The following is a 54,782-nucleotide window of genomic DNA, read 5'->3' as shown; positions in this document are numbered from 1 at the left end:
GAACATTAATATCTCTAAATGCGTATAAGTAAAAATTATCACAAATTCTTATTTACAAGGGTTGTACAATAAATATTGTACACCGGAGTAAAAGTTAACTCAAAATGTGTAAAAGTTAAGCTTATATATGTAAAAGTTATCTATTTTTTAGTGATAAATTTTTTCATTTTAATAAAACTTATTTTTTCAAAATCACTAATAATGTAATAAAATTAATCATTGAATGTTTATCTATCAACTTTTTTTTACTACTATAAAAGTTAATCAAAACTAAGTTAAAGTTACAAAAAAATTGGTAAAAGTTATCTTGGTGTACAATAAATTTATTGTACACCTTATGCGCGCAAGACCTTTTGAAAAATTATAAAAAAGTTGATATTTGGAATCCTTGCATTAATACGAATTTAACAAGATCTCACTTGACTATGTTTTTTCTTACATAACGGTGAAGAAATGATTATCAAAGTTTATTGATGAATAGTGCGCAAATGAGAAACGATGCATCTATTGTGGAACGGAGGAAGTATGTCAGTATTAAAAAACACAAATAATTTGTATTGATACTTCTTAGCAATGTATTGGTATATCAATATCATACGGAGTACTAATTTAGTATGAATACCAAATTAATGGGTTCTAATTACAAGCCACTTGTGTCCATATGGACACAAGCCACTTGGTGCCAAGACTTCCTAGGGGAGAGGTGCAGATAAAAAAAGTGGAGCGCTAAAAGCCGCCCCATATTACTCAAAATCGCCCTACTATTTTACCCATATTTATTTAATCATCATTTACCCTCTTACCTTTCCACCCCAAATCGGACCACCACCGCCACCGCCGCCGCAGACGACAAAATAGTAATGTTTACATGGTCGAGTCTACCGGTGGAACGTCAAATTCAAAAGAGTTTTTTTTTTTTGTCCGGAATTTTTTTTTAGAAACTTATGCATTTTTAGCTTGTACCATGGTATAGGCTTAGGAATTTTAAAGCTTGTACCATGGTATAGGCTTAGGAATTTCAAAGCTTGTACCATGGTATAGGCTTATGAAATTTAAGTTTGTACCATGGAATAGACTTATGAGTTTTTAGCTTCCACCATGATATAGATTTATGCAGTGTAAGCTCGTAACATGGACAGAGCTTAAAATTCATAAATCTACCCATGGTACGAGCTTAAATTGCATAATTTTATACGATGGTCGAAGCTAAAACCTCATAAGTATATACCATGGTACAAGCTTAAAATTCATAAGCATGTACCATGGTACAAGCTAAAAATGCATATGTTTCTAAAAAGAATTTCGGGAAAAAAAATCGACGTTACACGGTAAACTCGGCCATGTAAACATTATTACGCATTTTTCGCCGACGACGTGGTGGCGATGGTGGTGCTGGCGGTCGGTGGTGGACGGATGTGGGAAGGTAAGAGGATAAATGAGGATGGTAAATATTGAATGAGGGGGTAAATAAAGGAGTGTATATAGGTAAAACAGTGGGGCGGTAAATAGTAAGCCCCATTAAAAATCATATCCTATCTTATATTTTCTTGCTTCCTCCAACTTGTAATACTCACAACGTTTGGACCTTTTACACTATTCACATATTGTACTTTGATTATTATTGGTTATCTATAAGTAAGATAAAATATAAACATATAAGATCTTGTTAGATTCGTCTCAACGTGTCCTTCCAAAATATCAAACTTTTGTAATTTTTGCTTAAAGAGAATTAGAGATGTTAATGATCAAAGTTGTGCATTGACATACGTAAAAAGTGACAAACGTTGCGAGTATTAAAAATCGGAGGAAGTGTATAATAATAAAAATGTCAGTGGCTTATGTGAGTCCTCCAAATCTCCAATAGAGAAATTCTATACACTCTCGCCAAAACCATTAAAATAATTGTAATCCCTTCAAACTCTAATCTTCAAAATTTAAATACGTCGTACTCCTCTAAGCCAGTTATTGGGATAATGGTTCCACATCGTCCCTAAAATCTAACGTCTACCATCTGCCCTTTCTCTCTCCTACTCCCGTAGAATTTCTGTCTCCTCCCAAATTTATGAAAATATTTCTTGCTCGAAGTTTCTCCTTTTTTATTGATAGTGGACGGCGTAAGAATGGAGTTGAGTGAAGGAGTAAGTGAGAGTTATTCGCCACCTTGGAGTTATTCGCCATCGTCCCACACATCTCATTAGAAAAGTACACACCAAGTGCGATCTACATAATCTATGCTCAACAAATTTATTTTTAAGTTCGGATCTAAACAATTTATTTAAAACAGAAGTATTAATTTTGGAGGATCGTAAAAAATGTTTCTACATGTTATGAAGGGTTAAAGTTAAACGTACATCATGAAAAAATAACCTTCTAGATCATATCCTTAACTATTTTTTGGTATTGTTACATTCTATTATTAGTCCTTGTGTTTATCATAAATTATCAATATATAATAAAATGAAACCATTTTACAATTTCTAATATATCCCTTTGATAATGGGAACAACAAATATTTTGTTAGTTCCCATAAAAGTAAAGAATTTCCATAAAATCTCAGTTAAAGTTGAAAAAAAAAACATATCCAATGTCTTGATTTCGTGATAAAGAAAATGATTTCATAAAATCTTAGTTAAAAGTTCAAAATTGATTTTTAGCTCTTGTCGGGATTCAAACACAGGTACACACAATTCGGATAGAAATTCAAGCAGTGTCGTGACCATTATGACAAGCGTATATCAACATATCATACGAAGTACTTTGCAAAGAATTTTTTGTAATATTTTTTTAATTGAGCTTTATTTTATGTAAGCATGATTTTGCTAAAGGTGAAATGATTCTACATAATCATCGTCAAATTAAGCTAATAAATTTTTTTTCTCGAATAGATTAGAAGCTCAAGAAAAATATTTTTTCTATCTTGGTGGAGGATCATAACTTTGTGCTACAAAAGATGCAAACAACTTAGATTATTAACACACCCATGGGAATATTAGGAGTTACACATATTTTTTGGACAATTACACGCCAAAGACAGTCTATATAATTTATGCACAACATATTAATTTTCGAATTACGTAGTATATATTTTTGGAGATGTTAAAAAAATATTTCCACATTATTATAAAGTGTTAAACATAACATCGTGAAAAATTATCTTCGAGATCGATAACTATTTTCTGGGATCTCCTATATTAGCACTTTTTGTGAAACTAATCTTATTATCAACACTTGTGTAATCATAAAAATATATTTATTATAATATATAACTAGTTTATATTTCCAATATATGATTTCTTTGGTAATGAGGATAATAAATAATCTAATAGTTCCTATAATAATAACGAATTGTCATAAAATCATAGTTAGAGTAAAAAAATTTATCTAATTTTTCTTTATTTCCTTAAAACTGAAATGCTCTTATAAACTCATATTTAAAGGTTGAGAAAATGCTTTAGATCTTATTAAGAATCGAACACGGATGCACGCAAATAATTTGGAAACTTAAGCAATGTTGCAGGGACCATTAATTATGAGAAGGGGAGATATCGATCATCAGATCATCTTTTGCAACAAAAGTTCATTTAATCTATGTAGGTTGGGTATGATTTTATTTAGCTATTGGTTTCCTTAAAATTTAATTGATCCCCTAAACTCATATTCAAAGTTTAAAAAAAATTTGGTTTGCAAATAGATTTAAAAGTTGAAACCGCAATTTGGATTATATACTCGGGTGCACTATGCTCACTTGCACCCCAGTGACATTCATTGAATACCCAATGGCAATCAATTTAATATTTTGATAAAAAAATTTAATAAATCCAAAGAACATTTTATTATTTGTTACTTGGATTTAAACTATATGTTCATTTACTATATGGTCTTTGCATATGAACGATATGTTCTTAGAATTTGAATTATATATTCATCTAAAATCAGGGTGCACAATTTCCTGGTATCGTTAAGTTCTACTCTGAACCTTTGTGTAATTATAAAAAAAAATTGTATTTTAAAAATAAAATCAATTTGATGTTTCTAAAAACCAACTCACTTTTGATAACGGGGACAATTAATTACTTGATAGTCCCTATAAAGACAACAAGTTGCCAAAAAATCATATTTTAAAAGTTAAAAGAACATCCAATATTTTGATATTTTCATGACAAAAGGATCCTCTAAAATTATGTGTCACAATTAAAAAAAGTTTTGGTAACTTTATTGAATATTTTTAAAACTTTGGATATTATTTTAATGGATTAGCTACTATTTTACAGTATCATTTTAATTCTTAGAATATCACAAAATGAAATAAAACCATACACAATCTAAATAGATTTAATCAATTTTAGTTGCAAATGTTGATGTGCTGATACCCCTTTGCCATAATGGTCATTCCTATATATGCTATTTGAGCTTCTAATCATTTACGCGCACCCGTGTTCAAATCCTAACAAACAACAAAACGGTGTTTTTTTTACTTCAACGATGAATTTATGGGATAATTTTAGTTTTTGGAGGGAAACACATGCAATTTTTTAATTAGGAGTACTTTGACTATGAAGCTATGGGATCAATCAATTACGGAGTACTTTGACAACGTATTAATTTTCTAAGTTACAAACAATTTATTTACAACATATTGATTTTTGTATATCGTAAAAAAGATTTTCAACATATTATAAAGAGTTAAGCATACGTCACAAAAAAATCAACTTTGAGAACCAATTTTATGGTATCTTTATATTTTATTTTTAGCCCTTATGAAATCATAAAAATATATTTACATACAGCCAATTTTTCATTTCAATATATTCCACTTATAATATATAGGGACAAAACATATTCTAATAGTCCTCATAAAAGTAACGAGTTGTCATAAAATCATAGTAAAAGTTGAAAAAAAAATCTAATTGTTTGATTTCTTTATAACTGATATGATCTCATAAAATCTTACTTAAAAGTTATCTTTTTTTTTTTTTTTTCCTTTTTGCCTCTTGTAAGGATTGGAATACCGTGTTAGGTTATGATACATATGACAAAACATAAATCATGCGGAAAAACCTTAATGCCAGGAAACATATTATTTACACATAATCATTTAGCATAATTTAGGTGCATACACTTTGTAGCGTGCCCTCCCTAGCTGCGCCCGAACCAAACAAGAACAAGTCTTTAGGACTCCAAGTGTCGTCCCTCCGTAGATAGTCCACAACACGTCCGGATCCGCCTTAAGCTTGACCAACTAGAATCGCCCTTAAGGTTCTAAGAATTTCGGCTAAATAGGTTGCAAGTGTTTGGCTGATTTTTGCTTCAAAATCTTACCTTTGAATACTTCAATGTTGTATATAAATTTTGACCCTAGCCCCCTATTTATAGAGTTATGGAAAAGGACTTATAATCCTATTAGAATACTAATTTAGTTTAATTAGAATCCTGCTAGGACTCTATCAAATAAACTTTATCTATTAGGATTAGAATTTAATCATATGTCGAATCTCGATAGCTTTAGGATTCGTATAGCACGCACACGAGCATCGCACGAGCACCGTACACCCACGTGCAGGCCTCGCGACCCACGCTGAGCGCACAGCGCCTCGGCCCAGCTCGCTGCCTGTGATCCGCGCGCGCGCCCAAGGCCTTGGCTGGGCCTGGCCTTGCGCTGGGCCTGGTCGAGGCTTGGCGTGTGGTTTGTTGCGTGTGGCTTGCTGGGCGACGGCCTGGCTTCGTGTTGGGCCTTCGTCTAGCGAGCCTCGTCCGATGCTAATTCGTACGATACGCTTCCGATTAAATTCCCGATTCCGGAATTCATTTCCGATACGAACAATATTTAATATTTCCGATTCCGGAATTAATTTCCGTTTCGAACAAATATTTAATATTTCTGTTTCCGGAATTATTTTCCGATTTCGATAATATTTCCGATTCTGACAATATTTCCTTTTCCGGCAATATTTCCGATTCCGGCAATATTTCCATTTCCAATAATATTTTCCGATACGTACCATGTTTCCGTTTCCGGCAACATCTACGACTTGGATAATATTTATATTTCCGATACGATCCATATTTCCGTTTCCGGCAATATCATCGTTTCCGGAGTATTCATTTCTTGCCTTTGACGATCTCAGCTCCCACTGAAACCAAGATCCGTCGATTCCGAATATCCATAGATGGAGTATTTAATGCCATTAAATACTTGATCCGTTTACGTACTATTTGTGTGACCCTACGGGTTCAGTCAAGAGTAAGCTGTGGATTAATATCATTAATTCCACTTGAACTGAAGCGGCCTCTAGCTAGGCATTCAGCTCACTTGATCTCACTGAATTATTAACTTGTCAGTTAATACTGAACCGCATTTATTAGACTTATCATTAAATGCATACTTGGACCAAGGGCATTATTTCCTTCAGTCTCCCACTTGTCCTTAGGGACAAGTGTGCATTTCCTAATTCCTTTGTCGCTTGATGCTTGCTCTTGAACATAAGGTAAGAGTTGTCATCCTTATTACGTCCAGAGGTGTTTCTCGGTTTCAGAGTTCAACTGATCAAATAAACAGATAATCATAGCCTATGATTCATCTGAGCACGACCATGCATTTTACAGTTTCTAGCTCTCCGAGTGGCCTTGTACAACTTTCAGCATCTCATCCCGATTTATGGGAGGACAATCCCAATCTTGCGATCTTGAGATTAGACTTCGTTTGATAGGTGATTACCTGAGCGTTGCCTTTATAGCCTCCTTTTACGGTGCGACGGTTGGTCAACGTCAAAGTAAGCAGTTCTCAAACAAGCAATCTCAAATCACTCAGGTATTGAGGATTTAGTGTCTAATAATTTTAATGAAATTTACTTATGACAGATTTTCATCTCTTACAGTAAAGTTTCATAGGTCTGTCCGATACTAGTCTTCCCAAAGTAAGTATCTATGAAAATGATTACGACATTGCCATGTCCACATAGTTCAAGAAACAGAACTACTAGTCATCTTGCATTCTAGTCGTCTAACGTTTTCTATGCGTCAATCTTTATAGAAAACTCCGACCAGGGACCATTTTCAACTTTTGACATTCAAGTTCACTTGATAGACATTTCTTAGTCACAGGACTGGTCCTGACAGTCTATCTTGAATATTTTGTCAAATTGAAGGGACTCATCATTTAATAAACCACAAATTAAATGGAATATGAAAATGCATTTCATATATGATAAATGTTCAACCCCAATGTTTTACAACCATGGGCCTCAAACCCATCTTTAAAACAGTTCATGGAATTCAAAGCTATGCCTGATTTCCAGTGCTACAATGTGAGTGTTGCTTCTCACTTGTTGCATAGGTTTAGTTATCATGGTTTGCCAATCTTAATATCCTTTTCATCGAATGTCTTTTCGAGATAGGATGATAAGATCTTTTGAGTGTGTTTAGTTTGTGATCTATTCTTTCTAGCTACAAGAGTGGTTCTACGCATTTTTCAATGAAGAACCATCAAGTCAGCAGACATGTGATCTACCCAAGTTCAATGAAGAACTCTTTAACATAAACAACCCTGTTTAATTGCTTCTTAGGCAATAAGTACTTTTACTTCAACTGTATAGGTTGCTAGTGATGCTTTGTTTGGATTTACTTATCCAAGCAGTTCACAGATATGTGGAAGACTTTCCAGCTGTATCTTAGAACATAGAAATTAATATTTTAATTTCCCACGCAACAACTCATGGTCTCTAATCCATGTTGCCATTTCAAAACACGATGCTCTATAGCTCGTCCTTGCCAATGGTTAACACCAAAGGGATCTTGCTTGATCCTTTACAAGTGTTTATGCGTGTAGCATCAATATTTGGCATATCTTTAGTTCCTTGAATCAAGAACTATTCCTATGTACTTTTTCAAGTACCATAAGTATTCTTAATCTCAATCTAGTTGATCTTCACTTAGATCAATAGAGATTGGTATATGTTCGTCATGCCTAAAGCCATACGATACGTTTTTGGCGATCCTCATATTATATCATACATGATAAATTCTTTTGCAGAATAATTCCCAATTGAATTATGTTCATGTAAATTTAGCTTATCTAGTTTCAGTCGATACTAAATCCAGCTAAATTCTTTGACATATAATATAGGTGAAGAATGTCATTAGATTCTTTGATGTTTAACTTAGTAAATGCTTATACATAGTTCAAAAATTCATTATTTAGATTTATTCATATGGGTCGAATGTCTCCAATGGAGTCTTCCGTGTTTGATTTAGTAAATGCCATTACTTAATCCAAAACAATATTATAAGATATTTGTGAATGGATCTTAATACCTAGTATGCACTAAGTTTCGCCTTGGTCCGTCATTGATGAATAATTTCAAATCTAAGTCATTAGCATTTGAATGTTATTTTACAATAGAGAGATATGTGTGTGATACACATAGGACTAATTAAGTTTTTTTATGTACTCCCACTAAACTTCTTATATATCTATAAGAATCATGTACATTTTATGAAACTAAAGTACTTATTAGCTGCACTAAAGTACAGTTTTAATTCCCAATTTGCTTGCTTAAATCTGTACTTAGATTTCATAAGCTAGCTTTCCTTTCAAGCATTATTTGGATCCACAAATCCTATGACATGCCATGTACATAGTTTTCTTCCAACATTTGATTGAGGAATACGTTTTGTCATCCAATTGCCATATGTACCAATATGCAATCATTGCTTGAATTATAGACTTAAGCATTACAATTTTGCATGAGGTTTCAACACAATCCACACCGTGAATTTTCTTGTAACCTTTAGCAACTAATCTAGCTTTGTGTGTGAACACAACTTCATATTTGATGGTTTTTATCCTTAAAACAAACTTGCAACCAATAGGTGTGAAACTATTCTTGCAAATCAACAAAATTTCAATTTTGTCATCAAAACATTGAGTATGTTTTATGGCCTCTAACCATTTAAAACATTTGAGTCTATATATGGCCTCTAACCATTTTAGGGAATCTAGGTTTCGTCATAGCTTTCTTACAAGTCACAAACTCATTAATCTATATGACAATAGTTTGACTGCAAGTTGTAGGTTTCTTCACTATCTAATAGAAGAATCGCATAGCTTCAGTGACCTGAACTCCATGTTTCTTCACTATCTAATAGAAGAATCTCATAGTTTCAGTGACTTGAACTCTATGCCTACTTGGGTATAGAACATCAAACAATAGAATATCAATAGCCACTTGAAAGTCCTTTGAATATTCTGTTCTCATTGAAGCACTTGTAAAGTCTTCTAAGAGATGTCTATTCTTTAAAGCCACTTCTAAAGTCCTTAAAGAATACGTGTTCGGATTTTCTAAAGAACTTCGAAAAGCCTCCGGAATGTCCGTTTATGTTTGTTGTTCGCCTCGAAGACTTTCGAGGTCTATTTTCTCCCACTTGTCATTTTGGAAACGAATCTCCAAAAGGACATTATTTCGAGCAAACAAACATTATGTTCTCAAAAATTCGTGGTAGAAACAATACCCTTGTGTCTCATTTGAATAAACGGTTTTTTCATGAAATGCCCCTGAGGTTTTCAATAATGCACCAAATACCCTCGCGTCTTTCGAATCACATAATATACCCCTATTTTTTCGTATTGTTCATGAAATGCACTTGCAGTTAACGGACGTTAGTCCTCCGTTAGCTATAGTTTACCATTTTGCCCTTAATGCATGTTCTTTGGCATAAATTCCAAAAAATTAAAAAAGTCTCAACTTCTTCTCTTTCTCTCTCCTCTCCCCTGTTCTTCATCCTGCTCTCTAGTCGCCGGTAGCGGCCGATCTCCCCTCTCTGTTCCCCGGCGGAGGCCGATCTCCGATATATGGTCGCCGGCGAGCCTAACTGTTTGACTGAGATTCTTGGTTCGTTGTTTTGACCGTTCTTGCAATTTCTTCTGCTAGGTTTGATTTCTTCAAATTAATTCTTAGTTCTTTTGATTTCTAGGCGTTTCTGCTGGGTTTGATTTCGTTGACTGAGATGAATGTTGGTGAATTTCTGGGCGTTTTTGGTTTGGTTTGATTCGCTGCCTAGAGAGTTTTAGATTTGATTTTGAGGGTGCCTGGAAACGATCAATCCCGACTCTAGTAATTTCATAATCCTGATTTGTCTTTATCAATTCAGTAAAGTACCATTAATTCCTAAGATTTGTTTATGTTTGAACTTCAGATTAATTCTTATTCTTTATCTGCTTCTTAATTAATGAAGAAATCATTAGTTATCAAACTGATTCCAGTTACTTGTGCTTATTTCCCAATTTGCTTTGCTATAAATTGGTTGTTTTAGTGTCTATATATGGTTTTTTTAGTGTGTGTGTTTTGGTTAGTGTTTATGGTGCTTTTATGTGTGTTGCAGTGCTGCACCTGCTGCAAGAATGGGTATGACTAGAAGAGTGTACCCTCTTGGTTCTTTGAACCCTTACCAAGGGAACTGGACCATCAAAGTCCGAGTTACCAGCAAGGGGACACTACGAACCTTCTATAATGAGAGAGGAGAAGGGAATGTCTTCAATGTTGAGCTAACTGATGAATATGTAAGCATAATCTAGAATGAGTCAAACTCTATGTTTTACACTTTCATGTTTGAATTGAGAGTTGTTCATATAGTAGTTCATGAATGTAGGGTACTCAAATACAAGCAACGATGTTCAATGCGATAGAGAAGAAGTTCTTTGACACCTTTGATGCAGGGAAGGTTTAATACATCTCAAAGGGATCTGTTGAAGTTGCTAATAAGAGGTTCAACACGACTAGAAATGACTACGAGATGACCATCAATGAGAACTTAGTTGTTGAGGTAGCCAGTGTTGAAAGGGTATATATCCCTGAAACAAAGTTCAACTTTGTTCCTATTGATCAGTTGGGTATACATGTTGATGGAAAGGATCTTGTAGGCAAGAAATGCAGCCTTTAACAACAACACTTGTTTCTCACAATACCAATCACTTGTATTTTATTTTGTAGATGTTATTAGAGTTGTTCATAATGTTTCTCTGACAATGAGTATTTCAATAACGCAAGGAAACCTGTTATTAGCAGTGAAATTCGTTGCCTCTACCTAATTTAGTTTCATGATATTTGGGTTTTTTTTCTTCAGAACAACCAAAGTTGTTGAGGTAGCCTAATTTAGTCATTTCATGATAGAGTTAGAAGGTTCAAACTACCTTGAGTTGCTCTTCTGAAAATTGAAACTGATGAATTATGAGGAGGCAATGTGACTAGATTCAAACTAGCCGTTAGATTCAATTCGTGCAATTTGAGTATTTGGTGCAAATAACTTTACAAATAGGTGTATATTGTGCAATAAGTTTATAAATAGGGGCATTTTGTGAATTATAAACATGACTTAACGGAGGACTAACGGAATGTCGGATTAGGGGTATTTGGTGCAAACTTAGGCAAAAATAGGGGTATATTATGTGATTTGAAAGACGCGAGGGTATTTGGTGCATTATTGCAAACCTGAGGGACATTTCATGAAAAAACCGTTGAATAAATCACAATGAAACATATATCTAGACTTGGGCCTTAGTTTGTTGAATAACAAACACTAAGCTCCCACTGAGTTTAGCAACTCTTTAGACATATATAATTGAAAAGATATCCTGAAATTACTTTTCAATAGTTTTGACGAATGTGGTTTAGTTTGGTGGAAGTTGAGCATTTTGTTTTAGAAATTATAGGAAAATCTCTAGATCCATCATTGATCGAATCAATTATTAATCGACTTCGATCATTCCAACTTAGATATGCCTTATCTTATGGAGCTAGATTGTGAATTTTACTACACACAATCATTGATGATAATTCTTGACTTAAGTAATCATCAACATGATCTAACCTAGATCTTTATGATTTCTTGCCAAGTGGGATTTATACTTCTGAATCTTTGAACTAGACAAATAGATTCAAACTTATATCACATTGAGTAAATAAACCTATATTCACTCAAATCTGTGTGAAATAATAAAGTCATAAAACCTTTCTTTAGCTTTGAACTCTATCGTCTAGGCGTTCTAACAATAGTTCATATCTTTTGTTACTTTCAACAAGTAAGACTAGCTTGTCTTGAATTGATCTAGAAATCAATCAACTTTCAAAAGTCCATCAAAATAGTGCTTATGAATGTTAACTTGTTGATATGGTCTAAGCAACAATGCTAAAGGTTAGTGGAACTCAAATCAAGAGATTAATTTGAACCTTGTAAAGTCTTTATTGTTAAAGAGTCGTTTGTTTTAATCAAGCATATTGACTCAACCCGTTAATGACCATTTCATTCAAATAAAACAAACAAACATTGTTTTTGTTCTTCTGAATGTGAGTCTTTCTGTGTTTGAAAACAAAAATTTAGGTATGCTGATTGTGGAACAAAATAGCCATTAAGTTCCAGCCTTTGAAAGGACTTAAAACAAACTAGATGACCCTACAACTAATGTAGCATTGCCATGCTTCATTTCCCACTTGTAGGTCATTAGTGTAGCGTAGCTTCCATTGTTTGAGTTATTACTGAAGTAAGAACCTCAAGCGGTATATGATACCAAGGAAGTTTGATTGCTAGGTCACTTCTCTTTAAACATAAACTTATAGGTAGAAACGGAATCGAGAACATTTAGACGTATTTGCCTTGAGTTTGAACTTGAGGCCCATGCCCAACTCCTTTGGGACAAGTTTGACGCTCGTGGCCCCTTTGAAGCTGGCTAGATCATCCCGCAATGCCTCGGGATCTGTGTAGTCATCCAAGAATGATAAGAAACGGGCCTTAAAAGACCAATAATCATCAAAAACAGCCCTGCAACTAACAGACACTACACAACACACATTAGCACTAAAATAGGCTCCGAAGAGCTCAAATGAGATGAAAAGTGCCTACGGGACGGGGGTAAAAACTATATAAAATATGAGTGTATCAAACTCCCCCAAGCTAAACCTTTGCTTGTCCCTAAGCAAAGAGCATCAATGAGACATAAACGATTAACTCACCCCAAAATCTACGCAAAAAGATGGATGATAAAACAAGAGTCAAATCAAGGCAAGCAAATATCATGACCAAAATCTCTAGTCCCCACAGTTACACATCAAATAGGTACAAAGTTCAAGCAAGGCTCACCAGACATACGTATAAAATCAAGATCGGTTCTCACCAAGTGAATCACTCCTCTCGTTATGTGGCGGGCTAAGCGAACCAATTGTGGCCCGTTCACTCACCTTCCCATTATGAGCATGCATACTACCGATTGAATAGTAGCCCCTCCCAACTCACAACACTAGTGTGTTTGAAGGTTCTCCTAAACACTCAACCTACACCGGAGTCGACTCGAAATGCGCATATGCTCTTTGGCCCTTGATTAACGACTATTTTCAACCTATTGTTATACACACATTGCACGATGATCAAAAAGGTCTTTATATAGGCTTGTAACGTTGGCCGGGTATAAACAAGGGGTAAGGAATATTCTGGATATGTGAGAGTGATAAAGTCTAACTTTGGGAGAAAAAACAACCAATGATACCAACGAAATCATCTCCGGAAACCAACTCATCAATAACCAAAATATAACCATAAGGGAGGAAGTAACCAATAGATTTCGTAGTATGAACCAACTTCTACCCTTTTCCTTGCTTTTCTAATACTACAAAATAAATGACATATTTTTGTTCTTTTTTTTTTTTTTTTTTTTTTGACTTATGTATATAACGACGAAAATAAACAGCTAGATATGTACAAAAAATAATACCCATAACCACAAACTTTAGGTGCCAACTAATGATTACACCTCTTTCCTGAAGGAAATAATGCCCTTGGTCCAAGTATGCATTTAATAATAAGTCTAATAAATGCGGTTCAGTATTAATTAAACAAGTTAATAAATTCAGTGAGATCAAGTGAGCTGAATGCCTAGCTAGAGGTTGCTTCAGTTCAAGTGGAATTAATGATATTAATCCACAGCTTACTCTTGACTGAACCCGTAGGGTCACACAAATAGTACGTAAACGGATCAAGTATTTAATGGCATTAAATACTCCATCTATGGTTATTCGGAATCGACAGATCTTGGTTTAAGTGGGAGCTAAGATCGTCAAAGGCAAGTAAATGAATACTCCGGAAATGATGATATTGCCGGAAACGAAAATATGGATCGTATCGGAAATATAAATATTATCCAAGACGTAGATGTTGCCGGAAACGGAAACATGGTACGTATCGAAAAATATTATCGGAAATGGAAATATTGCCGGAAACGGAAATATTGTCAGAATCGGAAATATTATCGGAATCGGAAAATAATTCCGGAAACGGAAATATTAAATATTTGTTCGAAACGGAAATTAATTCCGGAATCGGAAATGTTAAATATTGTTCGTATCGGAAATGCAATCCGGAATCGGGAAATTAATCGGAAGCGTATCGTACGAATTAGCATCGGACGAAACTTGCTAGACGAAGGCCCAGCACGAAGCCAGGCCCTCGCCCAGCAAGCCATACGCATCAAACCACACGCCAAAGCCTCGCCAGGCCCAGCGCAAGGCCAGGCCCAGCAAGGCATGGCGCGCGCGCGGATCAGATGGGCTGTGAGCATTGGCCAGGCGCCATGCAGTTCGCGTGGGCCGCGAGGCATGCGCGCGGGCTGTGCGGTGCGGTGCTCGTGCTCGTGCTCGTGTGCGTGCTATACGAATCCTAAAGCTATCGGAATTCGTGATATGATTAAATCCTAATCCTAGAAGATAGAAATTAATTAAATAGAGTTCTAAAGGGATTCTAATTAATTAATTTAGTATTCTAATAGGATTCAAAATCCTTTTCCATGATTCTATAAATATGTGCCTAGGGTCACAAATTTATACACGAGTTTTCCAACAAGTATTCAAACAATAAAAGCTGTGATTTTTGAGCAGAAAAATAAGCCATATTACTTGCCTATTTAGCCGAAAATAATAGTACCTTAAGGGCGATTCTAGTTGGTCAATCTTAAGGCGGATCCGGACGTGCTGTGGACTATCTACGGAGGGACGACACTTGGAGTCCTAAAGACTTGTTCTTGTTCGGTTCGGGCGTAGCTAGGGAGGGCACGCTACAAAGTATATGCATCCTAGACTAATTATATGATTATGTGCAATTAATATGTATCCTGGCATTAAGGTTTTTCCGCATGATTTATGTTGTTCATATGTATCATAACCTAACAGTGGTATCACGAGCCTATTATTTTTTGCATAATCTATAAATTGCTTAGCATGGTTAAATTTTACGAATTTACAAAGAATTAAAAAGGGGTGATTAATTTTCGTAATTGTTAATTAATTGCAAATTGCGTTTATTTAATTATATGTACGCAGTTTTTCGGCAATTTCTTCGTTACTCAACCAAATCGAGTGATTTTTGTGTCAATTTCGCATGTAAAAGGCATTCTAAAATTTTGACATAAACACTATTTTTCGGCCGAACCCAGAATTCCCAAATTCGAAGCCTAACTATGACTTTTCGGAGGTTTTAGTTTTTCGAACGCAAAAGTTTGTAAATTTAAGATGTTTAACAATTTTAAATGCCTTGACTTGTTAATTATACAACCTAATTTGTAATTATGATTAATTTGTTGAAATTCGAATAATTTAGAATTGATTTGATTTTCATAATTAATTAATGATTTAGAATTGATTTGATTTTCATAATTAATAAATGAAAAAAAATCTCAAGTTGAGATTTTTGGCTTTGAATTCGTGTCGGGCGCACTTATTTTTAAGGAGCCGCTTGGCGTTCGAATCTCATGTGCCCAAGTACAAATTTCAATTATGCACCTTTCAATATTGCAATTTCAATATCGCACTTTCAATACCGCAATTTCAATACCGCAATTTCAATACCGCAATTTCAATTCCGCACTTTCAATTCCGCATCTTTACTTGCCTAGTCCATTTCTAGGCAATGTGGACCTACTCCCTAGTCCTTTTCTAGGGGGTCTCGTATTTACTAATTCCGCACTTTATTTAGTATTGTGATGTTGCTTTATTTGCTTTATTGCTTTCATCACCGCACATGCTAAATACAACAAAGTATAAAGGTTACATCACGCTTAACAAAGATAATTTTTTGGACAAACCGGCCTTAGGTTCCTTAAATCAATCTTTAAAGCAAAGTGACCACCATACAATTAGAGATTCTATTTGCTCTAAATTCAAACCCACATAGTCTAATCTAGGGTATATTTTCGAAAAAATGTTGTGCCAACGTACTTGAATATTTCTAAAGCTCGCGGAATAAGCATTTTTGTTCCCGTGCCCGGATCTCACCCATTCGTTTCGAGGATTCAAAGCCTTATTCAAAATAGAGTCACTTGCGGTCTTTCCAAACGAGACTTTAAACAATGTTTGGTGGCGACTCCTTCGAGGTACAAAAATTCTATGGTTTTGTAAAGAACCGCCCCTCTTGTAGAACGGGAAACAAGTTTTGCACAAAAAAACCCCCTACAATTCTGGCGACTCCGCTGGGGATTTTACTAATTTCAAATTCGAAAATGCGGGCAGATTTCGAGCAACAAGCCACTGATCTGCTTAAGTACTGGATGCCAGCACTGGCGCCAGGCGCAGCCCCTGCGCCCAACGCCACTGCCTGCATCCAAGACAGTGGCTCATAGTGGCTCGTCGCCCACATTTGCTCAACTTTTCGTGTTGGGAGTTAGTCTATTTTTGAATCTGAAAGGACGCTCCCAAACCTCGTGAACAAGTGCCGAAAAACGAGCTTTACAAATACAAATTCAAGTACGATTTCAATTTCAATTTCTAGGCATTTCATGCATTTTTCGAAAACCATATTGTGCAAAATGAATTTCTACCTTTGCCCAAACGGATGTGTTCTACATTCGGGCTAGCCCCGGGGGTAACGAAATGGTGACTCTCCATACGGTTCCCGACCAAAGTGTGTGACCATTTCCGCGCCTACCGAAACTTGGCATTTACTTGACATTCCCGATGTCAAGTATGGAGGTCGTCTTCTGACACACATTTCCCTTAGGCGGATGTGAAAGCTTGTCACTGGATCCGTCTCTTAGCCGAGTACCTTTTGACACCCAAAGCCTACCACTTGCATCATACAAAACTTAGACCGACCTTAGGCTGAGAACTTTGCATGTCGCATTCATATTCATGATTAGTGTGACAACGTGCTACTTGTGCATTGTGTGGGCGTCTTTGCACGCGTGAATGGCTAACCTCGAGTTCTAGCTTGCCAAAACCAATTAGCCTCCAACTAGGAAACCAAACCCCTAGGAGCATCATTCAAACCTCATGCATCTAAATCGCCGATTTTAGGGTCTTTAGGAGTGTCACTCCATTTGATACAAAACCCTTAAACACGCCTCACGCACAAATGCCAAATTCAAAATTCAATCCAACGGCGTCATAATGTCGGATTTTCAAGTCCAAATTCCAATTTCCAAATTCAAAATTCAATCCAACGGCGTCATAATGCCGGATTTTCAAGTCTAAATTCCAAATTCCAAATTCAAAATTCAATCCAACGGCGTCATAATGCCGGATTTTCAAGTCCAAATTCCAAGTTCCAAATTCAAAATTCAATCCAACGACGTCATAATGCCGGATTTCAAGTCCAAATTCCAATTTCCAAAATCAAAATTCAATCCAACGGCGTCATAATGCCGGATTTTCAAATCCAAAATTCCAAGTTCCAAATTCAAAATTCAATCCAACGACGTCATGATGCCGGATTTTCAAGTCCAAATTCCAAGTTCCAAGTTCAAAATTCAATCCAACGGCGTCATAATGCCGAATTTTCTAGTCCAAATTTCGAGTTTCAAATTCAATCCAAAATTTCAAATCCAAACTTCAATTTTCAAAGTTCAAATCCAACGGCGTCATAATGTCGGATTTTCTAGTCCAAATTTCGAGTTTCAAGTTCAAATCCGAATTTTCTAGTCCAAAACCTCAATTTTCAAACCCAAATCCAACGGCGCCATAATGCCGGATTTTCTAGTTCAAATTTCGAGTTTCAAGTTTCAAGTTCAAATCCAACAGCGTCATGCTGGATTTCTTATTTCAAACATTCAAGTCTTCAAACCTCAAACTCAAGTTGCCAATTCCAATCTCAAAGTCTCAAGTTCAAATATCCGAGCCCAAACCGGCATAATGCCAACTTTCCAACTCGACCTTTCAAAATTTCAAGCTTCAAGGGTCAAATTCCAAATTCATGCCGTCGTAATGCCGACTTTTCTATCCTATATTTCAAACCTCAAGTCCTATACTTCGAGATTCCAAGTCCACGGCGGCATTATGCCTGGCTTTCAAGTTCCATTCAATGTTTCAAATCCACGGCGGCATAATGCCGAATTTTCCAAATACAAAGCCTCATGTTCGTCCTTTCTATTTCAAAGTACAAACTTCAAGCCAAATTCAATTCCAAATTCATCTTCAAGCTACAAAGAAGTCTTGCTTTCCATTGCTCCCAAATACAAAATTCAAAACATTTCCAACGGGTTGAAACTTCCCAGAAATAATACAAGTTCGAAATTCCATTCAACGGGTTGAAACTCCCCAGAAATAATACAAGTTCGAGATTCCATTCAACGGGTTGAAAATCCCCTGAAATAATACAAGTTCAAATTCTATCCACGGGTTGAAAATCCCCTGAAATAATACAAGTTCAAATTCTATCCACGGGTTGAAAATCCCCTGAAATAATACAAGTTCAAATTCTATCCATGGGTTGAAACTCCCCTAAAATAATACAAGTCCAATCTTCCAATGGGTTGAAACTCCCCTGAAATACTATAGATCCAATGGGTTGAAACTCCCCAAAAATATTGACGGGTTGAAATTCCCTTGAAATAATACAAAGTCAATTCCCTTTTCAATCGGGTTGAAATTCCCTTCAAATACTCCAAGTCCAATGGGTTGAAATCTTCCTAAAATATTGACGGGTTGAAATTCCCTTGAAATCATACAAAATTCAATTTCCTAGTACAAGTCCAATTTCGAAATTCTTGAGCGGGTTGAAATTCCCTTCAAATAAGTCCAATTCCCAATAGGTCGAAATATTCTTTTTTCGATATTCCAAGTTCTAGTACAAAGAGTCAACTTTCACAAAAGAATGAACGCTCCTCCCAAACATTTCCAACAGGTTGCAAATCCCGAATACAAGTACAAAATCCAAAATCCCGAATCTTCGGAGTGACACTTAGGGTCAAGTCTAGGTCTCATTCATTGCATGCATATCATATCATGTGTCGGGAAGTCCAAGTTCTAAAATCGTCTGGTATGTTCTAACTAGGAGTCCAAGGATCCTGTGGGTTCTTCGAAGAGGATAGAGGTTGAAAAGAAATCCATCAGCCCTAGCCTCCCTCATAGCCGGCATCGAAGGAGCATCCAGTTCATCTCCTACAAATCAAACTTCTAGTCCCGTTCAAGAAACAATCCAAATGTCTGCCTCTGATCAACTCGCTCAACTCCTAACGGCTTTCGCCAGCCTCTGTGCCAATGTGGAGAGCATAAGCAACCGATTGGGTGCCGTGGAACAGGGCGCGCCCACTGATGACTTAACCAAGAAGATCGAGAGTCTTGTCAGTAAGGTTACCAATCAAGAGAACTACTTTGACACCTCAATGGAGGACAACCTCAAGGGGAGGGCGAATCTGCCAGACAAATTCTCCGCCAATGACATTCCAAAGTTCAAATCAACTGAGAATCCCAAGTACCATCTCAAGAATTTCAGAGCTATAATGGCCATCAAGGGGGTCGAACTCGAGCTATACCAGTGGTATTCCCTATGTCTCTGGAACCTGTCTGCCAGAAGTGGTACTATTCACTCAAGGAATATCAAACAAATACATGGGAGGCGGTTGCTCGAGCATTCATGGAGCAATATCAACCCAACATTCAACTTCAAACCACTCTAAGGGAACTAGAAGTTCTCAGGCAAGGGCCTCAGGAAGGCTTCACTACTTACCTCAACCGATGGAGAGAAATGGCATCCCAAATGGTGACCCGGTCCTTCGAGAGAGAATCAGTCAAGATTTTCATTGCCGGTCTTCTTCCAAAGTACAATGCTCACATGAAGTACCTAGGCTTGGAAAGCTTCAAGAGAACATACGACATCGGGGTCGACATAGAGGATGACCTGATGAAAGCACCCGCAGCCCCAGCTCCACAAACTGACAAGTGGAAGGGAAAGAGACCTGAGACAACACACAAAGTTCATGAGGTTAACGCCCTAGAGGCTCCTCAAGGTCCAAAGTCAAACAACTTCAAAAGCAATGCTAATCAGCGCAACTATCAAGGTAGACCACAAAGAGTCTTCACAAACCTCGGGATGTCTTATAGTGAGGCATTCGATCGGCTGGTCGAAAAATAAGTCATAGCACCAATCGGTCCAACACCCGATTGTCCAGTTGACAAAAGATCTAAGAGTTGGGATCCGGCAGCTCATTGCAAATACCATCAAGGGAAGGGTCATGACATCGAGGACTGCTACAAGCTCAAGCACCTGATCTAGAATATGGTCGACAACAAGACTTTACCCTTACCACCCGGGGCTAAGCAAACCCCCTCTGTACAAGCCATCTCCTATGATTGTGAAGATGAAGAAGAGGAGTTTCCATGCAATCTGATCTCCACCATATACAAGCAAGGCTACGAGCTGATGGTTCCAAGCTGTTGCCATCTACTTCCGAGTGCTCAAAACTGGGTGATCCCCGAACCTAGGGTAACCACTGACATCCAAGAGAACATTTGTCCACTCGCCACCTAAAAGGCTTTAGGGTTCTCCGAGTACGATCTCATGCTGAGTGCCCAACAAACTGTCAAACTCCAGGGTGTCACATACAAAGTCTTAGGAGTCCTTGAGCTGGTTTTCTCCTTTGACACCTATTACGACAATGCTGAGTTCCTGGTAATCGATGTGCCTACTAACTTCGACCTACTATTCGGAGAGCCTTGGTTCGAGGAAATACTAGATGGCCCTGCCTGCCTCACCCTCAAAGGTTCAAGCTTCCGAGACACTCTCATCAAGCAAAAGCCGGTTGTACGCCAGGAAAAGGATGAGTGCATTCAAGAATACTACCACAGATGGGCAATCTCCGCTCGTACAATTCAGCCCGAGCTGCCAGAGGGCAAAATGGTGAGAATGTTCCTCTTAGGGCTCAACACTTCATGCAAGGGCAGCTTCGCCGCATTTCCTTACAGCACATGGAGTCAAGTCTGGGACCAAATCCTGAAAGTCTGTGTATGCAGCCCCGTCTTCAATGATTATGACGATTATGGCACAGATGTCTGGGAATACCCTGAGAACTATCTTTACGATTAAGTGTCTTTGTCCAGGTCCAGAGTCTGTCTTTCAATTTCTGAGTCTAGCAATGAGTCTAAGTGTCTAGAACTAGAGTCTTGCATCAATCAAGAGCCTCTAAAGGCCGAGCTTCAAGTCAAAACAGTCGATGTAATGATTGCTGATTTCAATAACACTTCAATTTCTACTTACTCTTCGAGTCCTAATTCAAAACACAATCCTAATCTAAACAACTTTGCTTTACAAGAAACTGACTTTGAATTTCTAAAAGCTATCGAAAATCATGAAAACAAGACACCCATAATTGAGGAAACAGAAAAAACCAACCTTTCTAACAACGGTGACTCAAAACTAGTTATGATTGGCTTAACTCTTTCTCAAGCAGAGCGGGACGATCTTATCAAGCTACTTTCAGAGTATGTAGACGCCTTCGCATGGTCCTATTATGATATGCCAGGGGTTGATCCAAGCATCGGTCAGCATACAATTCCCCTTATTCCAGGTTCAAAACCCATCAAGCAGAAACTCCGTCGCATGAAACCGGATGTTTCCCTCACAATTCAAGAAGAGCTCTCTAAGAAGCTAGAGGCCGGGTTTATTCAAAAGTCCAAGTATCCAGATCTTTCAAGGTATTGGGTTCCAAGAAAGTGTCCCAGTTCATTCAAGAAAACATTATATGCAGATACGGTGTTCCTCATAAGTTCATCAGTAATCAGGGAATCCATTTCCAAGGAGAATGTGAAGGCCCATTCAACAAGTACAAAGATTCAAAATTCAAGTTCTATAATCTCTAACCGAGCAAGGTTGTTCCAAGCAAGGCATCTACAATTCCAAAGTACAAAATTCAAGTTCTATAATCTCTAACCGAGCAAGGATGTGCCAAGCAAGGCATCTACAATTCCAAAGTACAAAATTCGAGTTCTATAATCTCTAACCGAGCAAGGTTGTGCCAAGCAAGGCATCTACAATTCCAAAGTACAAAATTCAAGTTACAAACTCCAAGGTTCAAGTTCTAGAAACATCTACAAGCTTCAATAGTTCAAACTTCAAAAGGGGATATCGTACAATCTTCAATACAACAATCCCAACGGACCCATGCTCCGGGAAATTCAACATCACCGCTCTTCACCTTATCGCCCACAAACCAATGGGGCAGTCGATGTTAGGTTATGATACATATGACATTACATAGATCATGCGGAAACAACCATTAACCCAGGACAACATATTATTTACACATAATCATATAGCATAATTTAGATGCATACTCTTTGTTGCGTGCCCTCCCTAGCTGCGCCCGAACCGAACAAGAACAAGTCTTTAGGACTCCAAGTGTCGTCCCTCCGTAGATAGTCCACAGCACGTCCGGATCCGCCTTAAGATTGACCAACTAGAATCGCCCTTAAGGTACTAGAAAATTTCGGCACTTTATGAGCAAGATGTGTGTTTTAATTTTCTCTCAAAAAACTCACTTTTGAATACTTTGAAACTTGTTATAAATTGTGAGCCCTAGCCTCATATTTATAGGGGTATGGAAAGGGAATCGAAATCCTATTCAGATACAAATTAATTAAACCTAGAATCCTACAAGAACTCTAATTTAATTAATTTATCAAATAGAATTAGGAATTTAATCATTAACCGAACTCTGCATGTTTTAGGAAACGTGCACGAACACAAACACTTGCACACACACGCACGGCAGCCACGATGGGCCCCCATGCGTGCGCGCGAGCAGTAGCCCACGCAGCCCCCGCGCGCGCTGCGCGCTGCGCGTGCTGTGCGCGCTGCGCAGCCTGCTGGGCCTGGCCTTGCGCTGGGCCTGGCGTGGCTGTTTGTGCGGCGCGCTTGGCTTGCTGGGCGATGGCCTGGCTTCGTGCTGGGCCTCGTCCGGCAGGCCTCGTCCGATGCTTATTCGTACGATGCGCTTCCGATTAAATTTTCCGATTCCGGAATTCATTTCCGATACGAACAACATTTAATATTTCCGATTCCGGAATTAATTTCCGTTTCGAACAAATATTTAATATTTCCGTTTCCGGAATTATTTTCCGATTCCGGTAATATTTCCGATTCTGACAATATTTCCGTTTCCGGCAATATTTCCGATTCTGGCAATATTTCCATTTCCGATAATATTTTCCGATACGTACCATGTTTCCGTTTCCGGCAACATCTACGACTTGGATAATATTTATTTTTCCGATACGATCCATATTTCCGTTTCCGGCAATATCATCGTTTCCGGAGTATTCATTTCTTGCCTGTGACGATCTTAGCTCCCACTGAAACCAAGATCCGTCGGTTCCGAATATTCATAGATGGAGTATTTAATGCCATTAAATACTTGATCCGTTTACGTACTATTTGTGTGACCCTACGGGTTCAGTCAAGAGTAAGCTGTGGATTAATATCATTAATTCCACTTGAACTGAAGCGGCCTCTAGCTAGGCATTCAGCTCACTTGATCTCACTGAATTATTAACTTGTTAATTAATACTGAACCGCATTTATTAGACTTAACATAGAATGCATACTTGGACCAAGGGCATTATTTCCTTCAGTCTCCCACTTGTCCTTAGGGACAAGTGTGCATTTCCTAATTCCTTTGTCGCTCGATGCTTGCTCTTGAACATAAGGTAAGAGTTGTCATCCTTATTATGTCCAGAGGTGTTCCTCGGTTTCAGAGTTCAACTGATCAAATAAACAGATAATCATTGCCTATGATTCATCCGAGCACGGCCATGCATTTCACAGTTTCTAGCTCTCCGAGTGGCCTTGTACAACTTTTAAGCATCTCATCCCGATTTATGGGAGGACAATCCCAATCTTGCGATCTTGAGATTAGACTTCGTTTGATAGGTGATTACCTGAGCGTTGCCTTTATAGCCTCCTTTTACGGTGCGACGGTTGGTCAACGTCAAAGCAACCAGTTCTCAAACAAGTAATCTCAAATCACTCAGGTATTGAGGATTTAGTGTCTAATAATTTAATGAAATTTACTTATGACAGACTTTTATCTCTTACAGTAAAGTTTCATAGGTCTTGTCCGATACTAGTCTTCCCAAAGTAAGTATCTATGCAAATGATTATGACATTGCCATGTCCACATAGTTCAAGAAACAGAACTACTAGTCATCTTGCATTCTAATCGTCTAACGTTTTCTATGCGTCCAATTTTATAGAAAACTCCGATTAGGGACCATTTTCAACCTTTGACATTCAAGTTCACTTGATAGACATTTCTTAGTCACAGGACTGGTCCTGACAGTCTATCTTGAATATATCGTCAATTTTGAAGGGACTCATCATTTAATAAACCACAAATTAAATGGAAAAATGAATTCATTTCATTTATTGTGAATGATTAACCAATAATGTTTTACAAAGATTTAAACTCTAAAACTTTAAAACATTAAACAGAGACATCAAAGCCATTCTCCAATATGCTTGATTCCCATAGCTGCAGTGTGCGAGGTGTGCTTCGCCTGCGGCAGAGGTTTAGTTAATGGATCTGATATGTTGTCATCAGTTCCAATTTTGCTTATCTCGACTTCTTTTCTTTCAACGAACTCTCGTAGAAGGTGAAATCTACGAAGTACATGCTTGACTCTCTGGTGGTGTCTAGGCTCTTTTGCCTGTGCAATAGCTCCGTTATTATCACAATACAGGGCTATTGGTCCTTTAATGGAGGGGACTACACCAAGTTCTCCTATGAACTTCCTTAGCCATATAGCTTCCTTTGCTGCTTCATGTGCAGCAATGTACTCCGCTTCAGTTGTAGAATCCGCAATGGTGCTTTGCTTAGCACTTTTCCAGCTTACTGCTCCTCCGTTGAGGCAGAAGACAAACCCAGACTGTGATCTAAAATCATCTTTGTCGGTTTGGAAACTTGCGTCCGTATAGCCTTTAACAATTAATTCATCATCTCCACCATAGACCAGGAAGTCATCTTTGTGCCTTTTCAGGTACTTCAGAATATTCTTGGCAGCAGTCCAATGCGCCTCTCCTGGGTCTGACTGGTATCTGCTCGTAGCACTGAGTGCGTACGCAACATCCGGGCGTGTACATATCATAGCATACATTATTGAACCAATCAATGATGCATATGGAATCCCATTCATTCGTCTACGCTCATCAAGTGTTTTTGGGCACTGAGTCTTGCTTAGAGTCATTCCATGAGACATGGGTAGGTAGCCTCGCTTGGAGTCCGCCATCTTGAACCTATCAAGCACCTTATTGATATAAGTGCTTTGACTAAGTCCAATCATCTTTTTAGATCTATCTCTGTAAATCTTGATGCCCTATATGTACTGTGCTTCTCCTAGATCCTTCATCGAAAAACATTTCCCAAGCCAAATCTTGACAGAGTTCAACATAGGAATGTCATTTCCGATAAGCAATATGTCGTCGACATATAATACTAGGAAAGCAATTTTGCTCCCACTGACCTTCTTGTATACACAAGATTCGTCCGCGTTCTTGATGAAACCAAAGTCACTGACTGCTTCATCAAAACGTATATTCCAGCTCCTGGATGCCTGCTTCAATCCGTAGATTGACTTCTTTAGCTTGCATACCTTTTTAGCATTCTTTGGATCCTCAAAACCTTCAGGTTGTGTCATAAACACAGTTTCTGTTAAAACGCCGTTTAAGAAAGCAGTTTTGACATCCATCTGCCATATTTCGTAATCGTAATATGCAGCGATTGCTAACATTATTCGAATAGACTTTAGCATTGCAACTGGTGAAAAGGTTTCATCGTAATCCACACCGTGGACTTGCCTGTAACCTTTTGCGACAAATCTAGCTTTGAAAACTTCAAGTTTCCCATCCTTGTCCTTTTTCAGTTTGAAAACCCATTTGCTTCCAATGGCTTGGTAGCCATCTGGCAAATCGACCAAATCCCATACTTGGTTTTCAGACATGGAGTCTAATTCAGATTGCATGGCTTCTTGCCACTGCTTGGAGCTAGGGCTCGTCATAGCTTGTTTGTAAGTCGCAGGTTCATCACTTTCAAGTAATAGAACGTCATAGCTCTCGTTTGTCAAAATACCTAAGTACCTTTCCGGTTGAGATCTATATCTTTGCGATCTACGCGGGGTAACATTTCTAGATTGACCATGATTCTCACCAGATTTTTCTAAAGATCTCTGAGTTTCATCCTGAATGTCATCTTGAGCATTCTCTAGAGTTTGTTGTTCGACTCGAATTTCTTCGAGGTCTACTTTTCTCCCACTTGTCATTTTGGAAATGTGATCCTTCTCCAAAAAGACACCATCTCGAGCAACAAACACTTTGTTCTCAGATGTATTGTAGAAGTAATACCCCTTTGTTTCCTTTGGATAGCCCACAAGGATACATTTGTCAGATTTTGGATGAAGTTTGTCTGAAATTAATCGTTTGACGTATACTTCACATCCCCAAATCTTAAGAAAAGACACATTTGGAGGCTTTCCAAACCATAATTCGTATGGAGTCTTTTCGACAGCTTTAGACGGAGCTCTATTTATAGTGAGTGCAGCTGTATTTAGTGCATGTCCCCAAAATTCTAATGGAAGTTCGGCCTGACCCATCATTGACCTGACCATGTCTAGCAAGGTTCTGTTCCTCCGTTCTGACACACCGTTCCATTGTGGTGTTCCAGGAGGAGTCAATTCTGATAGAATTCCACATTCTTTCAGATGGTCATCAAATTCATAGCTCAGATATTCACCGCCTCTATCAGACCGCAGTGCCTTAATCTTCTTGCCTAATTGATTCTCTACTTCACTCTGAAATTCCTTGAATTTGTCAAAGGATTCAGACTTATGCTTCATTAGGTAGACATAACCATACCTACTTAAGTCATCAGTGAAAGTGATAAAGTAGCTGAAACCACCTCTAGCATTTGTACTCATTGGTCCACATACATCTGTATGGATTAAACCCAATAGTTCATTTGCTCTTTCTCCAACTTTAGAGAAAGGTTGCTTTGTCATTTTGCCAAGTAAACATGATTCGCATTTACCATAATCCTCTAAGTCAAATGGTTCTAGAATTCCTTCCCTTTGAAGTCTTTCTAAGCGTTTCAAGTTTATATGGCCTAATCGACAATGCCACAGATAGGTGAGATCTGAATCATCCTTTTTGGCCTTTTTGGTATTTATGTTATATACTTGTTTGTCGTGATCTAATAAATAAAGTCCATTGACTAATCTAGCAGATCCATAAAACATCTCTTTAAAATAAAACGAACAACTATTGTCTTTTATTAAAAAGGAAAATCCCTTAGCATCTAAGCAAGAAACTGAAATGATGTTTTTAGTAAGACTTGGAACATGGAAACATTCTTCCAGTTCCAAAACTAGCCCGGAGGGCAACGACAAATAGTAAGTTCCTACGGCTAATGCAGCAATCCGTGCTCCATTTCCCACTCGTAGGTCGACTTCACCCTTGCTTAACTTTCTACTTCTTCTTAGTCCCCGTGGATTGGAACATAAGTGTGAGCCACAACCTGTATCTAATACCCAAGAAGTTGAATTAGCAAGTATACAATCTATAACGAAAATACCTGAAGATGGAACGACTGTTCCGTTCTTCTGATCTTTCTTTAGCTTCAAGCAATCTCTCTTCCAATGCCCCTTCTTCTTGCAGTAGAAGCATTCGGATTCAGAAGTGGGTTGACTGACCTTCCTCTTTGCAGATTTGGCGCCAGTTTGCTTAGTTGGGCTGGCCTTGTTGCCACCTTTCTTAGCATTCCTCTTCTTTCCAGATTTCTTGAACTTGCCCCCACGCACCATAAGCACATCCTGCTTATCACTTTTGAGCGTCTTTTCAGCGGTCTTCAGCATACCGTGAAGCTCAGTGAGCGTTTTGTCCAGACTATTCATACTGTAGTTCAGTTTGAACTGATCATACCCGCTATGAAGAGAATGGAGGATGGTGTCTATAGCCATTTCCTGAGAAAATTGCTGATCCAGCCGACTCATATTCTCAATGAGTTCAATCATTTTGAGAACATGTGGACTTACGGGCTCGCCTTTCTTAAGCTTGGTCTCAAGAATTTTCCTATGAGTCTCGAATCTTTCCACTCGAGCCAGATCTTGGAACATGTTCTTCAACTCACTGATGATTGTGAAAGCATCTGAGTTGATGAACGTTTTCTGCAGATCCGCACTCATGGTGGCGAGCATTAGACATTTCACATCCTTGTTGGCATCAATCCAACGATTGAGGGCTGCCTGAGTGACCCCGTCGCCTGTAGCTTCGGGCATCGCCTCATCCAGGACATACTCCTTTTCTTCCTGCATAAGAACTATTTGCAAGTTCCTTTGCCAGTCAAGGAAGTTTTTCCCGTTCAACTTCTCCTTTTCGAGAATTGATCGAATGTTGAATGAATTGTTGTTTGCCATATTAAAAACTACAATTGAAAAGAATAAACAAATAAATAACCATTCACAGTTTCTCTTAATAAACTTAAATTCTAGCATACATGCATAATTCAATGTTTATTAAGCATTTTATTCAAATTATGTGTTCCGGCAGGTGTGAATAAAATGATTTTAAGATCCTAAAATCTTTGAAGAACTAAGCACAGTTTGTCGACTTAATCCTAGAACATCTTAGGTAAGCAAAAGCCTTTTGCTAATAGTCTAGAAACTATTCTTGGTTGATAGGTACGTCTAAGAACTTATTAGGTAAACCTATCGAATTTGCCACGACATAAAAGGACTCCTTACTTATATCGTTGAGTTTCACCAAAACTAACATGTACTCACAATTATTTGTGTACCTTGCCCCTTTAGGACCAATAAGTAACACCTCGCTAAGCGAAAACTATTACTAGATTGATGTAAAGGATATCCAAGCAAGTGTATATTTTGGCATGGCACCTTTTAACTCAATTTTTAAGTTTGGAACTTAAGGCTCTTACTATGTTGGTTAGATTTTAAGTGAACTAAAATCCTTAATCATGCAACATAATCAAGCTTTTGATCTCATGCATTTTAAGACATATTTAAAACAATAAATAACTTAAAGCATGCATAAGATAAATGTGATCTAGTATGGCCCGACTTCATCTTGAAGCTTTGACTTCAAAGTCCGTCTTGAAAATCTCCGTGGGAGGCACCATTTTCTTCAAATAGGATAAGCTATAACTAATTACAACTATTTGATGGTTCGCAGACCATATTTGAATTGAAAAATAACTTTGGTACTTTAGACCAATTACATTCAAATTAATGGTACGCAGACCATATTTTCTATCCTATTTGGGCCATACTAGTCACTTCATAACCTGCAAAACAGTACATATACAATATATACCATTCACCCATTCATTATCATGAATGGCCCACATAGCTGGTTAGTAAAACACATTATGCATCACGTAAACATTTGCAGCAATTAATCAAGGGCACCAATAATCTACCAATTATTCAGTCCTTATTAATTCTAATCAAGTTGTTTTAACCTTAAGGATTTGTAGACCTAATCAAGAGTTTATGACTAAAAAGCGCTCCCACTTAAACCAATAAATTTATATGCTTTACTAATTTTAAACATAAAAATGTATTTCTAGTCCAACCGGAAACATACAAATTTAATTAAAATTTAAAGCTCATATCAATTTATAATTGAATCCAAAAGTTTAATTTAATTTCAGTCGTATTTAAATTAATTCATGATTTTAATTTTAGTAAAATAATTAGAATAAATAAAATTTATTATAATTACAATATTCAAAATTAAAATCCAAGAAAATAATTTAAATTATTAATTTTAAAATTAATTAAAATTACGTGAACTGGAATTTTCAAATTAAACATTCAAAACGATCTTTAATCGTAACGCAAACACCCTACGCGTTGCACGCCCATGGGCCGCACGCACACAGCCATTGCTGGCCATGTGCGCGCAGCCCATGCGCTCGTCGCATAGCTGCTGCATCCCCATCGCAAGCCTCCGCACGCATTGGTGCTCACTGCGCGCGCCAGCGCTCATCGCACGCGAGCTATCGCTCGCAGTGCGCGCACGACATCGCTCGCTGGGCGCGCGAGCCATCGCTCGCTGGGCGCGCGATATCGCTCGCTGGGCGGGCGACATCGCTCGCTGTGCGCGCGAGCAATGCTGGGCGCAGCGCTCGTGGCACGCGAGCTTGCGCTCGCTGCGCGCGAGGCTGCGCGCTCTTGTGCGAGGCAGCGCGCGTTGTGGCGCAGCTCGCTTGCTGCCCACACGCGACTGCCTTGGCTCGCCCTTCGCCCATGCCCATTCGTCCATTGCTCGTGGCACACGACACAAGGCAGGGCTGCTGCCTTGTGCTCGTGCACTACGCCCTTGCTCATTGCATTCGTGCCGCACGGGCGACGAGCTCCCTTGCTCGTCGTCGCATGCCCGCATTATACAACACCCCTTAAGGGTAACACGAAGCGTCCATTGCTTCGTGCGTGCAAGTTTTATGAACGAATCGCATAAAAATTTAAAATTTATATTTAAAATTAATGACAAATTAATAAATAATATTAATTTCATAATTTTAGGGCGAAAAAATCGAAAATTTATTATCCAATTGATTTCCGATTGTTATGGATTCAAGTCTAGGTCATAAAAATTTAAAATTTATCATAAATTTACAATTTTTATGGTGGTTTTTAATCATAGGTTTCTAATTAAATTACAATTAATTATGAAAATCAAATTAATTCTAAATTATTCTAATTTTCAACAAATTAATCATAATTACAAATTAGATTGCATAATTAACAAGACTAGGCATTCAAACTTGTTAAACATATGCAGTAGGTCAATCAAAAATTCAAGATTTATCAACAAGAATCGCAAATATTTAATTTAACATCTTAAATTTACGAAATTTTGCATTCGAAAAACTAAAACCTTCGAAAAGTCATAGTTAGGCTTCGAATTTTGTCAAAATTTTAGAATGCCTTTTACATGCGGAATTGACACAAAAATCACTCAATTCGGATGAGTAACGAAGAAACTGCCGAAAAACTGCGTACGTATAATTAAATAAACGCAATTTGCAATTAATTAACAATTACGAAAATTAATCACCCCTTTTAATTCTTGCAAATTTGTAATATTTAACCATGTTCATGCAATTTAGATTATGAAAATAATAAGGGGCTTCTGATACCACTGTTAGGTTATGATACATATGACATTACATAGATCATGCGGAAACAACCATTAACCCAGGACAACATATTATTTACACATAATCATATAGCATAATTTAGATGCATACTCTTTGTTGCGTGCCCTCCCTAGCTGCGCCCGAACCGAACAAGAACAAGTCTTTAGGACTCCAAGTGTCGTCCCTCCGTAGATAGTCCACAGCACGTACGGATCCGCCTTAAGATTGACCAACTAGAATCGCCCTTAAGGTACTAGAAAATTTCGGCACTTTATGAGCAAGATGTGTGTTTTAATTTTCTCTCAAAAAACTCACTTTTGGATACTTTGAAACTTGTTATAAATTGTGAGCCCTAGCCTCATATTTATAGGGGTATGGAAAGGGAATCGAAATCCTATTCAGATACAAATTAATTAAACCTAGAATCCTACAAGAACTCTAATTTAATTAATTTATCAAATAGAATTAGGAATTTAATCATTAACCGAACTCTGCATGTTTTAGGAAACGTGCACGAACACAAACACTTGCACACACACGCACGGCAGCCACGATGGGCCCCCATGCGTGCGCGCGAGCAGTAGCCCACGCAGCCCCCGCGCGCGCTGCGCGCTGCGCGTGCTGTGCGCGCTGTGCGCGCTGCGCAGCCTGCTGGGCCTGGCGTGGCTGTTTGTGCGGCGCGCTTGGCTTGCTGGGCGATGGCCTGGCTTCGTGCTGGGCCTCGTCCGGCAGGCCTCGTCCGATGCTTATTCGTACGATGCGCTTCCGATTAAATTTTCCGATTCCGGAATTCATTTCCGATACGAACAACATTTAATATTTCCGATTCCGGAATTAATTTCCGTTTCGAACAAATATTTAATATTTCCGTTTCCGGAATTATTTTCCGATTCCGGTAATATTTCCGATTCTGACAATATTTCCGTTTCCGGCAATATTTCCGATTCTGGCAATATTTCCATTTCCGATAATATTTTCCGATACGTACCATGTTTCCGTTTCCGGCAACATCTACGACTTGGATAATATTTATTTTTCCGATACGATCCATATTTCCGTTTCCGGCAATATCATCGTTTCCGGAGTATTCATTTCTTGCCTGTGACGATCTTAGCTCCCACTGAAACCAAGATCCGTCGGTTCCGAATATTCATAGATGGAGTATTTAATGCCATTAAATACTTGATCCGTTTACGTACTATTTGTGTGACCCTACGGGTTCAGTCAAGAGTAAGTTGTGGATTAATATCATTAATTCCACTTGAACTGAAGCGGCCTCTAGCTAGGCATTCAGCTCACTTGATCTCACTGAATTATTAACTTGTTAATTAATACTGAACCGCATTTATTAGACTTAACATAGAATGCATACTTGGACCAAGGGCATTATTTCCTTCAGTCGAAGCAGCCAACAAGAATGTCAAGACCATCATCATGAAAATGACTACCAATTACAAGGACTGGCCCCAGAAGCTGCATTTCGCATTGTGGGGATATCGAACTTCAATTCGCACTTCAACTGGTGCAACTCCGTTCTCATTGTTCTATGGAATGGAAGCAGTACAATCTATCGAGCTAGAGATACCTTCTCTAAGGATAGTCCTCGAAAGAAAAATCCCAGAAGCTGCATGGGTACAAGCCAGATATGACGAACTAGTTATGCTCGATGAGCGTCGGCTTCAAGCCGCTCAGCATGTACAAGTCTATCAGCGTCGAGTGGCCAGACATTTCAACAAAAGGGTCAGAACCCGAAACATCAAGGAAGGCGAGCTTGTCCTGAAAGCCCTTCGCAAAAGCACCATGGACCCAAGGGGAAAATTCAAACCCAATTGGGCAGGCCCATACATTGTCAAGAAAATCCTCTCCCGGGGAGCAGTCGAACTAACAGACATCGACGGAACAGAATTCAGATCTCTTACCAACCTCGATCAACTCAAGAAGTTCTATGTCTAAATTCCATGTTCAAATTCAAGAATCCAAATTCAAAGTCCTGTAAGGTAGTCAGAACTACGCCCGGCCTGATTCCCTAACGGGACACGTAGGCAACCTCATTTCGAGGCCCGACCACTTTAATACAAAAAATTCAAAATTTCCTCAATTAAGGGCATCCTAAAAATCAAATCAAATCAAAATTCAAAACTCAAATTGTTGTTGTCTTTATTCCAAATGTGCCAATTCAAAGCAAAGCAGGTTCAAGCGGAATTTAACACAATAACTCTTTATTTGGCCCTAAGGCCTTCAAAGCTAATTCAAATACAAAGTCAGGATCGAGTGAAGCAAAGTTCAAAAGCCTTTTCACTTCCTAAACACCTCTTCCAAACACATTCCAAACACAATTCATTCCAAACACACTTAGCCTACAAAGATCTAGGGTCGGGCGACTATGCTCTCGTTTCTTGGCACCTTGAGTACTATCCCCTCACTCTTCCCGCAATCAATCATCAATCTTCCCTTTGCCCAAGCGGCGGGTGAAGGAACTTGCAAACCTTCCAAGACGGGAGGACGACGAACCTCCTTTGGATTCCGAACGGTCAAGCACCGGATGGGCTACACTCCCGTCACCTTCCTCATAGCCAGTTGATGCAGGACGTCTAGCTCTAGAACCTCGGACTCTAGCTGGTCCGGAGAAAGAAATGTCCCTCTGGCTTAGGCCTCTCATCCATACAATATACCCCGCAGACAGAGTAACTGACTCAGGTGGGAACTGGATACTCAAGAACGGTTTGGCAACCCAATACCGCCTCCAAACTTCAAGTCGATTCGCATTCAGCACAACAGGTTTCGGGTTCTCTTCAGTACAGTCCAGGATCTCCTGTTTCAAGCCATATTGTCTCATCACTCGAGCAGGCAAGTAGAAGACCAGCATTGTGAGGCTTGGCACCCTCAAAGCGGTGGAACCAGGGCCATGTCTTATAGCAGCAATTCCCCACCAAGGAACTACCCATCTTATACAAGATTCAACTCCAGAGAATGCGCACCGCCACTCATCCAATGAAAGCCGGCCATGCAGCATGGGTCGCACAGTGAATCCCTTTCTATTATAACTCGCCATGTTCTCTGGTGGTGCCACCAACATGAGCCTCTCCATAAGCCAAACCTTGGGGAGTATACAAGAAGCACATTTCAAATTTCAAAATTCAAAATTCAAAATTCAAATACAAGTACAAATTCAACATACAAGAGAGCTCTAGATCCTTACTTGGAGTAACACCGGACTTCGAAAAGAGAAAGCGAGCGAATATACAAAAACTCAAGGCTCTCAGGCGAGCGAAGGGCTCCAACCAGGCGCATCCCGGGGAACCATGCCCTCGTTGGGCGCGTTTATTGCAGCCGCTTCATCATCCGAAGCGTCCTCCTCAGCAGCTCGAACTACCGACGATTCGGCGAGCTTCCTCCGAGTGTGACGAGGCATACTAAATCAAGTGGAGTACAAGGTATCAAAATTCTAAACTGGGGGCTATCCTATACTAGCCTAAACAAATTCAAAAAAATTTCATAAGATAAATCCCCAGTGGACCTCTAGTTCAAGGTACAAGTTCAAACACCAACTCCTAGGCTACCCACGCCAAAGCAGGTATACAAGTTCAACACCAACGCCTAGGCTACCCACGCCAAAGCAGGTATACAAGTTCAAACACCAACGCCTAGGCTATCCATGCCAAAGCAGGTATACAAGTTCCACATCAACGCCTAGGCTATCCATGCCGAATCCGATACAAAAATATACATTCAAAAAACCTTTCAAAAAAATTCAAAGCTACGAGTTCCAACAGTTCAAGTTCAAATGGCTATCAAACAGTCTTCTACAAGATTCAAGAAGCTTAATCATACAAGCATCATTTCAAAGTACGATAAAATCAAAACTACATGCAATCCTAGAGTTATTTCATAAGCAAAACATGAAATACTTACATGGATAAGGCAAGAACAAGACCAAGGGAAGACAATTCGACCTTTGAGAGAGAAAGAGAGCAAGGAAGCAAGATGTTGCTCCTCAAAATGGCAAGGCAAGGAGCACTTATATAGTGCAGCCCCGCGCCATACGCCGCCCCAGCACCCAGCGCTGCCCACTGCATGCGCGAATCTACAGCGCGCGGTCTCCCGTGCTGACTGCACGTCCTTTGCTGCTACGGTCTTCCGCGACAAGCATCAAACATCGCATCAGGCCATCCATCGAAAATACGGGTATACACCTGTATCTCCAGGTACAAACAGATGCATATTTCAAGAATACAAAGTCCAAAGAATACAACGACTCGGGCGTTCAACTCCCAACGGACCCAAGCTCCGGGAAAGTCAGTCGAAATTCCAAATTTTAAGGGCCAGTAAAAAGATCTTATCCCCAGCAAAGCACATCCCCAATGGATTAACTCCGGGTATTCAAAAATTCAAGATTCAAAAAAACATTCAAGATTCAAAAATTTTCGATGCCAAGTTCCGTCCTGAACTGAAGGCGGAAAAATACAAGTACAAATCGGAGTCACCACCAACCGCACCGAGGTAGACTCTGTCCTTTTTTCTAATGCCTGTTTTATGCAGGTACTGGCGTACAAAGAGTGGTCTCGATTGCAGAACATATTGATCATTCTCCGTCCCTTTCGAAATACTTTGACTTGCGCTTTCCTAACCGAACGCTCAGTCAAAGTGGGGGCTTATGTAGACACCTAATTTGTGTCTCCCCTTTGGGATGATGATGATACCATTATCCTTGCTAGGTGATTGGAATAACTCCAGGAGGAAATCCCACTTGCTAAGAATACTTCCAAAATTCAAGATCCAAAATCCAACCCCCGAGACCGTTCCCCTTTCGGTTCTCGGTACAAAATACAACTTTCCAAATTCAATTTCAAAATCCAAGTACAATATCATCTAGTAGACCATCCCATTGGTTTTACTAGGCCTTTTCCACTGAAAATCATATAAGGCAAGTCAAATTCGGGCGCCGACCCACAAAACCGAGCATGCCGGGCCCCGTCCCGTAAAACCGGAATTCAAAACCCGAGAAAGGCTTATTTTTAGACGCTAAATGATGCCTTAACCTCCAAGAAAATACAAAACGCCAAACCTAGTACTATTCGTACAACAGGTACAACACTACAAGACGAAACAAGGACGGAGCCCGCGTCCTTGCTTTGGCGGCATTCAAGCCACGTCAGCAGCGCACTGCGCTGGTCCAGCGCACTGCGCTGGCTTGTGCTGGCGCCTGCACCCATTCCCCCTATAAATACCCCTCATTTTCAGCATAATGAGGAGGGGAACAACAATACAACGTCGTAATTTTGACATTACGCCTCAAAATACAACTCAAAATCTCCTCAAAAACACATACAAAATTCCTAAATTCAAAAGCAATTGGGAGCTCTTGCCTAAACCTAACTAGGTAAATCCAAATCCCATTCTAATCAACTATGTTTCTTTGATTCCTAAATGATTAGAAAGTTGGTGTTTTTTTAATCATTAAAAACACCACTTGCAACAATCATACATGTTTTCCAAAAATACAAACTTTTTCAAAATACAAAATGCAAACTTTCAAGATTCAAGGATGTCCAAGTTGTTTACAATCACCTCTTGGACTAGAATCACCTTCAAACATGGGGTAATCAAAGATGACACCTTTTAACACTTAAAGGTTTAGTCTTTTGAGATTCAAAACTCCATTTTTTTCAATATACAAGTTCAAGTTTTCAATTTTCAAGATCCCACCATGTTTAGGGTTGTTCATGGTTACTTCCCTAAACTAGGATCCTTTCAAGTTCAAATTTCAAATTATTTCAAGTTCAAAACTTCAATATTCAAGCTTTCAAGTTCAAATTTAACATGCAAAATCTAGGATATTTGGGTTGAGCAACCTCTCCCAAGTTGAGATTTTTGGCTTTGAATTCGTGTCGGGCGCACTTATTTTTAAGGAGCCGCTTGGCGTTCGAATCTCATGTGCCCAAGTACAAATTTCAATTATGCACCTTTCAATATTGCAATTTCAATACCGCACTTTCAATACCGCAATTTCAATACCGCAATTTCAATACCGCAATTTCAATTCCGCACTTTCAATTCCGTATCTTTACTTGCCTAGTCCATTTCTAGGAAATGTGGACCTACTCCCTAGTCCTTTTCTAGGGGGTCTTGTATTTACTAATTCCGCACTTTACTTAGTATTGTGATGTTACTTTATTTGCTTTATTGCTTTCATCACCGCACATGCTAAATACAACAAAGTACAAAGGTTACATCACGCTTAAATTTTTTGGACAAACCGACCTTAGGTTCCTTAAATCAATCTTTAAAGCAAAGTGACCACCATACAATTAGAGATTCTATTTGCTCTAAATTCAAACCCACATAGTCTAATCTAGGGTATATTTTCGTAAAAATGTTGTGTAAACGTACTTGAATATTTCTAAAGCTCGCGGAATAAGCATTTTTGTTCCCGTGCCCGGATCTCACACATCCGTTTCGAGGATTCAAAGCCTTATCCAAAATAGAGTCACTTCCAAACGAGACTTTAAACAATGTTTGGTGGCGACTCCTTCGAGGTACAAAAATTCTATGGTTTTCTAAAGAACCGCCCCTCTTGTAGAACGGGAAACAAGTTTTGCACAAAAAAACCCCCTACACTAAGCTTATTGGTTTATTAACAGTAATGTGCTAAATCTTGATGATACGTGGAATTCATTCTTGCTATTAACAAGTTTATTTTGTTGTTCATGTGATTTAATGACATTGGGTTTAACATATGCCCTCTTTGTGAAATTAGATGACCGCAGGCAATTGATGATTCTGGTTTAGTTAAATCGTAAATTATCTCAAGCTCGAGCTCACCTATATTGATGCCAGAAATGGCATTTCCCATTATTCGTTCGACTCGAGAGATCAAACCCAACTCTCAAGAGAAGCGGTCTTCCATCTAAGATGTCAAACCCAACAGAAGCCAAGCCGAAGATGCAGACCACTCACATGTGAGAGTGTTGATCCGTCCAAGAGGTCAGACCCAATAGAAACAGAGCCAAAGATGCAGACCACCGTACATTTGAGAGTGTTCATCCATCCAAGAGGTCTGACCCAGAAGAAGTCCGACCCGAGAGATCAGACCCAACTCTAAAGAGAACTGGTCTACCATCCAAGAGGTCAGACCCAAGAGAAGGCGAGCCGAAGCTGGAATAAGGTAAACTTAGGTTATGGCGTTATGCTTTCATCATTCTTTTACTTATTTATCAGCATCTTTAAAGTTATCATGCTTAAGGTTCGTGTTTATTAGGTGTTTCATGCCATGGTTTATCAGTATGTCTGATCTACGCTCACCACGATCTTATAGTTACCCTTTTTATTCCTCTTTTGTTTTTAAAATTCTGGAGATTAGAACAGAAACCCAGCTCAACAGAAATCAGTTATAGCGTCATCATTTGTCGGAAATCGATATATCTGGGAGATCCTAAAATGGTGATATATATTGTTCCTCCATTGATCAAGAATTTCGTTATATTTCGATTTTAAATTAATTTGAAAGTTCATAGCTTCCATTTCATTCGTTAGTTGTTATAGCACGACCCCCCCTAAACTAGGATAACCTCTATCATACCATTTCTCTCTCATAGCTCGCATTTACCTGCTACATTATCTCTCCTCTGGTATAACCGGCTAGCTGAAACACGACCAGAAGCAACCACGGTGATCGGTGGTGGTTACTGTGTTGCAGATGGTAAAAAAGGGTCAGTGCCTCAGTCACTTGCCTCTTCATTTTTTTGTTTTTCTTCCTTGCTCCCTGAACTTGGTCCTTTTGATTTCTCTATTTCAGCTGGAATTAGGTGATTATTTGTTTAAGCATTATCTGAGACATTTATACATTCCTTGATTTTATTATCACTAATTGATCTAATTTGACATGCCAATTCAGCACAATTTAATTTTAGTGGTTTTGCTCTTGATTTTTCTATTTTATATTAGATTTTAGTGTTTGATTTTTAGTTGTCTTGTGGTATGTTGGTTGTTTGATTATTTATTTAACGTTTTTAATTAATTTTTATATTTGACGGTTTGAATCAAGCAAACATGATAATGAAGATAATTCAAATCAAATCAAAAACCTAATTTCTATTATTGTGCTAATGATTCTGCTAAATATTGCAAAATCGTAATAGCTTTGAATTTGTGGACACTTTTCTAGAGTTTTGATATTCAGTACTAATTTATTCAGGTAATGATACTAGGAATACTGGATCACGGAGCTAGAGGCCAATTCCTTTAATATTTTTTTAATTAATTTTTTATGCTACATGCATCGAGTTTACTTAATATAAATCATTGTGGTACTCAGTCACAAAGAAATTTACAAAATAATTTGGTTTCTATTTCTTCCAGTAGTTTGGAAAGTTGGAGAGAGTCTAATATGGCAGATGGTAGTCCAGTGACTGCTATTTCAACAGATGCAGACACAAATGAAAGAAACAAGAGGGTAATCTCTCATCATCTTTATGTTATTTGTTAATGGCGGAATTGTTTAAAAGCTTTCTTGTAGGGAAAATTGGCCCTTTTCCCTTTAATTTTTCTAATATCTTTTGTTGAATTTGGGAAGTTCGAATGCACTGTAAGTGCAGATCAGACTCATTAGTGGATAGTTATATTTATTTGATATATGTAACTAATGCCTTACGGCATAATATTGCGGACGGTTATTGTGCAGTTTGATACCGTTCCATCAACTCATGCAGCTTCTGATTCGAGTGACAAATCGAAGGAGACTAAAGATCAGAAGGTTAAAAGTTGTTCACCATTCTCTTTTTATGCAATTTGACATTATGTAGCATCATTTTTGTAACATCTTTAGTGATTTATTATTGTAGACTTTACGAAGGTTTGCTCAAAACCGTGAGGCAACAAGGAAAAGCCGGGTGAGAGAAAAAGTAAGTTACATAATTTTGTTTCTTGCTTGTGCTTTGGTGGTTGTTAATTCTTTAATTTGTTTTCTCATTTATGTAATCAATGGAATTAGTTGGAGAAGGATTCCATGTGCGAAAAAAAGAAGTCATAACGCTAATATGAAAAAATCAGCTAAGTTTATGTTTTTTTTGTTTTTTGGTCTTTAACATGCTCTTGTATTATCTTTCTGTTTCTTTGTTGGAAGTAGGCGTATGTGCAACTGTTAGGTTATGATACATATGACATTACATAGATCATGCGGAAACAACCATTAACCCAGGACAACATATTATTTACACATAATCATATAGCATAGTTTAGATGCATACTCTTTGTTGCGTGCCCTCCCTAGCTGCGCCCGAACCGAACAAGAACAAGTCTTTAGGACTCCAAGTGTCGTCCCTCCGTAGATAGTCCACAGCACGTCCGGATCCGCCTTAAGATTGACCAACTAGAATCGCCCTTAAGGTACTAGAAAATTTCGGCACTTTATGAGCAAGATGTGTGTTTTAATTTTCTCTCAAAAAACTCACTTTTGAATACTTTGAAAAACTTGTTATAAATTGTGAGCCCTAGCCTCATATTTATAGGGGTATGGAAAGGGAATCGAAATCCTATTCAGATACAAATTAATTAAACCTAGAATCCTACAAGAACTCTAATTTAATTAATTTATCAAATAGAATTAGGAATTTAATCATTAACCGAACTCTGCATGTTTTAGGAAACGTGCACGAACACAAACACTTGCACACACACGCACGGCAGCCACGATGGGCCCCCATGCGTGCGCGCGAGCAGCAGCCCACGCAGCGCCCGCGCGCGCTGCGCGCTGCGCGTGATGTGCGCGCTGCGCAGCCTGCTGGGCCTGGCCTTGCGCTGGGCCTGGCGTGGCTGTTTGTGCGGCGCGCTTGGCTTGCTGGGCGATGGCCTGGCTTCGTGCTGGGCCTCGTCCGGCAGGCCTCGTCCGATGCTTATTCGTACGATGCGCTTCCGATTAAATTTTCCGATTCCGGAATTCATTTCCGATACGAACAACATTTAATATTTCCGATTCCGGAATTAATTTCCGTTTCGAACAAATATTTAATATTTCCGTTTCCGGAATTATTTTCCGATTCCGGTAATATTTCCGATTCTGACAATATTTCCGTTTCCGGCAATATTTCCGATTCTGGCAATATTTCCATTTCCGATAATATTTTCCGATACGTACCATGTTTCCGTTTCCGGCAACATCTACGACTTGGATAATATTTATATTTCCGATACGATCCATATTTCCGTTTCCGGCAATATCATCGTTTCCGGAGTATTCATTTCTTGCCTGTGACGATCTTAGCTCCCACTGAAACCAAGATCCGTCGGTTCCGAATATTCATAGATGGAGTATTTAATGCCATCAAATACTTGATACGTTTACGTACTATTTGTGTGACCCTACGGGTTCAGTCAAGAGTAAGCTGTGGATTAATATCATTAATTCCACTTGAACTGAAGCGGCCTCTAGCTAGGCATTCAGCTCACTTGATCTCACTGATTTATTAACTTGTTAATTAATACTGAACCGCATTTATTAGACTTAACATAGAATGCATACTTGGACCAAGGGCATTATTTCCTTCAGTCTCCCACTTGTCCTTAGGGACAAGTGTGCATTTCCTAATTCCTTTGTCGCTCGATGCTTGCTCTTGAACATAAGGTAAGAGTTGTCATCCTTATTATGTCCAGAGGTGTTCCTCGGTTTCAGAGTTCAACTGATCAAATAAACAGATAATCATAGCCTATGATTCATCCGAGCACGGCCATGCATTTCACAGTTTCTAGCTCTCCGAGTGGCCTTGTACAACTTTTAAGCATCTCATCCCGATTTATGGGAGGACAATCCCAATCTTGCGATCTTGAGATTAGACTTCGTTTGATAGGTGATTACCTGAGCGTTGCCTTTATAGCCTCCTTTTACGGTGCGACGGTTGGTCAACGTCAAAGCAACCAGTTCTCAAACAAGTAATCTCAAATCACTCAGGTATTGAGGATTTAGTGTCTAATAATTTAATGAAATTTACTTATGACAGACTTTTATCTCTTACAGTAAAGTTTCATAGGTCTTGTCCGATACTAGTCTTCCCAAAGTAAGTATCTATGCAAATGATTATGACATTGCCATGTCCACATAGTTCAAGAAACAGAACTACTAGTCATCTTGCATTCTAATCGTCTAACGTTTTCTATGCGTCCAATTTTATAGAAAACTCCGATTAGGGACCATTTTCAACCTTTGACATTCAAGTTCACTTGATAGACATTTCTTAGTCACAGGACTGGTCCTGACAGTCTATCTTGAATATATCGTCAATTTTGAAGGGACTCATCATTTAATAAACCACAAATTAAATGGAAAAATGAATTCATTTCATTTATTGTGAATGATTAACCAATAATGTTTTACAAAGATTTAAACTCTAAAACTTTAAAACATTAAACAGAGACATCAAAGCCATTCTCCAATATGCTTGATTCCCATAGCTGCAGTGTGCGAGTTGTGCTTCGCCTGCGGCAGAGGTTTAGTTAATGGATCTGATATGTTGTCATCAGTTCCAATTTTGCTTATCTCGACTTCTTTTCTTTCAACGAACTCTCGTAGAAGGTGAAATCTACGAAGTACATGCTTGACTCTCTGGTGGTGTCTAGGCTCTTTTTCCTGTGCAATAGCTCCGTTATTATCACAATACAGGGCTATTGGTCCTTTAATGGAGGGGACTACACCAAGTTCTCCTATGAACTTCCTTAGCCATATAGCTTCCTTTGCTGCTTCATGTGCAGCAATGTACTCCGCTTCAGTTGTAGAATCCGCAATGGTGCTTTGCTTAGCACTTTTCCAGCTTACTGCTCCTCCGTTGAGGCAGAAGACAAACCCAGACTGTGATCTAAAATCATCTTTGTCGGTTTGGAAACTTGCGTCCGTATAGCCTTTAACAATTAATTCATCATCTCCACCATAGACCAGGAAGTCATCTTTGTGCCTTTTCAGGTACTTCAGAATATTCTTGGCAGCAGTCCAATGCGCCTCTCCTGGGTCTGACTGGTATCTGCTCGTAGCACTGAGTGCGTACGCAACATCCGGGCGTGTACATATCATAGCATACATTATTGAACCAATCAATGATGCATATGGAATCCCATTCATTCGTCTACGCTCATCAAGTGTTTTTGGGCACTGAGTCTTGCTTAGAGTCATTCCATGAGACATGGGTAGGTAGCCTCGCTTGGAGTCCGCCATCTTGAACCTATCAAGCACCTTATTGATATAAGTGCTTTGACTAAGTCCAATCATCTTTTTAGATCTATCTCTGTAAATCTTGATGCCCTATATGTACTGTGCTTCTCCTAGATCCTTCATCGAAAAACATTTCCCAAGCCAAATCTTGACAGAGTTCAACATAGGAATGTCATTTCCGATAAGCAATATGTCGTCGACATATAATACTAGGAAAGCAATTTTGCTCCCACTGACCTTCTTGTATACACAAGATTCGTCCGCGTTCTTGATGAAACCAAAGTCACTGACTGCTTCATCAAAACGTATATTCCAGCTCCTGGATGCCTGCTTCAATCCGTAGATTGACTTCTTTAGCTTGCATACCTTTTTAGCATTCTTTGGATCCTCAAAACCTTCAGGCTGTGTCATAAACACAGTTTCTGTTAAAACGCCGTTTAAGAAAGCAGTTTTGACATCCATCTGCCATATTTCGTAATCGTAATATGCAGCGATTGCTAACATTATTCGAATAGACTTTAGCATTGCAACTGGTGAAAAGGTTTCATCGTAATCCACACCGTGGACTTGCCTGTAACCTTTTGCGACCAATCTAGCTTTGAAAACTTCAAGTTTCCCATCCTTGTCCTTTTTCAGTTTGAAAACCCATTTGCTTCCAATGGCTTGGTAGCCATCTGGCAAATCGACCAAATCCCATACTTGGTTTTCAGACATGGAGTCTAATTCAGATTGCATGGCTTCTTGCCACTGCTTGGAGCTAGGGCTCGTCATAGCTTGCTTGTAAGTCGCAGGTTCATCACTTTCAAGTAATAGAACGTCATAGCTCTCGTTCGTCAAAATACCTAAGTACCTTTCTGGTTGAGATCTATATCTTTGCGATCTACGCGGGGTAACATTACTAGATTGACCATGATTCTCACCAGATTCTTCTAAAGATCTCTGAGTTTCATCCTGAATGTCATCTTGAGCATTCTCTAGAGTTTGTTGTTCGACTCGAATTTCTTCGAGGTCTACTTTTCTCCCACTTGTCATTTTGGAAATGTGATCCTTCTCCAAAAAGACACCATCTCGAGCAACAAACACTTTGTTCTCAGATGTATTGTAGAAGTAATACCCCTTTGTTTCCTTTGGATAGCCCACAAGGATACATTTGTCAGATTTTGGATGAAGTTTGTCTGAAATTAATCGTTTGACGTATACTTCACATCCCCAAATCTTAAGAAAAGACACATTTGGAGGCTTTCCAAACCATAATTCGTATGGAGTCTTTTCGACAGCTTTAGACGGAGCTCTATTTATAGTGAGTGCAGCTGTATTTAGTGCATGTCCCCAAAATTCTAATGGAAGTTCGGCCTGACCCATCATTGACCTGACCATGTCTAGCAAGGTTCTGTTCCTCCGTTCTGACACACCGTTCCATTGTGGTGTTCCAGGAGGAGTCAATTCTGATAGAATTCCACATTCTTTCAGATGGTCATCAAATTCATAGCTCAGATATTCACCGCCTCTATCAGACCGCAGTGCCTTAATCTTCTTGCCTAATTGATTCTCTACTTCACTCTGAAATTCCTTGAATTTGTCAAAGGATTCAGACTTATGCTTCATTAGGTAGACATAACCATACCTACTTAAGTCATCAGTGAAAGTGATAAAGTAGCTGAAACCACCTCTAGCATTTGTACTCATTGGTCCACATACATCTGTATGGATTAAACCCAATAGTTCATTTGCTCTTTCTCCAACTTTAGAGAAAGGTTGCTTTGTCATTTTGCCAAGTAAACATGATTCGCATTTACCATAATCCTCTAAGTCAAATGGTTCTAGAATTCCTTCCCTTTGAAGTCTTTCTAAGCGTTTCAAGTTTATATGGCCTAATCGACAATGCCACAGATAGGTGAGATCTGAATCATCCTTTTTGGCCTTTTTGGTATTTATGTTATATACTTGTTTGTCGTGATCTAATAAATAAAGTCCATTGACTAATCTAGCAGATCCATAAAACATCTCTTTAAAATAAAACGAACAACTATTGTCTTTTATTAAAAAGGAAAATCCCTTAGCATCTAAGCAAGAAACTGAAATGATGTTTTTAGTAAGACTTGGAACATGGAAACATTCTTCCAGTTCCAAAACTAGCCCGGAGGGCAACGACAAATAGTAAGTTCCTACGGCTAATGCAGCAATCCGTGCTCCATTTCCCACTCGTAGGTCGACTTCACCCTTGCTTAACTTTCTACTTCTTCTTAGTCCCTGTGGATTGGAACATAAGTGTGAGCCACAACCTGTATCTAATACCCAAGAAGTTGAATTAGCAAGTATACAGTCTATAACGAAAATACCTGAAGATGGAACGACTGTTCCGTTCTTCTGATCTTCCTTTAGCTTTGGACATTCTCTTTTGTAATGGCCTATTCCATCACAATAAAGACAGCTTGATGTGGACTTGTCCTGCTTCGATTTAGCATTGCCCTTGGACTTTCCACCTTTCTTGAATGGTCTCTTTCTAGCCTTGAGTAAATTTTTGGCTTCACAGTCCAGTACTATTTCAGCTTTTCTGACAAGGTGAATAAATTCTGCAACTGTTTCTTCTCTTGGTTCACTTAGGTATAGTTGCTTGAAGCGACCAAACCCACTGTGTAGTGAATTGAGCAAGACAGAGACTGCCATCCTTTCGCTTATTGGTGTTCCTAGTAGACTTAGGCGATCAAAATATGAACACATAAGATCCACATGGAACCTCAGTGGGACGCCTACCCTCTGTTTAGTGCGAAGGAGCTGAACATGTGTTTCTTGGACCTCCATCCTATAACACCTGTTGGGAGAACTAACCTTTAGACCAGACATTGATTCAATCAACTCATGGACGTTCAGGTCCCTGTCCTCCGTACTTCCACGACAGATATCCCTCAGATTCTTGATGAGCGTAAAAGGTTCATAGGCTACAAACCTTTTAGCCCAATCATCAGGGATATTGTTCAGCATGAGACTCATAACCTTTTTGAGATCCGCATCCCAGGCGTAAAATCTCTCAGGGGTCATGTCTCTGGCATAGTAGCTTGGCATGGGATGTGACAGTACATACTCAAGTCCATTGAGTTTGACTATTTCAACTAGCTTAGCTTCCCATTCAAGAAAATTTGTCAGGTTCAGCTTGACCATAAGCTCAGAACCCATGATGATGTTTTGATTGTTGTTTGCCATATTTATACTACAATTGAAAAGAATAAACAAATAAATAACCATTCACAGTTTCTCTTAATAAACTTAAATTCTAGCATACATGCATAATTCAATGTTTATTAAGCATTTTATTCAAATTATGTGTTCCGGCAGGTGTGAATAAAATGATTCCAAGATCCTAAAATCATTGAAGAACTAAGCACAGTTTGTCGACTTAATCCTAGAACATCTTAGGTAAGCAAAAGCCTTTTGCTAATAGTCTAGAAACTATTCTTGGTTGATAGGTACGTCTAAGAACTTATTAGGTAAACCTATCGAATTTGCCACGACATAAAAGGACTCCTTACTTATATCGTTGAGTTTCACCAAAACTAACATGTACTCACAATTATTTGTGTACCTTGCCCCTTTAGGACCAATAAGTAACACCTCGCTGAGAGAAAACTATTACTAGATTGATGTAAAGGATATCCAAGAAAGTGTATATTTTGGCATGGCACCTTTTAACTCAATTTTTAAGTTTGGAACTTAAGGCTCTTACTATGTTGGTTAGATTTTAAGTGAACTAAAATCCTTAATCATGCAACATAATCAAGCTTTTGATCTCATGCATTTTAAGACATATTTAAAACAATAAATAACTTAAAGCATGCATAAGATAAATGTGATCTAGTATGGCCCGACTTCATCTTGAAGCTTTGACTTCAAAGTCCGTCTTGAAAATCTCCGTGGGAGGCACCATTTTCTTCAAATAGGATAAGCTATAACTAATTACAACTATTTGATGGTACGCAGACCATATTTGAATTTGAAAAATAACTTTGGTACTTTAGACCAATTACATTCAAATTAATGGTACGCAGACCATATTTTCTATCCTATTTGGGCCATACTAGTCACTTCATAACCTGCAAAACAGTACATATACAATATATACCATTCACCCATTCATTATCATGAATGGCCCACATAGCTGGTTAGTAAAACACATTATGCATCACGTAAACATTTGCAGCAATTAATCAAGGGCACCAATAATCTACCAATTATTCAGTCCTTATTAATTCTAATCAAGTTGTTTTAACCTTAAGGATTTGTAGACCTAATCAAGAGTTTATGACTAAAAAGCGCTCCCACTTAAACCAATAAATTTATATGCTTTACTAATTTTAAACATAAAAATGTATTTCTAGTCCAACCGGAAACATACAAATTTAATTAAAATTTAAAGCTCATATCAATTTATAATTGAATCCAAAAGTTTAATTTAATTTCAGTCGTATTTAAATTAATTCATGATTTTAATTTTAGTAAAATAATTAGAATAAATAAAATTTATTATAATTACAATATTCAAAATTAAAATCCAAGAAAATAATTTAAATTATTAATTTTAAAATTAATTAAAATTACGTGAACTGGGATTTTCAAATTAAACATTCAAAACGATCTTTAATCGTAACGCAAACACCCTACGCGTTGCACGCCCATGGGCCGCACGCACACAGCCATTGCTGGCCATGTGCGCGCAGCCCATGCGCTCGTCGCATAGCTGCTGCATCCCCATCGCAAGCCTCCGCACGCATTGGTGCTCGCTGCGCGCGCCAGCGCTCATCGCACGCGAGCTATCGCTCGCAGTGCGGGCGCGACATCGCTCGCTGGGCGCGCGACATCGCTCGCTGGGTGCGCGAGCCATCGCTCGCTGGGCGCGCGACATCGCTCGTTGTGCGCGCGAGCAATGCTGGGCGCAGCGCTCGTGGCACGCGAGCTTGCGCTCGCTGCGCGCGAGGCTGCGCGCTCTTGTGCGAGGCAGCGCGCGTTGTGGCGCAGCTCGCTTGCTGCCCACACGCGACTGCCTTGGCTCGCCCTTCGCCCATGCCCATTCGTCCATTGCTCGTGGCACACGACACAAGGCAGGGCTGCTGCCTTGTGCTCGTGCACTACGCCCTTGCTCATTGCATTCGTGCCGCACGGGCGACGAGCTCCCTTGCTCGTCGTCGCATGCCCGCATTATACAACACCCCTTAAGGGTAACACGAAGCGTCCATTGCTTCGTGCGTGCAAGTTTTATGAACGAATCGCATAAAATTTAAAATTTATATTTAAAATTAATGACAAATTAATAAATAATATTAATTTCATAATTTTAGGGCGAAAAATCGAATATTTATTATCCAATTGATTTCCGATTATTATGGATTCAAGTCTAGGTCATAAAAATTTAAAATTTATCATAAATTTACAATTTTTATGGTGGTTTTTAATCATAGGTTTCTAATTAAATTATAATTAATTATGAAAATCAAATTAATTCTAAATTATTCTAATTTTCAACAAATTAATCATAATTACAAATTAGATTGCATAATTAACAAGACTAGGCATTCAAACTTGTTAAAAATATGCAGTAGGTCAATCAAAAATTCAAGATTTATCAACAAGAATCGCAAATATTTAATTTAACATCTTAAATTTACGAAATTTTGCATTCGAAAAACTAAAACCTTCGAAAAGTCATAGTTAGGCTTCGAATTTGAGAATTCTGGGTTCGGCAGAAAAACACTATTTTTGTCAAAATTTTAGAATGCCTTTTACATGCGGAATTGACACAAAAATCACTCAATTCGGATGAGTAACTAAGAAACTGCCGAAAAACTGCGTACGTATAATTAAATAAACGCAATTTGCAATTAATTAACAATTACGAAAATTAATCACCCCTTTTAATTCTTGCAAATTTGTAATATTTAACCATGTTCATGCAATTTAGATTATGAAAATAATAAGAGGCTCTGATACCACTGTTAGGTTATGATACATATGACATTACATAGATCATGCGGAAACAACCATTAACCCAGGACAACATATTATTTACACATAATCATATAGCATAGTTTAGATGCATACTCTTTGTTGCGTGCCCTCCCTAGCTGCGCCCGAACCGAACAAGAACAAGTCTTTAGGACTCCAAGTGTCGTCCCTCCGTAGATAGTCCACAGCACGTCCGGATCCGCCTTAAGATTGACCAACTAGAATCGCCTTAAGGTACTAGAAAATTTCGGCACTTTATGAGCAAGATGTGTGTTTTAATTTTCTCTCAAAAAACTCACTTTTGAATACTTTGAAAAACTTGTTATAAATTGTGAGCCCTAGCCTCATATTTATAGGGGTATGGAAAGGGAATCGAAATCCTATTCAGATACAAATTAATTAAACCTAGAATCCTACAAGAACTCTAATTTAATTAATTTATCAAATCGAATTAGGAATTTAATCATTAACCGAACTCTGCATGTTTTAGGAAACGTGCACGAACACAAACACTTGCACACACACGCACGGCAGCCACGATGGGCCCCCATGCGTGCGCGCGAGCAGCAGCCCACGCAGCGCCCGCGCGCGCTGCGCGCTGCGCGTGCTGTGCGCGCTGTGCGCGCTGCGCAGCCTGCAGGGCCTGGCCTTGCGCTGGGCCTGGCGTGGCTGTTTGTGCGGCGCGCTTGGCTTGCTGGGCGATGGCCTGGCTTCGTGCTGGGCCTCGTCCGGCAGGCCTCGTCCGATGCTTATTCGTACGATGCGCTTCCGATTAAATTTTCCGATTCCGGAATTCATTTCCGATACGAACAACATTTAATATTTCCGATTCCGGAATTAATTTCCGTTTCGAACAAATATTTAATATTTCCGTTTCCGGAATTATTTTCCGATTCCGGTAATATTTCCGATTCTGACAATATTTCCGTTTCCGGCAATATTTCCGATTCTGGCAATATTTCCATTTCCGATAATATTTTCCGATACGTACCATGTTTCCGTTTCCGGCAACATCTACGACTTGGATAATATTTATATTTCCGATACGATCCATATTTCCGTTTCCGGCAATATCATCGTTTCCGGAGTATTCATTTCTTGCCTGTGACGATCTTAGCTCCCACTGAAACCAAGATCCGTCGGTTCCGAATATTCATAAATGGAGTATTTAATGCCATCAAATACTTGATCCGTTTACGTACTATTTGTGTGACCCTACGGGTTCAGTCAAGAGTAAGCTGTGGATTAATATCATTAATTCCACTTGAACTGAAGCGGCCTCTAACTAGGCATTCAGCTCACTTGATCTCACTGATTTATTAACTTGTTAATTAATACTGAACCGCATTTATTAGACTTAACATAGAATGCATACTTGGACCAAGGGCATTATTTCCTTCAGCAACAACAGTTAGAGAGTAGCAGACTCAAGCCAACTCAACTCGAGCAGGAGCTCCAACGGGCATGACAACAGGTTAGATCTTGTTGTCTACTCCCCCCCCCCCCCCCCCCCCCCGTCTCTCTCACAGAAGTTGTGATCTTAACACCGGTTGATTATTGCATTGTTGTGGTTACCTTTCCAACTTTAGGGGATTTGTATTTCAAGTTCAGGGGGTCAAACTCATTCAACTGGTGGAATCTAAATAGTAAAAGAGATTATATGATCTTAGAGGTGATGCTGAACTTCACGGTCATTGTTGATAGCGTCGTGGCACATTATGAGGATATTTTCAGGCTCAAGGGCAATTCTTCCAAGACTGATGTTTTACATCTTTTATCGGGTATGTGGAAAACACCGGCTGAAAGGTGTTTAGAGTCTAGCGGGCTTCCATTCTTCTGAACTTCTTACGGCCATGGTGAGTCATCTCTGGTAATTGTATCTATATCATTTGTAGCTAAAGAAGGACATTCAGAGAATAATATATCAACCTCCGACTTCACTTTTTGAGACCCTTTTCTTATTTTCTATATGTCCGTTAATTTTTCTAAATATGATCTTAGAGGCCGGACAAACTGTTACGGTGTAATTTGGTGTATGATATGGTTATATAGTTCATAAGTGCTGATAGGTTAATTTTATGATTTAAAAAATACTTGGTGCTAATTGTTTGGCGGACCCAAATTGTAATTGATTTTGGAACTTCTTGAGCTACTATTTGGTCCTATTGGTTCTGTAATTGGGTGTTAATGATTTCTCTTAATTTCAAGTTCATTATTTTGAGAAATGTGTGGAGTGTGAACTCTATTGCACTTTCTGTTAAAGAAGCCGTGAATTACGATTTTATGATGTTACATTTTAAATTGAAGTCTTACTCTGCAGCTTGCTTGTGAACTAACTGGAGCCTCTGACAAAACAACAAGTGATTAATATTCAGAACTTGTAACAGGCTTCACAACAAGTTGAAGATGCATTGTCTCAGTGATTGGCAGAAGCTTTGTCGAGTGGTTCTCTTGGTTCATCGGGTTCATCTGAAAATGTTGCAAATTATATGGGCCAAATGGCTATGGCTATGGTAAAGCTCGGTACTCTTGAAGGGTTTATTCGCCAGGTAAATTTCTATTCAAGTTGGAATTTTAAGTTTTGCTTATAGTCTTACGGAGTAGTTATTTACTGCAAATGGAATAGTCAAAATCAACCTTCCCACCGTATGTGGTATGTGGTGATGTACATGCTGAATGAAGGATGGAGGGCGTTGGGAGAGCTAGATTATTTTATAGGGGGCGCCGATAAAATGTAGATCTTTGAAGAATATAATTGTCGTTTAAATACGTTATATGGAGTATAAGAGACGGAGAAATGAATATTATAAATAATTATAAAAAACTAGTTTTTAATTATCTCATAATAAATATGGTTTGAAGTTTTTTTACTATAAAAAATCATGTAGAAACTAGAAAGGCAGAAAACTAAACAAAGTAAATTATTAGAAAGGAAATATTAACCGTTGTGAGAAAAGCAGAAAATCTACTTGTTTAATAGGAAAATAACTTAAATACGCGAAATGATATTATCTTGCTAATCTGCGTCTTAGCCTACTCCGTCCTCAAATATGCCTTGCGATTATTCCTTTCTTTAGCTAAATCATAGACCTTGCACACGGTTTGAAAGAGGTGGCTCAAACACGGAGCTATACGTTGGTTGACCATATGTTTTTTTATTTTTGACCTTGAAAATGCCATGGGGAGGAGGGAGTAATGAAATTCGATACTCACTTTCTTATGATAATGCGCCAAAATTCTTACTCAAGTTTCTGTCTAGCAGCAATGATGTTGGTATCTCTATCAACTTCAGTCTTTGAAAATCTTAGTGATTACAGGGATTTACAACTTACTGGTTAGTTCCTAGAAAATTTTGTTAATCTTAGAAAGTTTTGTTAATCTGAATTACATGTGAAGATTGATCGAGTAACGCTATAGTAAGTTAATAACCATGAGTTATATACTTGTCTAATTATGAGACATTCAACCTAAAATATCTAAAAAGGACTACCATGTGTAACTGTCGAATATATCTGCTCAATACACATCATTTACTATACATACTAAAAGCAGAATACATACTCATTGCTTTATTGCTGTACTTGTTCAACCTTTGCCTTCAAACGTGTTCTGTAAACTCAATTAGCTCACATCATTCTTCCTTACAGGGTTACTAGAAATTGCATTTAATTGGCAAGCTTATCTGACATAGAAATTGCATTGATAGGAGATTGACTATATTTTTACGGCTTCATTGAATAGTTGCTACTGCCTCGCTGGAAATTTTAGTTCATGTTAAGAAGTTGCTGGATGTGAGGTTATCTGAGTCATGGAGTCATCATCGACTCCCTAACATCACTGTAACAAAAAGTGCAAAGAAAGCCGGTTGTTTTAGATTAGATAGCTTTCTGCAACTCCTTAATGCTGGTAATCAGGAATTATGCAAGCAAATAAGAGTAAAGTGGAAAACGTTGCAACAGATTCTTGAGGTGAAACAATCCAAAGGGCATGCTCTTGAAGACTAGCAGATTCCAAAGCTACAAACAAGACCCTCTTTAGAAAGTTCACCTGCAGAGCTGGGTGTTCCAGTTCAGATTACAATTGCAAAGAAATCTCTCTGATTCGTTCTTTATAAAAATGTTCTTTACTGATGCTAAGAATGAGGTTCCTTATGCTGGACCTAATTCTTTTAATGGAAGACCAATGATTGTTTCTTCATCATCAATGATTCTTTTATCTTGTACTCCCGGTTCTCCAAATACGAGTTTCTTCATCAATGACAGGCCTGAGTGTTTTTTGTATGCGTAGTTATCCCGAACTTCAAGTTTGGTTATGGACAATATGTTTAAATTTGCCATAAATTTATTAGACCGATCTTTTACGTTAGCATATTTGAATGATAGATTTTTATACCTTGGGGGACCGTGCGCTGCACGGGCCAACAACTAGTATAACAAAATATGTACAAAGTAAGATAAATGTGAAAAAAGATAGGTGGGTCTAAGAAAAAAAAATGAATAAATTAAGAAAAAGTGAGTGGAAAATCTCTATTACATAAAGGAACAACTGAGGTTATTTTAGTAACATCACTTTTAGTATCCCTTCGTAAAAGACTAATATACCCTTGATAATTACAAAACCAAGATTCGGAAAAAGGAATAAAATAATAACGTTGAGGAATAACGGGCAAACATATAATGTGTTAAATTATTTAAGTGAAACACTTGTTACTGTTGTAGGCAAAGTACTTGGACACTCTGTTTTATTCCAAAGATCATTCATGGGTTAAGGAGGATTTGAGTGGTTGGGTTTTTGATGTTGTTAATGTTACACCAAGTGACGAGTAAGTGAACCTAATAACCCTTTGGGGTTTTATAATGTTAACATCCGTGGTTGCAGTATTCCAAGTTCGGTCGTAATGCTTACAATGACAAAAGAAAATAGTCCACCACAACAAAATATCGCTTTGTTGTGTTGTCTCTTAGATCCAAAACCTTGCTTACCGGATTTAGGAGGTTTGACTATATTTTTGTTCAACAGGGTGCAATAGAGGAGGCAAGAATAACGTTGACATCTTGTGTGATATGAATGTGCTCATATGTGGCATTGGGGACAGGGGCGAAGTCTGTGTGTAGCTAGCGAATTTATTGCGATTATTGGCGTTGG

At 38.6% G+C, this 54,782-nt stretch overlaps 1 pseudogene; it reads left to right on the top strand.

The window, feature by feature from the left end:
• The first annotated feature begins 10,396 nt into the window (after positions 1-10,396).
• Positions 10,397-54,463, top strand: LOC130463238 (transcription factor TGA5-like; annotated as a pseudogene).
• Positions 54,464-54,782: the final 319 nt, after the last annotated feature.

The sequence above is a fragment of the Spinacia oleracea genome, chromosome 6 (genome assembly GCF_020520425.1).
Source record: "Spinacia oleracea cultivar Varoflay chromosome 6, BTI_SOV_V1, whole genome shotgun sequence".
Taxonomy (NCBI): domain Eukaryota; kingdom Viridiplantae; phylum Streptophyta; class Magnoliopsida; order Caryophyllales; family Amaranthaceae; genus Spinacia; species Spinacia oleracea.
This window is presented reverse-complemented; position numbering and strand designations above follow the sequence as displayed.